At 37.4% G+C, this 72,089-nt stretch overlaps 1 pseudogene; it reads left to right on the forward strand.

Annotated features, from left to right (window-relative positions):
- Positions 1-10,032: 10,032 nt before the first annotated feature.
- On the forward strand, positions 10,033-42,092 carry LOC149237897 (putative inactive patatin-like protein 9 pseudogene; annotated as a pseudogene).
- The last annotated feature ends 29,997 nt before the right edge of the window (positions 42,093-72,089 follow it).

Below are 72,089 nucleotides of genomic sequence, written 5' to 3' on the forward strand. Positions count from 1 at the left end.
AAAAGAGAGTTAATGTGTGTGTGTGTGTGAGAGAGAGAGAGAGAGGGGAGAAAAATAGAGAGAGGGAGGGGAGGGAAGGGAAGGTGAATGGGGGGGTTATGTAGGGTAGGGGAGGAAGAAGGGGAGAAGGGATTATTGGGGGAGAGAGAGGGAGGGAGTGTTGGAATGTGAAGACAGAGAAGGGGGGAGGAAGGGTGAGAGAAAGGAGAGAAATAAGGATTGAGGGATGACATAGAGAATGTCGGAGAGAGTGAGGGATAAATGGAAATTAAGAAGGAGTGAGAGAGTGGGAGTGGGAGGGCTAGGGCCGAAGGGGGACAGAGGCAAGAGAGAGAGAGGGTGGGGAATGGGGGGCAGCAAGTGGTGAGAAGGGTGAGGGGATGGCTACAGAGGGAGAGAGAAATAGGGGGAGAAGAGGGAGAGTGGAGATGGGGGACAAAGTGGGGGGAGAGAGAAAGAGAGATAACGGTGAGAGTGAGAGTAAGAGATATATAGAGGAAGGAGGAATGGGAAGAGAGGAAGGATAGATAAAGAGGGATAGAGGGAGGGAGTGACAAAGGGAGGGAGACAGAGAGTTGGGTAGGGAAAAGTTGGAGAAGGGGTGGTTGAGTAAGGGAGAGAATGTGAGAAGGGGAGATGAAGAAAGAGAAGGAGAGAGGAAGGGAGGGAGATGGAGGGAGGGGATGAGGGAGAGATGGAGTGTTGTAGAGACAAAGTAACAGAGGAATGGAAGGTTATAGAAATAAGAAAAAAAGGAAGGAATGTTAATCTCCATGAGGCTAAAGACAACATATGGGAGAGAGAGGGGGAGTGGGATGGAGGGAGAGGGAGAGAGGAAGGGAGGTAGAGGGAGGGGAAACATGTAAGGGAACAAAGAGCAAGAGATAGAGGGTTGGAGAGGGAGAGGGGAATAGGAGAGCAGAGAGAGAGAGAGAGAGAGAGAGAGAGAGAGAGAGAGAGAGAGATGTGGGGGGAGGATGAGAGAGGGATAAAATGTGTTAGAGCAAGGGAGAGGGAGTGAGAGGGGGGTAGAGGGAGGGGTAGCATGTAAGGGAAGAAAAAGGGGGAGAGAGAGAGGGTGGGAGAGGGAGAGGGGACTAAGAGGGAGAGAGAGAGAGGAGAGACAAAGAGAACTAAGGTAATTGATAGATGGAGGGAGAGAGGGAGAAGGAGAGGGGGAGTGTGAGAGAGGGGGAGTGGGGGAGAAGGAGGGGTATAGGGTGGTAGATAATGAGGTGGAGGGATTGGGAGATGAGGGGGAGGAGAGTGAGTGAGATATAGAGAGAGGGACACAATGGAAATGGAGAGAGAGAGGGTGGGAGAGAGGAAGTGTGATTAAAAGATAGAGAGAGAGAACGATAGGGAAAGGGAGAGGGAGTGGGGAAGAGACTATGCCAGGGAGATATGGAGAGAAATCCAAATTAAGAGAGGTAAATAATGGGGGACGAGGGGAGATAGAGAGTGATATATGTAGTGAGGATGGGAGGCGGAGAAGGAGAGGGAGAGGGAGAGGGAGATGTTGAAGGTGGAAGAGCAGTAAATGGGTGAGAGAGTGAGGGAGATATTGGGAGATATGGGTAGGGAGGAGACAGAGTGAGTGAGAAATAGGGACATACGGGGATAGAGAGAGAAAGGGTGAGAGAGATAGAGGGGTAGAAGGAGGGAGATGTGTGGAGATAGAGGTAAGGGGTAGGGAGAGATGGTGATAGCGAGGGAAGAGGTGCGCGTGGGAGAGAAAGAGAGGGGAAAATTTTTAATGTCAATTAGGCTAAAGACAACATATGGGAGAGAGAGGGAGTAGGATAGAGGGAGAGTTAGAGAGAAAGGGAGGTAGAGGGAGGGGAAACATGTAAGCGAAGAGAGAGTGAGAGACTGAGTGTTGGAGAGGGATAGGGTAATAGGATAGTATAAAAAGGGAGAGAGCAAGAGAAAGGGAGGGAGTTTGAGAGAGAGAGGGAGGGAGAGAGAGATGTGGGGGGTAGGGTGATGGAGGGATAAAAAGGGTCAGATAAAGGGAGAGGGAAAGAGATAGATGTAGCGGTAAGTTTAGCATGTAAGGGAAGAGAAAGGGTGAGAGAGAAAGGCTGGGAGAGGGAGATGGGAACAGAGAGAGAGAGAGAGAGAGAGAGAGAGAGAGAGAGAGAGAGAGAGAGAGAGAGAAAGTTGATGGATAGATGGAGGGAGGGAGTGATGGGCAGAGGGAGGGTTGAGAGAGGGGGAGTGGGGGAGAAGGAAATGGAGAGGGTGGTAGAGAGTGAGGTGAAGGGATAAAGAGATAGTGGGCAGGAGAGTGAGTGAGATATAGAGAGTGGCACACAAAGGGATGGATAAAGAGCGTGAGAGAGAGAGAGAGAGAGAGAGAGAGAGAGAGAGAGAGAGAGAGAGAGAGAGAGGGAAAGGTAGAGTTACTTTTTGAGATTATAATTCTAAAATTAGAAATTCTTTATTTTTTATCCAATTGCATGTGGATGTCAAATATTTTGGCCAAGTTTTAAAAACTATGCTAAGTCTGGTTGCGTGATCTAATGTCTTTTCTAATTCTTTCTCTGTTTGAGAAAATTATTGGTGAGAATCTTGAATTATAATGGATAATTATTAATTTCTTGAACTATCGCTTTGTATTCCAATACATTTGACAAGGAATTGAGCTGCTCATTTTGGTCAACTAACTTATGTACTAATTATTGGACAACAAAAGGTGGATCATTATTTCTTATTCTAATGTTTATATTAAGTTGTTTTATTTCCTAGTTCTAACATTCCAACCAAATCTCCATTTCTTGTTGTTTTGTCTGTTGAATCTTCTTACTATCCAATTTCATTATTTTTTTATATTTTCTTGGTTATTCTCACAAATATTTTTATGGTTTTAAATATATGTTTGTGTAAAGTGTGATATGGTTAGGTTTCTTACAAGGTATGTTTGACTATTCTTTCTTTATATCATAGACGAAGTGCTAGGTGTATTTGACTATACACACCGAACTTGTTGATCAATTAATGGTGAGGTTGAAATAATCTATATTCCTAAAATGATTTTCATTGACATTTCCATTAATATGTCATCCAACCTAGAATGCTTCAATGAAACTTCCTAAGTATAGGTATGCTTGGATCACATTTTATCTTGACCGTAATTTTCTTTTATAATTGTTATTGTAGTAACAAGGGGTGAATCAAAAGTGAATTCGATGTTCAAAACTTGTCTTTTTCCTGTTGGGTTTAGTTTATTATCCTTGGTCCTATGCCTATGATGAACTTCAATTTTCTATGTCAAGTTTGTGTGGAGTCAATTTCTTATGTTGTTGTATTTGTTGAACTATCATCATTTTCTATGTTATTTTCTCAATGAATACATCTATTCCATGTCCAAGCAACTGTAGCATGTTAGGATGAATAGATTATGCTAGAAGTTGTTGCAATTCTTTAGGTTTCTTTTCTTCTATGCTTTTCTATGGTATGCTCAAAATTTTTCATGCAATTTAGTGTAGATTATATTGATGTTGTGGGTCTTAAAGTTGAATATGTGCCAGGATTTCATGCCCATTGGTTGTAGATGTTTACTTCCCTTTTGTTTTCAACTCCATGAATATTTTCCTTCATATTCTTAGGAGATCTGTGAATATTTTCTTTCACATCTTTAGGGGATTATATCACAGCTGCCAATAGGTCAAATGTAAATGGCCTTGTAAAATTATGCTTCCCTTTCTTCTTCTTCTTAAACATACGAAATAAGTAAAAGTATATCTCCTTGTTCTTTCTCAAGTTGGTGGTAAAACTAGGAATATTATGTTAGATTATTAACTGATTCTGTAAACATTTGGTGAGTTGTCAGATGATATAGAACCTCTTTCGGGTCTACATCTAAAGAGTAGACATACAAAACTTAAGATATTTTGAGGGAAAACTAAATGTGCAATGAGGAATGAAACACTTTTTGTATGTGTTCAGGTACCCTCTATCTATTGGAAGATTTCTAAAGATTTCTTGCTGGCTAACTAGTGATTTTTGCTTCATGGCTAGCCAAATGACTAAAGAGGGGAACAAAATGGAGTCATTTTAATTTTTACATCCATACTGATTCATATTCAACATGTCACCAATGTGTTTTGCTTAGTTGTCGACTTTTGTTGTCATGGTCATTTAACCAATTTCTTCTAGCATAGTGAGTTTAATGTTAGAGACTCTCCCTATCAATGCAAAAGGACAATGGTAACATGTCCTTTTGAATGGGGGTTTATTTTAATGAGTTTTGTTTAATATATTTATTAATTTTAAAAATCAGAAAGTAAAATCTTATTTTGATTTTAACATTTTATTTTGAATGGCATAATACATATCATGCATATGTAAAAAATTAATTATTCATATTATGCTAGAGAATTGTGAAAAAATAACAAAAAAAATAACACTATTGTTGAATCTAACAAGGTTAATGGAGAAGTAAATTTATACTATGATCTTGTTTTGTTGTGATTTGTTTCCTTTGAATATCATTGCTAAATAAAGAAATGAGATTGCATACATGTTTTATGTAAGTACTATTTATACTATCATCCCATTTTGTTGTGTTTTGTTTCCTTTGAATGCCATTGCTAAGTAAAGTAATGAGATTGCATATGTGTTTTATGTAATGTGTTTAGAATATATATCCCTAATAGTTGACATATGGATGAAAGTAGCAGAACAACAAGCCTTCATCTTAGATTTGACTCAAAACTCAACATTTAATTTAATGCTCACTAGGAAAAAAAATTAAGATATAAAAAACTTATTTTAACAATATATGTTTAACCCAATAACATAAAGGTGAATAAATAGAAACCAAATAGAGAATATTTTTTAATGCATAGAAGGATAAAATAGAAAAAAAATATAATTATTTATAAAATTAAACCGTGAAGAAATAATAACTAAAATGAAATTCACACACTAACATTAAGACCTTAAAAGATCTACAAAATGTACACCATAATTACTAGTCAAGATTATTACCATATGTTGACTCTAATGATATTGACTCATGAAAAGTGCTTTCTAGGTCAATATCAATAATCAAAATATTATCTCCAAAATTCTCAACATTTATCCTTTTTTATGGGATTAAATTTGGAATTACACTTCTTTCATCTTTATCTTGACTATGTTAGACCACTTTAAGTGCATAGAAGTTATAGTTTTAATGTTATAGTTAATGTGTTTGATATTAAAATTGATGTGTGTTATAACATTTCAAGAGTTACAATGTCTACTATGGGTCATAGTTCTTAGAATTCATTGTGTTAAAGATCATAATGCACTATGGTTATGCGTCATATCAATGATTTGACATTCATAATGGTTTTTGGTGAAGGGAAACATATTGTATTATTATAGTTGTCATAGTGCTCAAATGTTAAGGAAAACAATTTGTGAAGGCTAATATATAGTGCAATTTACAAAAATATCTAATAATAAATTCATTATAATTGGTGAATATATAAATGCATATATTAATATATATTTTTTCAAATCAAAATATTATTGCGAATCTCAATTAGTGTTTCTTTATAATTTCCCTCGTAGTTTTAATCCAATAACTAATTGATTGTACTTAAAAAAACCCTGAGTGATTTAGTAGCTATGGTTTTTGAGACTCCTAGAATTTTGCAAAGCTCTTAGAAATATTAAAAAAAATAGATTAACTGAAATTTTAAGATAAATGTTTTAGTTATATTATTAATCATTTAAAATTTCTTAAAAAAAATTATAAACTAATTATATTTTAACTACCTTTATTATTAATAAAAAATTATTTTATTATTGAAAAATGTTATTAAACCATATAAATTTTAATAAAAAAAAATTGTTATTAAACAACCTATCGTCAAATTTTAATTCTGTGGATTCATTCTCTTATAATGTTATTTCCAAGCTATAAACATAAAGTTTTACTTCTACTTTTGTAGTTTACCATCAACCGTTAGTATTTGAAATGCCCAATATTTTCTTCAAAAGCAAAGAACCGTTTTCTTAAATTTTAAACATTTTACTTTGGCTCTTATAAATTTAAGAGATAATTTTTTTGCTTTCTTCTTTTTTTATTATTATTTTAACAATTAAACTTTTCTTTTGTTTGTAGAGCTTTCGAATGGAATTAATATTCCGCTTTTAAAATTTTGTTAACTTTTTTTTTTTGGGTTTTGCTTTTTTCTAAATTTAGTTAACTTTTTGCTTTTTCCGGCTCTTAGGAATCTTCAATTCAACCATTGCATTTAGTTAAGAGCATTCGACCAATGGGAATTTTTTCCATAGCAGTCTCCTTCATTGTTCAATGCCGATTTCGCAATCGCAATCTCTCTTTGGCAATATGTGAAGATTCCTCAAGGACTCCAACCAGTGTCATGCCCAATTGTTTCAAGACGGTAAACGATCGGTTATTATATGATTAGAGAAACTGGATGGTAACAACGTAACAATGGTGTTTCCATTGGTAACGCTGATGTTTTAGAAGTAGGGAAGATAGCTTTGTTGAGAGGACGTCAAGGGAACCCTGAGTGTCACACTAAATATCTGAAGGTCATGTGTTTGATCCACGCTCAGGTAGAGGATCTTGAAACGATGAGCCATGCACAGATGGTAGAGGATCTTGAAACAATTAGCCATGCACAGTTGGTAGAGGATCTTCAAAGATTAGAGAAAATGAGTGGTATCGCAAATGTTGTTGACTCTATATCTTGTTGGGAAAGCGTCAGGGAAAGCTGAGTGTCAGACTGAATATCTAAAGGTCACGTGTTCCACGGTCAAGAACATAACGATGGTTTCCTTCAATGGTGATTTCGCAATCGCAATCTCTCCTTGGCAATATGTGAAGATTTCTTAAGGAGGGAAACCATGGTCATGCCCAATTGTTATTGTTTCAAGACAAGAAACGATCAGCCATGCACAGTTGGTAGAGGATCTTCGAAGATTAGAGAAAATGAGTGATAATGATAATGTTATTGCCTCTATATCTTGTTGGGAGAGCGTCGAGGAAACGCTGGGCGTCAGACTGAATATCTGAAGGTCATGTGTTCGATGCACGCTCCGGTCCACGCTCAACGCACCTAAAATTTCATAATTTTAGTTCTAATCGCACTAGAGGTATGGAAGTCATTTCTGTCCATTCGAATTATTTTAACATTCTATAGCCGCGCCTCTTCTCCTTCAATCCTTGTTTTAAAGTCTTCTTTATAAAAAAATTTCCGCAACTGTGGATATCATTGATGGATAATTTTGTTTGAATATTTGAGGCCATGCCTTTTTTTCGAACCTTGTTTTAAGATATGGATAGGGTTTATTTTTTCTTGCACTTGAGGATAATTTTGTTTATAATTATCTTGCCACAATTCTAGAAAGCACTTATTGATACTTTTCGTGTTCCATTATCTTTTTCACGTTTCATTGTTTGATTCAGTAACTATGGATAATTTTATGGATAATTTTGTTTGCAGGTTTATGAATCCATAGTCCATTATCTTTTTCACGTTTCATTGTTTGATTCAGTAACTATGGATAATTTTGTTTGCAGGTTTATGAATCCGACTCTACAACTATGGATAGGGTGTTTATGTTTATGGATAATTTTGTTGGCACATTTGAAATGTTAAGCACTTGTTAACCATTTGAATAGGAAAGCATTTATTGATATTTTTCGTTTTGCATTACAATTAGTCTTCACTATTCGTCTGTCCTCGAACTCAATTGCAATTAGTCATCAATTAGTACATATTGATACTTTTCTTCATGTTCCATTACAATTAGTCCTCAAGGTTCATCTCTCCTCACACTCAATTACAACAATTAGTTCTCAAGATTAGTCTGTCTTTACACTCAATTACAATTACTCCTCACCCCAGCCAAGCCAATTAAATTTGTTTCTAAAATATAAACACAAATAACAGCAAAAGCTGAATGGCTACAGAGCGCTACTGGTAAGTTGTCTTCAAAGGTATTGAAGGCATATTGCTGTTTTGGTAATCTTGTGTTGTGGTGGTATTCCATCGTGATTATCACATTATTATTGTCATAGAATATGCGTGTATTCCATCTTATGCTTATGAGCAGTGGACGTATTTTGAAGTTTCGTTGAGTTTGTAGGTTATATTTGGGTTTGCAGGATTTATCTATGGTAATTGCCTTTCTTGTTTATTTTATTTTTTAAAGAATTTATATAATTTTATAAGTTGATTTTAAAGATAGTTATGGTCATTAACAATAAATATTGAGTATAAAGTTTTATTAATTAAATTTCTTTTCTCATAATTAATTATTTATATTATAATTATGTCTCTCTATATATTATTTGTTAGATTATTATGTATATATTGATATCGAAATTATTATTGTAAAGAAATATGAAAATAAGCTCATATTATAAATAAAGAGAATGAAATGATATTTTTTTTTTTAGTTTATTTAGTAGGGGATGGGGAGGAAGAGTGGAAGGTGGGCTTGCAGAGTAGGTGGAGGAGGAGAAGTGGGTGGAGGTGGAGGTGGAGGAGGAGAAGTGGGTGGAGGTGGAGGTGGAGGAGGCAGAGGTGATGAAGGAGGTGGAAGAGGAGGTGGTTGTAGATCAGGAGGTGGTGGTGGTGGTGTAGGCAAAGGAGGTGGTCCTCGTGGTGGAGGAGGAGGTGGAGGTGGAGGTGAAAGAGGAGGAAGAGGGGATGGAGGGAGAGGGGAGGAGCACAATGTGGAGGTGGAGGTGGAGATGGAGGAGGAGGTGGCAGAGGTGGAGAGGAAGAGGAGGGAGAGGGGGAGGAGGAGGAGGTGGAGGTGGAGGAGGTGAAGGTGGTGGAGGTGGAGGATGAGGAGGTGGTGGAGATGGAGGCAGAGGTGGAGGAGGAGGAGGTGGTGATGTAGGAGGAGGAGGTGGTGGTGTAGGAGGAGGGGGAAGGGTTGTTGGCGATGGTGGAGGAGGTGGTGGAGGAAGAGGAGGTGGAAGTGGAGGTGGAGGTGGAGGAGGAGAGTGAAGGGGACGAAGTGGAGGTGGAGGAGGAGGCAGAGGTGGAAGTGAAGGTGAGCAGGAGGAGGAGGTGGAGGCAAAGGTGGGGGAGGTGGAGGTGGAGATGGCAAAGGTGAAGGTGGGTGAGGTGGAGCCGGAGAAGGTGGTGGTGGAGGATGAGGTGGAGTATGAAGAGGTGGAGGTGGGCGTGGCCGAGGTAGAGGCAAAGGTGAAGGTGGGGGAGGTAGGGGTGGAGGAGATGGTGGTGTAGGCGGAGTTGGAGGAGGAGGACGGGGTGCAGTTGGATGAGGAGGAGGAGGAGTGGGTGGAGGAATAGGAGGAGGGGGAGGAAGAGGTGGAGGTGGAGGTGAAGGAGGAGGAGGAGGTCACAGTGGTGGAAGAGGAGGTGGACAGGGAGGGGAGGACAAGGAGGAGTTAAAGGTGAGAAGGTGGTGGAGGAGGCAGAGGTCGAGGTAGAGGAGGAGAAGGAGGTGGAGGTGGCAGAGACAAAGGTGCGGGAGGTGGAAGTGAAGGAGGTGGTTTTGGAGGTGGAGGATGAGGGTTGGTGATGGTGGAGGAGGTGGAGGTGGAGATGGTAGAGGCAAAGGTGGGGGAGATGGAATAGGAGGTGTTGGAGGTGGATGGGGTAGACACAGAGGCGAAGGTGAAGGAGAGGGAGGTGGAGGCAGAGGAGCTAGTGGTGTAGGTGGAGTTGGAGGAGGAGGACGGGGTGCAGGTGGATGAGGAGGAGAAGGAGGAGTGGGTCAAGGAATAGGAGGAGGGGGAGGAAGAGGTGGAGGTGGAGGTGTAGGAGTAGGGGGAGCTCATGGTGGTGGAAGGGGAGGTGGTGGAGATGGAGGTGGACAGGGAGGGGGAGGACGAGGAGGATTCGGAGGTGCGAAGGTGGTGGAGGAGGCGAAGGTCGATGTAGAGGAGGAAGAGGAGGAGGAGGAGGTCGAGCTAGAAAAGAGGGAGGTGGGGGAGGTGGAATCGAAGGAGGTGATGTTGGAGGTGGAGGTGGAGGAGGAGGAGGAGGTGGAAGATGAGTGGGTGGAGGATGAGGGGTGGTGATGGTGGAGGAGGAGATGGTGCAAGACGAGGTGGCGGATGAGATGGAGGTGGAGGAGGAGGCGAAGGAGAAGGTAGAGGCATAGTTGGTGGTGGTGGAGGTGGAGGGGGAGGTGGTGGTGGTGGAGGCGGAGGAAGAGGGGTTGTTGGAGATTGAGGAGGAGGAGAAGGAGGTGGTGGTGGAGATAGTGCCAAGGAGGTGGAGGCAGAGGCAAAGGAGGTGGAGGGGATGTGGTTGTGGAGGAGTTGGAGGTAGAGGCAAAGGTCTTGGAGGAGATGTGGAGGTAGAGGAGGAGGTTGTGGAGAAGGTGGAGAAGAAGGTGATTGAGGTGGAGGTGGAGATGAAGGAGGTGATGGAGGTGGACTCTTTCTCTCACGTTCTCCTTTGTCCATCACTTCCTTTACCACTACCCTCCCTCTCCGACTCCCACTCCCATATCTCTCTCCTCTCCCTCTTGACTTCTTCCTACTCCCTCTACTTCTCTTCCTTCCCCTCATTATCTTTCTCCTACGCTTCCTCGCTATGTCCCCATCTATCCTCCTCTCCCTCCTCTCCATCTTGCTCCCTCTCCCTCTCCCTCTTGCTCCATCTCACTCCATCTTCATCTCTCTATCTATATTCCTCCCTCGATTCCTCCTCCCTCTCCCTCTTCTTCACCCTCTTCCTCACCCTCTTACTCATTCTTTTCCACCCCCTTCTCTCTCTCTCTGCCAACTTCATTTTATCACTACACATATCACTATCTCTAAAACCAATTCCATTTCTTTGTCTCTTCTTTGCTCCTTATGACACCATCTACTTGATGTCTTTCCCATCTACCTCTCCCTCTCTCCCTATCTTTAGATCTCTCTATCTCTTAATCTCCCTTCTATCTCCCTCTCTCGCTTTCACTTTACCGTCACCAATGTTCTTTATCTCCCTCCCTCTTCTCTCTTTCCATGTATCCTTTTCTACCTCTTTAAATTTTCCTCTCTCTCTCTCTCTCTCAATATTTTTAACACTTGATCTCTCATGTTATATAATTTCCCCCTCTTTCTCAGAAAATTTGTCCTTGTTTTCTTTGATGACATCCTCATCCACAGTCGCACCTGGCCACACATCTTCAACATGTAGATATTCTCTTGCAACTGCTCCGCAAGCATAAATTATTTGTTAAGATGTCGAAGTGCTCTTTAGGCATGGAAGAAGTTGAGTATTTGGGCCACATTGTGGGGCGTGAAGGTGTCATGGTGGACCCCAAAAAGATCCAGAAAACACAAGATTGGCCTCAACAAAGACCTTGAAGAGCTTGAGAGGCTTTTTGGATCTCACAAGCTACTATCACAAATTTGTATTTAATTATGGTCACATTGCTAGGCCCCGAACTCTACTCCTCAAGAAAAATTCATTCCTCTGGAATGATAAAGCATAACAGGCCTTTATAGCTCTCAAACATGTCATGTGTTCCACTCCAGTCTTAGCATTACCCGACTTCACCAAATCCTTTTTGATTGAATGTGATGCTTTTGGTATGGGTATTGGGGTAGTCTTAATGCAAGAAGGTCGACCCTTGGCCTTCACGAGCCAACAACTAAGTGGGAAGAATTTGGGACAATCTACCTATGAGAAGGAGATGATGGCCATCTTACATGAGGTAGATACATAGTGACCATACTTATTGGGGTGTTGTTTCCAAATCTGCAAAGACCATCAAAGCCTTAAATATTTTTTGGAGCAATGCCTATACTCGCCAGCACCTATTCTCACCACAACAAAATAAATGGCTTGCCAAAATGCTGGGATATGATTATGAGATCATTTACAAGAAAGGGCATGAAAATATTGTAGTAGATGCGTTATCCCACCAATTTGAGGAGGAAAGTACCTTGCTCGCAATTTCCCTTCCCATTCCAGAATGGATTGAAGAGGCTCATAAGGAATGGTTTTCACATCCCTGGCTCTCCCAACTCATTAATCAACTGTAAGCGGATCCAAATTTCAGAGCGGGATACTCGTGGTAGGATGAGATTCTTCGCTACAAGGACAGAGTCGTAATATCACCAACATCTACCCTCAAAAGCCGCATTTTGGTGGAGTTGCACTGATTTCCCTCTGTAGGACATTCAGGCTTTTAGAAGACATATGCTCGCACTCAAAGATAATTTTTTTGGACAGGCATGAAAAATGAAGTTCTTACTTTTGTAGATGAATACGACTTTTGTCAGTGCCACAAAGGAGAAACAGTCAAATCCCCCACACATTATAGCCCTTGCCCATCCTGATCTCAATCTGGACGGAGGTTTCTATGGATTTCGTTATGGGTCTTCCAATGTCAGGAATCAAGTCAGTCATCATGGTGCTTGTGGACAAAATTTCTAAGTATGGTCATTTTTGTGCCCTACCCCACCCTTTTACACTGACTTTGGTCGCTTAATATTTCATGGATCAGATCTTCAAATTGCATGGCATACCCACTTCCATTATGTCCGATCGTGACTCGGTCTTCACCAGTAACTTTTGGCAGGAACTCTTCAGGCTACAAGGTACCCAACTACAACTCTGTACTTTCAATCATCCAAAAACTAATGGTCAAACTGAAGTAGTCAACAAATGTCTGGAGATCTACCTTAAGTGTTTCAATTCAAAAAAGCAACATCTCTGGGTATAGTGGTTACCACTATACGAATGGTGATATAACACCAACTATCATGCCACCACCAAAATGACTCCATATGAAGCAGTTTATGGTCAAATCCCTCCTTCTCGTACTTCTTATATCAAGGGATGCTGGAAGGTAAAAGCAGTGGATCAACTCCTATAGAACCACACAACCATGCTGGCCCACCTTAGAGAGAATCTTCATTAAGCCCAAAGCTGCATGAAGCAACACACAAATCAACATCACTCAGAATGCCAATTTCAAGAAGGGGATTAGGTATTTTTGAGGCTGAAACCATATAAGAAGACATCACTCAAAGACAAGGTTTGTCAAAAATTATCTCCAAAATTCTACATATTGTATCAAGTACTTCAACGCATTGGAGAAGTTTTATACAAGATAGCTTTGCCACCCACTGGAAAAATGCATCCAGTCTTCCATGTCTCATGCCTCAAGAAAGTGATTGGGAACCATTGTAGAATTCAAACCAGTCTACCTGAAGTGGAAGAAGAAGGGTTAATCTGGCTCCAACTTGAACAAGTTCTTGACACACGAGAGTGACACCTGCATGGCTGCACGATTAAGGAAGTCCTCATCAAGTGGAAAGACACCTCTCCCGAAGATGCGACCTAGGAACCAGCTACTATCCTTCAACAGTTTCCGTAGATTCAGCCTTGAAGACAAGGCTATTATTATGGGGGAGGGCATGTTAGGGTCCCACGCTAACCCCCTTATTTATGTAATAGGATCGAGTCATAGTTATTGTTAAGTAAAGAGTCAATAAATCCCATATTAATAATGTAGACGGCTAACCCACATTTAATGAAGGGTCCACAGTTAGTTGCAAATGGGCCATGGTATTAGATAGATGGTATTAATAAGAAACATGGTATTTCCCCATGGTATTGCATATATGAATCCTATATAAAGGATAGAGACTCTGCTTGAGGAGAATCATGTCTTATTTCGTAATTGAACTGAACTCTATTGGAGGTTCCCCCTCGAAGACGCAAGTGAACATTGCTTTCTAAATAATAAAATACTTGTTGTTATTTCTTATTGTTCTATGTTCTAGGTATATTTCTTCACATATTTAGTATTCTAGTATTGTCTTGCAGGTTAAGAACATAACAGAGAGGGAGAGTGAAAGAGACAGTGATAGAGGAGGGGAGGAATGGAGAGAGAGAGGGAGAAAACACAAGAGAGGAGCCAGAGGGACAAATGGGGGAGAGGTATAAAAGGAGATGTAGAGAGAGGTAGAGGGAATTAGAGGGATTGGGGTTAGGGAGGGGAAGAGAAAAATAGATAGAGGGATGGAGGGTGTGAAGAGGTTAGGGAGAGGTAGGGAGAGTGGGAAAGGAGAGAGGTAGAGAGGGGGATATTGAGAAAAGGGAGAAGTGGAGAAGGGGAGAGAGAGAGGGGAGGGAAAGGGAGTATGGAAGGGAGGGGGGAGGAAATGTAGTTGGAGAGAGAAACAGGGAGCAAAAGAGAGAAAAAGAGGTTGGGGAGCATGAGTGCGAGAAGTGGAGGAATATAATATAGTCAAGTGATAGGGAGAGGGAGAGACATGTAGAGGAAGGGGGAGGGTGTATGTGAAGATATAGAGGGGGAGGTGGTGGTGGGAAGGAGATGGGAGATTTATGGGAATAGAGAGAGAGGGGAAGAGAAAGAGCATAATGGGGAGAGTGAGATGATGGGAAGTGGGAAGGAGGGGGAGGGTCTATGGGAAGAGAAAGGGTTGCAATGGCATGTTCGAGTGTTTGTTTTTCTTAAAGTGTTATAAAATTCTTAGGTTTTAGGGTTTACCACACTTTGGTAAATGGTTTTAATAAACACTTAACAAAAGTAAAAGGCTTATTAAAATGTTATAAAATGCTTAGGCTTTAGGGTTTATGGTTTGGGGTTTATGGTTGAGGGTTGAAGGTTTAGTGTTTATAACACTTTATTGAGTGATTTTAATAAACACTTAAAATAAAATTACAAAACACTTTTTAAAATGCTATAATATGCTCAGGGATTATGGTTTAGGGTGTAGGGTTTACGGTTTGGGGCTTAGGGTTTAGGGTTTAGCATTTAGAGTTTAATGTTTAGGATTTAGGGTTTAGGGTTTATAATATTTTAGCAAATTATTTTAATAAAAAATAAAATAAAAGTTACAAAACACTATTTGAAAGGTTATAAAATGCCTAGGGTTTAGGGTTTAGGGTCTGGGGTTTGGGGTTTAGGGTTTAGCATTGAGGGTTTAGGATTTATGGTTTATAATAGTTTTGTAAATTCTTTTGATAAACACTTAAACAAAATTTAAAAAACATTTGGTAAAACGTTGTAAAATGCTTAGGGTTTAAGGTTTAGGGTTTATAATACTTTAGTAAATGCTTTTAATAAACACTTGAAAAAAGTTACAATTATTTTTTTTTAAATGTTATAAAATGACTAGGGTTTGGGGTTAGGGTTTAGGGATTATGGTTTAGGGCTTTTAATATATAACATTTTATTAAATTCTTTTAGTAAGCACTTAAAAAAATTTGCAAAATGCTTGTTAAAATGCTATAAAATGTTACGGCTTTAGGGTGATTCAAAATGTTCTAAAATTCTTAGGGTTCAGGTTTTAGGTTTTATAACACTTCAGTAAATTATTTTAATAAACACTTAAAAAAATAACAAAATGCCTTTTATAATGTTATTAAATACTTAGGATTTAGAGTTTAGGTGTCAAGTTTAGGGTTTATAACAATTTAGTAAATGCTTTTAATGAACAATTAAAAAAAGTTACAAAAGTCTTATTAAAATGTCATTAAATGTTTAGGGTTTAGGCTTTAAAATGTTTTAAAATTCATAGGGCTTAGGGTTTATAATAATTTAGTAAATTGTCGTAATAAACACTTAAAAAAACTTACAAAAGGCTTTTTAAAATGTTATAAAATTCTTAGGGTTTAGGGTTTATGTTTTAGGGTTTGGTGTTTAGAGTTTCAGGATTATAAGACTTTAGTAAATGCTCTTAATAAACACTTAAATAAAATTACAAAATGTTTTTAAAATTTTATAAAATGCTTACATTTTAGGGTTTAGGGTTTACAATTTTATGGTTTAGAACAGTTTAGTAAATTATTTTAATAAATAGTTAAACAAAAGTTACAAAATTGTTTTTATAATGTTATAAAATGCTTAAGGTTTAGGTATTAGGGTTTCTGGTTTAGATTTTAGGATTTATGGTTTAGGGTTTAGTGTTTAGTGTATGGGGTTTAGAGTTTAGAGTTTAGGGATTAGGGTTAATAACACTTTCTTAAATTATTTTAGTAAACACAAATGAAAATTACAAAACACTTTTTAAAATGTTATAAAATTCCTAGGGTTTAGGGTTTGGTGTATAGGTTTAAGGTTCAGGGTTTGGGTTTAAGGTTTACGGTTTGTGGTTTATGATTTAGGGTTTAGGGTTTGGGGTTTAGTATTTATGGTTTAGTTTTGATAAGAATTTAGGTAATTCTTTTGATAAGCACTTGAATAAAAGTTTCAAAATTCTTTTTAAAATGTTATAAAATGCTTAGGGTTTAGGGTTTAGGGATTAGGTTTTGTTGTTTGGGGTTTAGGATTTAGGGTTTATTTTTTAGTAAATAATTTTAATAAACACTTAAATAAAGGTTGGACAACACTTTTTAAAATGTTATAAAATACTTGGGGTTTAGGTTTTGGTTTAGGGTTTGGAGTTGAGGCTTTAGGGTGTAACTTTTTTTAAGTGTTTGTAAAAAGAATTTACTAAAGTCTTGTGAACCCTAAACCCCAAACCTTAAGCATTTTATGACATTTTAAACCCTAAACCTAAACCCTAAGCATTCAATGACATTTTCACAAGATTTTTGTAAGTTTTTTCTAAGTGTTTATTAAAAGCATTTACTAAAATGTTGTAAACCCTAAATCCTAAACCGTAACCATTTTATAACATTTGAAGCCCAAAATCCTAAACCCTAAATCCTAAACTCTAAACCCTAGGTATTTTATAGCATTTTATCAAGTGTTTCATTACTTTCTTTTAAGTGTTTATTAAAAGAATTTAGTAAAGTGTTATAAACCTTAAACCCTAAACCATGAGAATTTTATAGAATTTTTAATCCTAAACCCTAAAGCCTAAGAATTTTATAACATTTTAACAAATGTTTTGTAACTTTTTTTTATGTTCTTATTAAAATCATTTATCAAAGTGTTATAAATCCCAAATGCTAAACCATAAACCCTATCCCTAAACACTAATAATTTTATAACATTTTAAAATACATTTTTGTAACTTTTTTAAGTGTTTATTAAAAGTATTTAATAAAGTGTTATAACCCTAAACCCCAAACCCTAAGCATTTTATAACATTTTAAGAAGAGTTTTGTAACTTTTATTTAAGTGTTTATTAAAATACTTTACTAAAGTGTAATAAACCCTAAACCCCAAACCCACCCCAAACCCAAAACCCTAAACCATAATAATTTAATAATATTTTAAATAGTGTTTTGTAACCTTTTTTAAGTGTTTATTAAAAGCAATTAATAAATTTTTATAAACCATAAACACTAAATGCTAAACCCCAAACCCTAAACCCTAAACTCTAAACCCTAAACCCTATAAACTAAACCGTAAACCCTAGGCATTTTATAGCATTTTTAAAAGTGTTTTGTTACTTTTATTTAAGTGTTTATTAAAATAATTTACTAAATTGTTATAAAACTTAAACCATACAGCCTAAAACATAAACCCCAAAACCTAAACCCTAAACCCTAAACCCTAAACCCCAATCCCTAAACCCTAAGAATTTTATAATAGTTTAAGAAGAATTTTGTAACTTTTATTTAAGTTTTTATTAAAAGAATTTACTAAAGTGTTATAAACCCTAAACCATAAACACAAAACCCTAAACCCCAAACACAAAAACATAAAACCTAAACCCCAAAAGCTAAACCCTAAACCCTAAACCCCAAACCCCAAACGCTAAAACCTAAACCGCAAACGCTAAACCCTAACCATTTTATAACATTTTAAAAATGGTTTTGTAACTTTTATTTAAGTGTTTATTAAAATCATTTACTTAACCCTTATAAACCCTAAAACTTAAACCCTAAACCCTAATCATCTTACAACAATTTAAAAAGAGTTTTTAAACTTTTATTTGACTGTTTATTAAAATAATCTACTAAATCCTTATACACCCTAAATCCTAAAACATGAACCCTAAACCCTCAACCCCAAACTCCAAACCCCAAACCTTGAATACTAATTAGTTTAGAAAATTTTAAAAAGCATTTTGTAACTTTCATTTAAGTGTTTATTAAAAGCATTTTCTAAAGTGTTATAAACCCTAAACCTTAAACCCTAAAACCTAAACCCAAAACCCAAAACCCTAAACCCTAAGTATTTTATAACATTTTGAAAAGTGATTTGTAACTTTTATTTAACTCTTTATTAAAATAATTTACTAAATTGTTATAAACCCTAAAACCTAAGCCCTGAATCGTAAGCCTCAAATTGTAAACCATATACCCTAAACCTTAATCATTTTATAACATTTTAAAAATCGTTTTGTAGCTTTTATTTAAGTGTTTATTAAATAATTTACTAAATTGTTATAAACCCCAAACCCTAAGCCCCAAAAACTACACTTGAAACCGTAAAATCTAAACCCTATGTATTTTATAACATTTTAAAAAGCGTTTACTAAATTTTATTTAGGTGTTTATTAAAAGAATTTACTAAGTGTAAGAACCACTATTCAATGAACATTGTATTTTAGTTAATCATGTTCTATAATTAGTTACATTTTGATGCTTTATGATGATAGAATTTTAAATGTTTGTGTTTTTATTTTTTGTAATTTATGTGTTTGTTTGTTTATAAACTTTAGCATACGAGAAAGGATTTGATTAGAATATATCATAGGGATGGTCATTGCCCAAATTGTTAGAATATTCCATACAGATGATGATTTCCCAAATTGTCTATTGACTTGATATAAGTCACATTTCATGATTTTTCATACATAAAATATAATGCCCAGGAATCACACTTAATTAAATGTGTATTAAACTAGATATGTTCAAATCAACATTTAGTTTAACAAAATTTCATTTATTTTTGCAAATGACCATAGATTTTTTTGTAAGTGTCATTATTCAATATAACTTTGAGAATAAAATTATTTTATAAGTATTATTAATTAGTAGATATTTATAATTAGTTATAAATGGGTGTTTCATGATGATAGGATTCTAAATGTCTGTGTTTTTATTTTATGTAATGTATTTACTTGTTTGCCTTGGCTCTTGTTTGTGTTTCTATGTCTATGAATTCCAGAAGACACAAAAAACGTTCATTATAATATAATGTATGGAAGGTCACTTAACAAATTTCCTATAAACTTGATACAAAAAACTTCAATGATGATTTTAAGCATGCATAAAATCCAATGCAAGAGACACACTTCAAATGAATTGAATGCTTGCATTAATTTATCCACATTATCCAATTTAATAAAATTTCACTTATTTTGGTAATTGATCATGACATCATGAATGACGAGGTTTCCTTTTTTTTTTGCAACCACCACTATACTATTCAATGTGTATTTGAAAATCAGTTTCTTTTATAATTATTTTTATCTAATATATTCTTTTTTAGTTAGTAAAAGTCGTAATTTTATTAATGAAAACAAAATTAAATGTTGTAGATGCTGACAATACATTTAGTCATGCCAATCAAAACTGGTGGCCACACAAACCAAATATGCAACTCAAAAATGGTGGTAAATGGGTCACCCTTTTCTCCATTTCTTCCTTTCAAACTTTCGTCGTTCTTCTTTGGAAGGATTGGTCGTTACAACCGCTAGTTTAGTCCCTCTATTCATTCTTGTGTCTTCCTTATCTGAATCTGAAATTTGATATACATGATGACATTTTGAGCCCCCTGTCTCCATTACTACAGGGATCATCTCCTACCTCAATATTTGTGCTTGAGTTCCTGTAACTTCATGATTAACGCTCCCCTTTTCAACATTTTCTTGTGGATTTTGGGCTTCTCGATTGGTAGGAGGATCCATTTCTTCATCATCCTCTTCTTCTTCAGGAAACTGTGTTGGGAATATCCATCCTTGGGTTGCTTTCCTATTTTATGCTTCCTTTGAGGCACTTTCATGGCATGAGGAGATGAATTTTGTAGATTTACCTTTTTTCAGCATATTTGACATCTATATGTTGTGTTCTCAAAATCTAGGAACTGTGTCAAGTACTTCTTATTGTGTGTCAAGAGAATATGATCCAACAATTCTCTATTGAGGTCTACCTCAACAAAAAATTTTGTGATTGTGTAGATTCATTCCTCAAATATTTCTGTATATATCTTTATGTACTGCCCTAATATTTTCCCAGTGGCTTCTAGCACTTTATGGAGCCAGAAATGTAGGGTTAGATTATGAAATATAACCCAAACCGATATTCTAGATAATAGAATTGTATTGGCATCCAAATCTAGGAACCAAGGGGTGAAAAAAAGTGTCATAGAGCTCCAGAACCATGGACCCTATTGTAATATATATTCACAATCCTCTCACAATGCAAATTTTATTATGAAAAAGGCCCTGGAGCAAAGGTGAATCTCACAGTTTATTGTTCAACTTGTGAATATCCAATGGAAGGGATCCACTGGTTTTGGCCAAAAATTGTTTACTCTACAGTCATTACTGGGATCTGATTCAGTTGTTCCACTATGTACGGGTTGGGTATATCGTGTGCCTCATCGAGTGTTGTTAGGGCAACACATTCGCTGTAGGAATTTACAAGGTAAGTTCCTCAGAAAGAATACCAAAAGGACACCGCTCACAACCAGATCACAGATCAATACACCAGTATTTTTGACGTGGTTAAAACCCTCAAAGAGGGAAACAATCCACGGCCTGTCCCAACGTGGGTACTACAGGCAATTTATTAATCAAAGAATCAAAATTTACATAATCTTCTCTCATGCACGGATTACCCGAACAATGACCCTCCATGCGCTTTAAATAGAACTCATGGACCAATCGGGTGTCAAGCCACGGATCAAGTGTCGGTAATACCGAGGAGAGAATGAACCGTCGGATCACTACATATCATGACCGTCAGATTGTAAGTTACAAAATGTACAACGGTAAAGAAACACACTTTACCTAACTCTATACCTAACTCTACACTAGACCAAGTTGAACTTAACTATATCCTATGTGTCGGAATATCCTAACATCCCCCCTTAAGAACAACTTGGGATAGGATTGAAGGATTTACAAATATGACACAATAGGAGAAGGAAAGAGGCACTAGAGCCTATCCCCCCTTAGTGACAACTTCCTGAACTCCAAGCATATATCGAAGTTTAGTGAACTTCGCCTCTGTGAGAGCCTTTGTGAAGATGTATGCAACCTGATAATCTGTTGGACAATATTGCACTTCAAGAACATGGTCATGAATGAGCTTTCTGATGAAGTGAATGTGTAGTTCAATGTGTTTGCTGCGCTAATGCTGGACTGGATCTTTGCATAGCTGAATGGCACTTTGATTATCACACCAAAGTGTGGTTGGATGCTGCTGCTCAAAGCCAAACTCTGATAGGATCTGACGAAGCGACAAGGCTTCCTTACTAGCTTCCACGGCACCACGATACTCTGCTTCTGCTGACGAAAGAGAAATGGCAGCCTGTTTCTTACAAGCCCATGTAATAGGTCCTGAACCAAGAGTGAAGACATAACCGGCAGTAGACTTCCGATCATCAGGGTCACCAGCCCAATCAGAATCAGTGAAACCAACTAACAGAGGAGCTGTTTTGGCACTGTAATGAATCCCAAACTGTACTGTACCTCGAACATAACGAAGTATTCTTTTAGCTGCTTTCCAATGACTTTCACGGGGGTTTTGCATAAAACGAGCAACAAGGCCAACAACAAAGGAAAGATCAGGACGAGTATGGGTTAAATATAAGAGTTTTCCGACAAGTTGACGGTATAAGGTAGCATCAACTTCAGGAGAAGTACAAGAGACTGAAAGTTTGACTCCAGACTGAAAGGGAGAAGGGGCTGGCTTACAGTCTTCCATGTGAAAATGACGAAGAATATCACAAGCATACTTGGACTGGGAAAGGAAAATACCCTCCTGGGATTGCAAGACTTGAAGACCGAGAAAATAGTGTAAGTGTCCTAAGTCTGTCATTTCAAATTTCTTTTTAAGGCTGGACTTCACATGGTTTATAAGGTTGCGATCACTACCAGTAAGAATAAGATCATCAACATAAAGAACAAGGATGATAAGAGAGTTGCCCACTTTCTTGGTGTAGACAGTATTGTCAGAATGACACCTAGAAAAGCCAGATTCTAAAAGAAAGCTATCCATTTTGGCATACCAAGCCCGAGGAGCTTGCTTGAGGCCATAAAGGGATTTCTTAAGTCGACAAACAAGGCTGGAGTCTGTTTGTATGAAGCCAATGGGTTTTTCCATATAGATTTCTTCCTGCAAGTCCCCATGCAAGAAGGCAAATTTAACATCCATCTGATGGACTTCCCATTTTAAAGAGGCAGCAAGGGAAAGAACAAGGCGGATAGAGTTCATTTTGGCAACAGGGGAGAAGGTTTCAGTGTAGTCAATGCCTTCAACCTATGAAAAGCCCTTAGCAACGAGACGAGCTTTATGTTTATCAACTTTCCCATCTAGTCTATACTTGGTTCTGTAAACTCATTTACATCTAACAAGTTTGTGTTCCTTTGGTAGAGGAACAAGATCCCATGTATCATTTGTCATCAATGAATGATATTCTTCATTCATAGCTGCTTCCCAATGTGGATGGCCTGAAGCTTCTGCAAAAGTGTCAGGATCATGATTTACTGGAGCTTGAGCCAGTAAAGAAGAGGCTCTTTCAAACTGAGAACGTGTACGTCGCTGATCTGTAGGATCACCGACAAGATCACCTGCTGCATCCCGAGTAGCACGGACCCATCTTGGAAGTTGAGGATCCTGAGAAGGTGGGGGAGGATTATCATCCTCGCTTTCATCATCTGAAGAAGAAATGTTTTCAAAAGTAGAAGAGATAGGAAGAGGTGGCACATCCACCGGACTAGGCTCGCAGGCGATTTATTTTCATCAAATTTTACATCTCTTCTAATGATAACATTTTTGGACTTAAATGGAATAAGTCTATAACCTTTTACATCTTCAGAATATCCAACAAAAGTACATTTCTCACTCTTAGGTTCTAAAGCTTTATGCTTTTCATCTGGAATATGGGCCCATGCTTCACTTCCAAACACACGAAAGTGACTTACATCTGGTTTAATGGAACTCCAAGCTTCTTCTGGAGTGATATTCTCTAGAACCTTAGTAGGAGTGCGATTGATTATATAATTTGCACAATTAATTGCTTCGGCCCAAAAACTAAGACTGAGTCCTTTAGATTGCAGCATACAATTAGCCATTTCCTTTAAGGTGCGATTTTTCCTTTCAGCTACACCATTTTGTTGTGGAGTGTATGGAACAGTATGTTGCATTTGAATTCCATTTTCGGTGCAAAAGTTGATGAATGTGTTTTTAACATATTCTCCACCATTATCAGTTCTTAGCTTAAGAATTTGATGTCCAGATTGTTTTTCAACAAAGGCTTTGAAGGCCAAAAAGGTGTTAAATACTTCGCTCTTGAGTTTTAAGAAGTATACCCAAGTGCGTCTGGAGAAATCATCAATGAAAGTTAAGAAGTACTTGCAGCCAGAGAATGAAGCAACAGGAAGAGGACCACATAAATCACTGTGCACAAGCTGTAAAGGGGCTGAGGTGTGCCAAGAGGCACGTTTGTCAAAACTATCCCGATGATGTTTTCCGAGTACACATCCGGAACAAACACCATCTCTGCAAGATACCATAGGAAGACCTGTCACCATATTTTCTTTACATAGATGCTGAAGGGAGCGATAGTTTAAGTGACCAAATCGCTCATGCCAAAGTTTGCTCACTTCATCATTATGAGCAACAAATACTGAGGGAAGATTTGATGACCCAAAGTTGTGAAACTTATACAACCTTTTGGAATCATCAGCAAGACCAGTAGCTAGAATCTGTTTAGGATCTTTTAGATCCTTGATTACAACATCATGAGGTGAAAATTCAACAATTTTACCTTCACCTGAATGAGTTATCTGATAGACAGATAGAAGGTTGCAGGATAAGGTTGGAACACATAATACATCATTAAACTGACCATTGTCTAGATGAACAGTTCCAGTCCCTACAACATTAAGAGATCTATCATCACCAACATATATATTTTTGGTGTTACAATCATTTAAAGAAGAAAACATGGCTTGGTTTTTGGCCATGTGATAAGAGGCTCCAGAATCAATGAGCCACTCATGAGAATGAGAAGAAGAAGAAGATACATTTAATGCATAACCAGACTGAGATGATTGACAACGACATGCAGAAAGTGCCATTCCAGAAGTTGAAGTTGAAGTAGGCTCCACATGGATGTTATGTTTCTTCATTGCGGCTTCCAAGGCTTCCATCTTCTTAAAGCATTTAGATTCTAAGTGGCCATCTCGATTACAAAAGTTACAATGTCTATCAGTTTTCTTCCATTTGTTTTTATTGGTCTTATCATTTTGCTGAAATGATCTTTCATTTTGAGGCTGAGATGGTTTAGGACCATTCTTTTGAGGATATGACTTCTTAGGATTCTTTGAATTTGGTTGCTGCTGGGCGGCTAACGCTTTCGTGGAAGAGTTTCCAAGATGAAGAAGACCAAGGTGTAAGAGTTTTTCTTGTTCTCTTATTAAGGAATCACAAAAAGAGTCAAAGGAAGGGGCCTTGTAGTCTTTTCCTTGACAAATGAAAGCTTCCCTTGTAGAATGGAAAGTGGAAACAAATACAGAGTAGGCTGGTCCCAACTTAGTAAGGATGGAATAAATAAGGTTACCATCTTCTTTCTTAACTTTAACACCTTCCAAGAGATATCTAAGGGTCTTGAATTTGGACAAGAAATCTTCAATGCAAGAAAAATTATTAGGATCCAAAGTAAGCAACTCATTTTCAAGTTGATGGGCTCTAATTTCATTTTTAATCCCAAAAACTTTAGCGAGTTTTTCTAATGCTTCATGAGGAGTCTCAAGTTCTGCAATGTGGAATCTAAGATCAGGAGAAATAGACATCCCTATCAAACCACGTGCTTGATCTTATCTATTTTCCCATTTTGCAGCCTTGTCTTCATCTTTTGGTTTCTTCTCTTGGTCTGTGGCTATTCTGAAGAGACCTTTACTTCTAAGTAAATCTTCCATGTAGGCTACCCATTGGAAGTAGTTAGTGCTGTCAAGAATGACTTGGCATGGACTTTCCTTTTTTTTAAAACAACTGAAGGTGAAGATGCTGAAAGTAAGTGTTCCAATGGATAGATCTCGAAAAAATAGGCGGTTTAAAAAAAAACAGCTCTGAAAAAGGCTTCCGGATGAAGAAGGTATGGCTTTTTGAAAAAACATTGTTGACATTGCCGGCAAAGTGCGCGAATGTGCGGGAATGAAAAAAATCCGCCCCCACAAAATGGAGACTTGAACCCAAGACCTCTACTCTCTTAAAATAGCTTTGAACCAATTGATCTATACAAAAAATTTGAGAGAGAGAGAGAGAGAGAGAGAGAGAGGGGGGGGGGGCCTTGGTTTGCGTGCTTGCCTTGAGAAAGCTCTTTTTCCCTACAAAACAAAAAACACAAAACCCAACACGAATATGCAAAGAAAAATGAACCTTGCGGCTCGAAGTTAGCTTTAGCCAAAAAACTAGAAATTAAAAAAAAAAATCTCAAAGTTAGCTTTAGCCGAAAAACTAAATATTTTTCTCAATGTTTCTGATTTTCTGAGATCACACTAAGGTGCAGGGAAAAGAGCATACGCATGAGAAAAATCCTTCCTTTCTGTTTCTGATTTGCCCAGATCGCACAGAGTTGCAGGGAAAAGAGCATACGCAGAAATGAAAGGCATAGATCCAGTTAAAAAAAAGGCTAAATAAACTGAGACCGAAATAAGCAGAGAGAAAATAACAGTAAACTGCAAAAAACACTGTATACCTCCCGATCTGAAAAATGACGCAGCTAGGGCTACCAGAAACCTTTTTGCGTGAAATGAAAGGGATTCCTCACTGGAACAGATGCTCCGAACGCAACAGAGTAGTCCTCTCGGCCCGAAAGCAGTCAGAAATAGCAGATCTAGGAAACGACAGCCGCATGCAGTTCTACCGGCTTCAGATTTGGATCACCAACGGACGCGGCCCTCAAATAGCTCTGATACCATGTAGGAATTTACAGGGTAAGTTCCTCAGAAAGAATACCAAAAGGACACCGCTCACAACCAGATCACATATCAATACACCAGTATTTTTGACGTGGTTAAAACCCTCAAAGAGGGAAACAGTCCACGGCCTATCCCAACGTGGGTACTACAGGCAATTTATTAATCAAAGAATCAAAATTTACATAAGCTTCTCTCATGCACGGATTACCCGAACAATGACCCTCCATGCGCTTTAAATAGAACTCATGGACCAATAGGGTGTCAAGCCACGGATCAAGTGTCGGTAATACCGAGGAGAGAATGAACCGTTGGGTCACTACATATTGTGACCGTCAGATTGTAAGTTACAAAATGTACAACGGTAAAGAAACAAACTTTACCTAACTCTATACCTAACTCTACACTAGACCAAGTTGAACTTAACTATATCCTATGTGTCGGAATATCCTAACATTCGCCTTTGAGGATATCATTTAACAAAAAGCTTCCATCGACATTCCCTTGATTCGATTCTGTTCCTTTGGGAATACTAGATTCAGACACTCCCCCTGTGCCCTTTGAATTTCTTGGTTGAGAGGACCCTCCCCAGAGCCTCAAGTTTATGTGATGGTAGTTGATGGGAGGATGTTATAATCTTATAACATTAGATCTTCCTCCATGGATTTTTCTCCGAAGATTAGACATTGTAGGAGCATCATTATACCTAGAGTGTTCATGATATTGTGATTTAAATATTTGACATGATTTGTGGCCCGAACCCAAAATAGTATTTATTTTCCATGTAGGGATTTGATAAAAATACGGAAGTCTACCATAGTTCACAGATCCAGTTCCCACACTTGACAATCACTCAGAGATTTAGTAGAATCAAGGGATAAGCGTGGAGCTACAAAGAGGGAGATAGATTGTTGTGACAGTATTAACTTCATAAGTGATGACTAGATCATCAAGAACACCCACTGTGATGGAGGAAATTCTTGATCTGGAAAGAAACGAAGCAGACTCTCTAGATCTAACGCTACTCCTCCATTTTGACAACCTAATTTGCTCAAGGGATTGAGAAGTTATAGATCCTGGATCTTTAACAACGGATATATGAAATGAAGCATTAGAGGTGGAAGATATGCTTCTTTAGCCATATTTTTTCCTTCAGATCTGACCAATATTTCTCGTGTGACTAAGATCAGACAAGGATATGATTTCTTCTGTAGAGTCGCCTTAATCCTACATAGATCCATTCCCAACTCATGAATGTGATTCCCTTTGTTTCGTTTATTCCATTATATATGTATGGGGTGAGAATATACTCTGCATCCATGATCTGGTAAATGATACTATCGAAAACCTGAGTTTTCAGTCTCCATCCCCACACGGGGGACCGAAACCAGTATTAAGGCCATTCAAAAACTCCACTATCAGACTCGCGACCAATAAGATCATGCCCTAGCGATGACCCGGATCTTTTATATGATGTGTGAAGAAACTCGACTGCATAAGGAAAGAGAAAATACTGAGAGACCCTAGCCATCACACTGAGATTTCCCTCTTGACACAATTCCCGTATCAATCTTTAATTTAATTTTTTAATTAATATATTCTTATCTTACATTTTAATCAATTTTTTTATTTAATTCAATCATTGTAAGTTGATAAATATTGTATTAATTAATTTAATTTTTATGGTACAAAATGATTGGAGTTTATAAGTTGCTAAATCTATTTCGTATAAAATCAAAATTTCACAAATAGTTTTAGTCAATAAATTGTATAGATACAAATGTTCATGACAATACCATAAGTAGCAATGACTATGGATTTTCCTTGTAAGCATCATCACTAGTTTTTGTATGTTTTAAAATCACAAGTTTTCATCATTGCTTTTAATCAATATATATTTTTCAACAATACAAATAATCACAACATCACAGGTGACTATGACCATGATTTTTTTTGTAACCACAATCATTCAATGTAAAATTTAAAATATATGAAATGGCCCTAATGATGAGGATAAATACAAACAAAGTAATCATAAAATTTAGAAATTAATTTACAAATTAAGGTTTTATGATGATAGAATTTTAAATGTATGTGCTTTTATTTTATGCCATGCCTTTTTTTGTTGCACTTTTGTTTGCGTGTCATTGTTTTATTGTGTATAATATTTCTACACATATGTAATATCATATACAATAATTACTTTTAGAATGAGAAGAATTTGTATATTTACTTATTAATATTTAAATTGTTGTTTAATTTAATAAAATCTTATTTTTTCAACATGAATTTTTGTAAGCACCACTATTCAATGCACAATATTTTTTATAATTGTTATTAATTAATATGATTTCTATAATTAGTTACAGGTTCATGTTTTATGATGAATTTTAAATTTTTGTGTTTTCATTTTATGTAATATATGTGTTTGTTTCTTTATTCTCTTGCTTGTGTATAATTTTAGAACACAAGAAATGCTTTCATTAGAATAGCCTGTATGGAAGGTCATCGAGAAAATTGTCTATTGACTTGATGCAAATCAACTTTATGATGATTTTACACAAATAATAAATAATATGCAATAATTACAGTTCCAATTAATAGAATGTGTATTAAGCTATATATGTTCAAAATAGTAGTTAGTATAACAAAATTCCATTTATTTTTGCAAATGACCATAACCTAATGAATGACTATGGATTTTTTTGTAAGTATAATTATTCAATGCATTGTTTAGAATCAAGTTATTTTATAAGTATTTTTATTCAATATATATTCATAATTAGTTACAAATCCATATTTTATGATGGTAGAGTTTTAAATGTCTGTGTTTTTATTTTATGTAATGTATTGGTTTCTTCGTTTATGTTTGTATGTCTATAAATTCTTGAACACAAAAGATATTATTAGAATAACTTGATACAAATAACTTCTATGGTGATTTTAAGCATGCATAGTATCCAATGCAAGAATTACACTTCAAATGAATTGAATACTTGCATAACTTACCTATGTTGAATTTAATAAAAGTTCACTTATTTTGGTAAATGACCACGACATCATGAATGAAAATGTATTCTTTTTGCAACCACCACTATTCAATGTGTGTATTTGAAAATAAAAATTATTTTTAATTAATATATTCTTATAATTAATTACAATTTTATGTTTTATTATAGAATTTGAAATGTTTCTGATTATAGTTTATTTTGTGTATATGTTTGTGTTTGTGCATATATAATCGTTTTACCCATACATAAAGATCATATATATCAATTCCACTTTAAATGAGTTGAATTTGTATATTAACTTATCTTATGTGAAAATTGATATTCAATTTAATAAAATTCCATTTATTTCTACAAATGATCATAACATCCATTAATTAATATATATTTCAATAATAAAAATAAGTATAACATCACAAATGATTATGATGATAAACTTTTTGAATGCACAATTACTCAATACATTTAAAAAATATACCACAAAATGTTTATTACAATTTGCAAGAAATTATATACTTTAGAAATTTATTAGCTATAAATTGATGCTTTATCGTGATAGAATTTTAAAAGGTGTTTTTATTTTTTATTGTGGTTTTATTTATTGTGTTCTATTTTTCCTTTTTGTGTAATGATTTTACACATACATAATATCAAACTAAAAAGTGGAAAAAGTTGAATATTGTATTTTAACTCACTTATGTTCATTTAATTTGCCTGCAAATATTTTAATCATAATATATTTCAAAATTACAAATTTGGAGCTGATCTGTTATCCTTTCATTTATATTTTTGTTTAATTTAATAAATTAGTTTTCAAAGAAAACATATAATTCATTTAAAAATATACAGCTATCTTTTCTAAACATGCTAAAGATGTCTTTTTCAAGGTTCTTATGTTGCCTCTAATCACAAAAGTGAATTGTAATAAACCTTGGTAAATGTATATTATGACCTATTCAATTGAATATGCCCCTAGCAAGTCAAAGTGGGTAAAATGATCTATCATAGATGTTGCATAGACAGTGTAAATATTTATTTTTATTAATATAAAAGAAAATTTGGTTTTTTGTGTCATGATACTTGAAAATTAATTAAAGAGGAAGCATCGGATAAGTACTTGAAGGCCAAAGTGTAGGAGAAAAAACTTGCATGAATTTTAACCCAAAATAAATGTTGCAAGATAACCCGAGTTGGTTGTAGACTAACCTACACACACAAGAAAGGAATGCCTTAGTTTGGATTGGAATCACTTTACATTAATCAGGCAATGAATGTTACAGATGGTTTTGAGACTAGTAGAGTCTAACCTTAGTAATATAGATGACATACTTCAATCTGATGCTTTTTTGTAAAGGGAATAACATTAGCGTTGTACATATATTATTTTCCAAATAAAAATTATATCGATATGAGAATCAAATTACAATTTAATCATAGAATGAAAATTATGGAAAGATTGTAAAATATTTGAAGGAACTCCATGTATGAAGCATAGTTTGTATTGAAATCATTGAGAAAAATAGAAATTATGTTGAAATCCTTTGAGGGAACCATAGCCAACTTATGATCCATCAAACCACAAAGTTAGAAGTCAAAAAATTACAATAATATATCCAAAGGATTGCATCCGTACCACATTTTACAAGGAGTCTTTTTCTAATAGCGTGAGATGGACATATGTTTTTCACATGCATTGAACGTAGAATCAAATCATCCAAAAACATCAATGTTATGCTTTTTATAAACCTCATTGAACGAACTATATTCAATATATTAATGTTCATTCTTTCAACTACATAGTTTTGTTGAGAATTGTATGGAACTATTCTCCGATATTGAATACCATGCTTGCAGAAATATTTTTCATATTCATTATAGTACGTTATCTTCAGTTAATAGTATGAAGAGAGCCAATATGTGATTATGATTCATATCCAATCCATACGTATTAATACTTAAAAGTTTTGGAAGCTTGAGATTTACTTTTCAGCAAGTACACCCAACACATTCCAGTGTATTAAGAAAAATAATTCTTCGTACATTTAATTTCATTAGCATAAGGAAAATGCACAGGACCACACAAACCAAAATATATATGCCCAACTTTTCTCCATGAATGAAGGGGCCTTTCTAGTGAATGTCAACAAGGAACAATATAGTTCTTAGATTGCTAGCGAATGTGAATAAGGATAAAGTTATCCCAACTATAATAGGATACAAAGAAGAGGAAGTTATAAATGATTATGCATAGCTATAAACACATACAAAAAAGGAAGTGGAAAATCCCACATATATTTAGTACGGTACTCAATTAACATATTTAATGCTTAAAGTAGTTAGGTATAACAAAAGAAATGTGTTGAGTTCTCATTCGTTGGTATATAAATAAGCATTGAAGAGAAAGGGGCATGTCCAAGTAGAGCAAAAAAATGAGAGAATATTGACAGATAGTCTATGAGTAGGATAGTATATGAACTCTTGGTAGAAAAAACAATGTTCCAATGTAAATAAGCCCGATAATTTTCCATGTAGTAGAGAATTTTTTTGGGGGTAATATTTAGAGTGGGTTAATATTCAATGGTTTTTAAAAATAAATAAAAATAAAAATAGTTGTCAATTTTTACATTTTTTAAAAAAATTTCTTCAAAGTTTATACTTTAAAATTATTTCAACTTAAAAATCATTACAACTCCCAATATTTTTACGAAAATATCATTCAAAATTTTAGATTATGCATATTAGGTAGTACTAATATTAGCCAAGGTTTATAAGCTTTAAAATAAATTTCCATCCTTTAATGTTTTGCTACTAGATAGAACCCTTCAAGAAGCAAGAAAAAACATTGGTTTAGTTACAGTTGTGGAAAAATGTAAAATAATTAAGTGACTAAAAGAGAAGAAGAACATGATACATTTTTAAATAAAACTAACATATGGGAAATCACTAACAAGGAATAATGTTGTGGGTAATTTAATGTTTGCCTATCTTGAGCTTCTGTGACATAGTATTGATGAAAATCGTCAATGTAAAGGGTGTGTAGATTTCATGATATTTTTTCTTTGAAATGATGAAAGATAATTTAGGATGCATAAATGTAATTATATTACAATTTAGTGAAAGAAACATTGGATTCTTATTTTTTCCTTTGTTGTCCCTTTCCTTTCTCTTTCAAGTTTGTATACCTTCACATTGGTTCAAGTTTGAGTGAACCTAGACATCAAAGAGAGGTTTGAATATGATCAAATGTGAAAGTGAACTTGCATCAAGAGATTTCCATGGATAGATGTGGAAACCAACATTGTGTAATGTGCAAGTGTGTAGAGATTATATAGCATATGCAGGCGATAAAATGATAAGAGACTTGCAAAAAACTAATGAGAGGTGACAATAGGGACCTTACATTGGAGTGACTAGCATTAACTGTGGGAGAAGAACCTACAAATGGAAGAAAAGGAATAGACAAGCCACCACAAGGAACAAAGTAGAGATGGTGGTCCAAATTTGTTATTTGAAAAAAATCAGGAAGGCAACAAAAAATAATATGTGTTCCTTAGAAGTGAAGCACTTGGAAATGGAAGAGCTTGTTAGTTTAATGGAAGCAAAGTTTGATAATATATATAGGCATTTGCTCACAGACATGGAGGGAAATTGACACTTAGTGCCTCCTCAACAAAAATGACCAAAGATACCTAGTAAATCCAAATATAGAACTTTTATGGTTGCAATAGTGTAAACTATTCATCTAGGAGTCCTAATTGACTAGTTGAATTAATTAAATTTAGATATTCTGTGATGGGGTCATGCATAATATCAAAGAGGGAAATGAGGAGGGATGAGCCTGCCACCCTTCCCACGTGATGAATATTAAATGGAAACTCTATGGTTGGTCTTCGGCATGAAGACACATGTAGCCACTTAGTTGGCATTAAATAGAGGTGTAGGATGCTAGATTATATATTAGTTTTCGTGGTGAAGGTCGATGGTAACTATGGGCATGAGGTCGAGGAGTCAACCTCCCTTTTACCTATTGCTTTGATTGGATCTTATATTGCGGTATTTTAGCTCAATGTTGCACCTCATCCGTATTCTAAGAGGAGTGCTTGTGAATAGAGATGGAGAAATGGAGGGAAGTGGTTTTTGTAGGCTATAAGAAGGGGAAAGAGTTGTTGAAGAAAGTTTAAAAACAGTTTTTTAACTTTTATTTGATTTTTTATTAAAAGAATTTACTAAATCCTTATAAACACTAAATCCTAAAACATGAATCCTAAACCCTAAACCCCAAACCCCAAACCCCAAACCCTAAATACTAATCATTTAATAGAATTTTAAAAAGCACTTTGTAACTTTCATTTAAGTGTTTATTAAAAGAATTTCCTAAAGTGTTGTAAACCCTAAATTATAAACCCTAAAACTTAAACCCAAAACCCAAAACCCTAAACCCTAAGTTCTTATAGCATTTTGAAAAGTGTTTTGTAAATTTTATTTAGCTTTTTATTAAAATAATTTTCCAAATTGTTATAAACCCTAAAACCTAAGCCCTGAACCGTAAACCCCAAATCGTATATCCTATACCCTAAACCTTAATCATTTTATAACATTTTAAAAATCATTTTGTAGCTTTTATTTAAGTGTTTATTAAAATAATGTAGTAAAGTGTTATAAAACCTAAACCCTAAGCCCCAAACACTACACCTGAAACCCTAAAACCTAAACCATATGTATTTTATAACATTTTAAAAATTGTTTTCTAAATTTTATTTAGGTGTTTATTAAAAAAATTTACTAAAGTGTTACAAACCCGAAAACCTAAACCCTAAGAATTCTATACATTTTAAAAAGTGTTTTGTAACTTTTATTTAAGTGTTTATTAAAATAATTTACTAAAGTGTTATAAACCTTAAAACATAAACTTGAAACCCTAAACCCTAAACCCCCAAACCCTAAAAACTAAAACCTAATCATTTTAAAACATTTTAAAAAGAATTTTAAACTTTTATTTAAGTGTTTATAAAAAGAGTTTACTAAAGTGTTATAAATCCTAAACCCTAAACCCTAAACACTAATTTTCTTTATAATATTTTAAAAAGAGTTTTGTAACTTTAGTGTTATAAATCCTAAACCATAAACCCTAAACCATAAACCCTAAAACCTAAACCCTAAACCCAAAACCCTAAATCCCAAACCGTAAACCCCAAATGGTAAACCCTAAACACTAAGAATTTTATAACATTTTAGAGCGCATTCTGTAACTTTTATTTAAGTGTTTATTAAAAGAATTTACTAAATTGTTATAAAACCTAAACCCTAAAAACCAAACCCCAAATCCTATATCCCAATGCTTAAAGCCTAAAGGATAAACCCTAAAATCATTTACTAAGGTCTTATAAACCCTAAACCCTAAAATCCAAAACCTAATCTCTAAGCCCTAAACCCCAAACCCTAAAACCTAAGGATTCTATAACATTTTAAAAAGTGTTTTGTAACTTTTATTTAAGTGTTTACTAAAACCATTTACTAAATTGCTATACACCCTAAACCCCTAATCCCTAAACCCTTGACCTTAAACACCAAACCCTAAACCCTAAAATAGAAAAAAAACCATAAACCACAAAAAACCCTAAACCCTAAGAAACCATAAACCCTATGAAAACCCTAAAGCCTAAAAACACCATAAAACTATAAACCATAAAAATAGTTTTTAAGTTTTTTATAAGTGTTTATTAAAAGAATGTATTAAAGAATTATAAACCATAAATCCTAAACCCTAATACCCACACCCCCAACGTAAACCCTAAACCCTAAACCATAAGCACTTTATAACTTTTTAAACTCCAAACCCTAAACCCTAAGTATTTTATAACATTTTAACAAGAGTTTGTAACTTTTTTTAAGCGTTTTGTAACATTTTAAAACTCTAAACCCTAAACATTTTACAACATTTTAATAAGTGTTTCGTAACTTTTTTAAGTGTTTATTAAAGAACTTACTAAAGTTTTATAAACCTTAAACCATATAACCTACAACCTAAGAATTTTATTAAATTTTAACAAGAGTTTTGTAACTTTTTAAAAAGTGTTTATTAAAAGAATTTATGGAAGTGTCCCTCAAACCTAAACCCTAAGAATTTTATAACTTTTTAGTAAGTGTTTTGTAAGTTTTTTCTAAGTGTTTACTAAAAGGATTTACTAAATTTTTATTAACCCTAAACCTTAAACTCTAAACCCTAAGCATTTTATAACATTTTAAACTTTAAGCCCTCAACATTTTATAACATTTTAAAAAGTGTTTTATAACATTTTTTTAAGTGTTTATTAAAATAAATTATTGAAGTGTTATAATACCTAAACCCTAAACCCTAAACCTTAAACCCTAAACACCAAGAATTTTATAACATTTTAAAAAGCATTTTGTAACTTTTTTAAGCGTTTATTAAAAGCATTTACTAAAGTGTTATAAACCCTAAACCCTAAAGCCTACACCCTAAGAATTTTATAAAATTCACAAGAGTTTTTTGACTTCTTTTGAAGTGTTTATTAAAAGAATTTACTGAAGCGTTATAGAACCTAAACCCTAAGTTTAGGTTCTATAACCCTAAGTGTTTATAAAAAGAATTTACTAAAGTCTTGTAAACCCTAAACCCTAAACCTTATAACCTAAACCCTATACCCTAATCATTTTATAACATTTTAAAAAGTGTTTTCTAACTTTAATTTAAGTGTTTATTAAAATCATTTACTAAACCCTTATAAACCTTAAAGCTTAAACCCTAAAGCCCAAACCCTAAACCCTAAGCATTTTATAACATTTTAAAAAGAGTTTTTTAACTTTTGTTTAAGTGTTTATTAAAACAATTTACTAAGTCCTTATAAACCCTAAATCCTAAGACATGAACCATAAACCCTAAACCCCAAACCCCAAACCCCAAATCCTAAATACTAATCATTTAATAACATTTTTAAAAAATGTTTTTTAACTTTCATTTGAGTGTTTATTAAAATCATTTTATAAATATACATATAATGTTTATTTAAAAGTAGACACTTTTATCTAAATTTTTTAACAATTTTAACATTTTGCTCACCATTTAATGTTGTAGGAAATACAAATAGGAGGAATATTTTTTCTAGTTTATCAGTATTATTGATATTATTTATATGATAATATGTGATTTACAGTTCTATTCAATGTTATATAAGTTAATTTTAAATGTTAGGAGACACAAATTCATTTTTTTATAAACTTTCATACTTCCTTTATAATACATGTTCGTTAAAAACTAACATAGATACATCATAAATCCTGATTTATCAAGCGGAGAGGATCAAATATTTGTTGCAAACCTTTCTTCATGTTTTTCACTGACAAAAAAGGTTTGAGACTCGAAATATTTGATCCCTCTTGTGGCTTGATAGATATGGATTAAGATAGATATAGGTTGGTTGAAAATCACAATAAATTACCTTGTATGGTCTCTAAATTTTTGGTGGAAACATTTATTTAAATTAAATGTAAACAATGAACTTGTTCAAAAATAATCAATATTATTGAAAAATATTCTTATTATATTAACTTTAAAATATTTCAATAAATATAATTAAAAAAGGCCTAAATATGTTTCCCAAATATCTTTGAGGGTGAAATAAATAACAAGAAAAATAATCCTAGCCATATTCCTCCTTAGACTGACAAGTGCTTAGCGAGATAAATTTAAAGAAAGTAAGAAAAATGATACCCTAATTTAAAATAAACAAATTTCTAAAAAAAGCCACACACTGTAGGCATTTCATGGTGTATAGGTATATCAATGACCTAGAGAGTCATTAACTAAATCACGTCATTCCTCTACCAAATACTTAGACTTATTCAACTACATAAATTTACACTAAGTAGATCAAATTACATTGAATAAAACTATAAAAATGAAATTATAATAAATATATATATCCACCAAGAGGATCATTTTTCTCAAACGAAGTGAAATTGAAAACAACATTATTTATAAACAAATAAATTAATTAAAACACTATTTCTCCTTTTCTATTTAGAAATTATTAATGATCTATTTAAACAAATTAAAACAAAAATATTTAATATGGGTGTATTTCCTATTAGACACATACATGCTATGAAAATAAAATCACTCGTGATGAAAAAAAGCCACACGATTTCCATCTAAATACTAATGAATCAAATCTAACCACATATTTTTTCCTTCTCATCTAAAATGTTTAATAATGGATCCAAAAAAATTACAACTCCCTTGTCCTGTTCTTTTTTTATGAAAATTCTAAGTGAAAATCAACTAAAAATTTGAAGCATAAATGAATACAAACTTTAACATTAAGTTGGAAAGATATGAGCATGAATTCATGGTTCTCTTAATGGAAGCCAAGCGATAAATATTCATTGGCCAAAATGACAGATGCTGGCTCAAGAAATACATTTTTTGATAAACACAAATGAGAATATTAATAAAAATAATAAATAAATGAAATGCTTGTATGAATATATTTATAAGGAAAATTGATGAGGCCAATTAATCCCTTCCTAATTCTTTCCCTTCATCCCCCTCTCTCTCTCTTACTCTTTATAAATCTTGCTCTCTCTCTCTCTCTCTCTTGTTGAATTCCCCTTTCCTTCCATCTCTCTCCCCAACTCTATCATAATCTCTCTTCCCCTCCCTATCTCCCTACATATATTTTTATCACTCTCTCATATTTTATCCCTCCCTCCCTCTCCCTCTTTCTCTTTCTCTTTCTATCTCTTTCTCTCATTGTCTCACAATATTTCTCTCTCTCACTCTCTCTTTGACATTGTATCCTTCTCACTCCCTCTCTGTAAACATCTTACCCTCTCACTCTTCCTCTTCCTTTCTCTCTCTCCCTCTCTCTTTCTCACACCCTCTCTCCTTTCCTCTCCCTTCCTCCCTCTCCCCTCCACTCTCTTACCCTACCACTCTCCATTTATCTCTCTCTCTCTCTCTCTCTCTCTCTCTCTCTCTCTCTCTCTCTCTCTATATATATATATATATATATATATATATATATATATATATATATATATATATATATATATATATATATATATATATATATATATATATATATATCTCCCTCTCTATATGGTCGTCCCTCTCCCTCTCTTTTTCGCTCTTCTCCTTTCTCTCATTCGCCCTGCCCCCCGCAACCCCCCCTTCTCTCCAACATCTCTTTCAGTCTTTCATTTTATTACTAGATTTCTCCAACATCTATTTCAATCTTTCATTTTATTACTAGCTTAATAATTTTGATCTTCTTGTTTTATAATTTTTCATTTCTAATTTCCTTTTACATAGAATATAGTTATGAATTTATTTTATAATAAAATATGAAATAAATTTACTAATTTATGTAAATATAAAGAATACATAACCCCATTTTTGTTTTATTTTTATAAATAAAAGGGTAGCATGTTAAAGAAATCCTCATTTTTTTATTTTTCTAATTTTAAATTATTAATGATATATTGAAACAAAGTATAAATCCTATATAGTTTTCGGTATTTTGTCAAAATCACAAGAGGAAAAGAAAGTTAAGGGTTCCATAATTGTGAGCAAACTTTAATCTGACAATGCACTGGTCTAACTATAAATTCATGGTTTTCTCCATGGGAATCAATCCATAGAGATCTATGGGCAAAGTTGATATATGCTAGCTTAAAAATCTTATTATGCAAGGCCCTAATATCCTGAAAGAACAATAGTAGATGGTAATTTTCTAGACATAATACAATAAAAAAATGTAAGGTATCTACCAGCATAGAGCCATCTTTAAGCACAAATCTAACATGAGTAGAGACAGATCAAATTTCATGTGCAAACTTTTTTATAGTGTAAAATACAATGTGTTTGCTTAGTGTTTAAATTGTATTTTTGAATGATAAATAGAGTATACATATAGGAACAAATAAACATTTTTATATATACATCACATGTACATCTAGACATTTTGTCGAGAAAATTAAAGTAGTTTTTGTTATTAAATATATTTTTAAGTATATGTCCATATTAATTCTCGTTAAAATATTTTATTGATAACCCACATTGAATATTTTGTTTATATACGACATTAGAATGGTTTATTTTAGAAAATATATTTATATATATAAATATATATGAAGTTCATATCCACATAATTTACTTGAGATAGATCTTCAAATAGTTTATTTAAATCTCTTGCTGAAATATTTTTGAAAAGTAAAAGACTTAAAAATGTTACTCATATATTTTTTTACTTCTATTCATTTATTTTTATGATAGGCTACATTATTTTTCTCTTTAAAACATATTTCTAAATTTTAGATTTTATTTTAAAAGAGACTGACCAACAAGCAAACTTAGAAATGCCCCTCATACAGGGCTTTAGAATAAGCCTCTCTACTAAACTAGCCTCTTGGCTTAATGACAATATTACTTCAGATTATCAATAAAGAGGAGACTTGTCTAAATATATTGTGAAAAGAAACTAAAAGGCACCTTGACATTCCAAGAAATTTAAGTTTCAAATCTTCATTTCTATCGATTTACAAATCCATCCCTTACCAAGTAAGCGTAGTTAAAGATGTGACTTGTCTAAATATATTGTGAGAAGAAACTAAAAGTCACCTTGACATTCCAAGAAATTTAAGTTTCAAATCTTCGTTTCTATCGATTTACAAATCCATCCCTTACCAAGTAAGCATAGTTGCAGAGAATGAAGGAATACTTAGACTTAAAGTTAGATTCTAGGCTTAGCTAAAACACAAAAGAATGGCTTCATATAAATATAAATACATAAATGCATACTTGTTACAACCTTAAAAAATGTGTTGACCCACACACATAAGTTATTGTAGGGGTTGTATATGGTCTACTTAAAAGGTTTTTATAATCTTTTCTCTTTTTGCATTTTCTAAAGTTGGTTGATTATATTATAATAATTGGCCAATAGGTTTTAGTTCTTTCTTCATTTTCTCATATTGTTATTTATGTTTTTTTTTTTATAGCTTTATTATATTTTGATTTGTTTTTTAAATAAAATATATTCTTATTAAAATAAGTATTTACAACATAATAATTTTATTTGAGCATTTTGTATTTTCATTTTTATAATGTAGTGGATTTTGTAACGAGTATAATAATATTTTGAATTTCAACTTCGTAAAAAGAAAATTATATACTAAAAATATATGTTTTAAATATTTAAAAAATTACAAACTAAAAATTCATATTATTACTAAATTAATATTTTTAATTTTTATTATTGGAAATGTTAACTTTTAATTATAATTAACTTAAAACATATTTTTGAATATCTTTAATAATAAAATAAAAATTAATTTTATCATTTCATTTAAAAATAAACCATACCTAAAAATAATTGTCAGATATCTACCTTACTCATAGAATATCAGTCAAAATAAAGATATTCAAATCATACACACAGATTATAAGGAACAAAGAATTCATGAAGATCGAGGTGTATTAATATATATTCACCGGAAAAAATAGATAATGTGTGCGACCTTTGCATATATTGTCTATTTAGACAAAATGTATATTCATAAAAGAAATACATCATGTTAGTTGACTTGCCAGAACTTTGCATATGATACTTTCTTTATTTATGTTTTTATGTGGTTTATTGATTTTCTTTTGGATTGAAACAAACATCCATTCATCGCTGTCAAACTCTATAACGACAAAATTTCTTCGATGCAAACTATGGTATAATATGGAACAAAGCGGTTGATATTAACATACAGATTATTTTGGATCTTTGAAGCAAAAGCTAAGCCGATATTTTTTAACTTCTATTTTAGTATTAATAAGTATAACGCTTCCTTTAATTATATCTTTTGTTGCTTCAGTATTATTATATACACTGTGTGCCAATCCAAATTTTATCATACTCTTGCGTGTCTATATTTCTGGGAGAAATTTTGGTACACAACATTTGATCTTGTTCACAAGCAACACATCTCTGCACCGGAAAATGAAATCGTAAGATAATTTTACTTTGCTACACAGAATTGTTACGATAAGTATTATATTGTATTATGGAACCGTTGAAACGAATTTAAACTCACATGCGCAAGTAGCAGTTGCCCTATGTGACAGGTAATGAGAGTAGTGGGTGCTTGGATAACATCCAAAGTTCAAACGAATTTATGCCAAGTAATGGGTGCGTGTAGCTTGTTATAATCTCTGACATATTCTATTACCGTAGAGTTTGTTATAGGAATATTCCCACAAAAGCATATTCTCTGACAAAAGCAGCGTATTACAAGAAAGTAATTTATCGAACTTAGAATAATTTCCATTTGCGTTTATATTAGGGAAATTATGAAAACTCCGAGTTGCACTCTGATAATGGCCACTTGCATTTATATAATGGAAACCATGAAACCTTGGAGTCGATGAAACTTTCACAGGGCCTTGGAAGGGAATATAGCCGTTTAAGGAAGTGGGAGAGGAGTGCCTTATTTGCAAAGGGTGAAAACGGCATATAGCTGTTTAAGGAAGTGGGAGAGGAGTGCCTTATTTGCAAAGGGTGAAAACGGCAGAGCTCTTTACATGGCCCAAGAGATGATGGATTTCATTATACAAAAGGGGAAACACATGTTAATACTAAAACGCCGTCATCATGTGGGTTGCTGGGCAGGTTAATCCTGAGGTTCAAGGCAGCGGCTGCATCAATTTGCGGTGGATATTCAGAAGTAGCAATGGGTGACCATTAACCTTGAGAGACGCAGTGAACCCGATTCTGATACCCTACGACGATTTATGCAGCGGTTGACCATTCTTGTTCGTAGAGGGAAGTGCAAAGCACATGCAGAATTACAGTTGCAGTATGTGGGAAGTCTGTCATGCGACCATGTGCTCTCTGGGATTTGAGATGCCTATTCCCATTAAGTCCGTGGATGGGCAAACAACAATTATTGGAATAGATGGAGGGTGTGTGATGAACAATCCCACAGCAGTGGCCATTACTCATGTGTTGAATAATAAGGTTGACTTTGCGTGTGTTAATGGGGTGGATGATACCTTGGTGTTGTCCCTGGGAGCGGGAGCAATTGATTGTCAATAAAAAAGTGGGGAATAGTGGAATGGGCAAGGCCGATTATGAATATTGTGAGTGAAGGAATTTCAGATATTGTGGATCATGCAATCAGCGTGGCTTTTGGCGACAGTCCACAAAACTATGTAAGATTGCAGGTAATTTATAAAGCAACGCATGTATGTTTAACAATGACCGTATGTGTGGATGGCATCGAATTCCATTTATATGGTATCATTTTATGCTCTGCGGCATTGAATTCCATTTATATGGCATCGAATTCCATCTATATATCATTATTTTCTATCAATTTGATTGCGTGTTCGTTTCTTGTTACCCTGTTCATGTCATCCTACGTTGCAAGAGGATGTTAATGTTGATTTCTCTGATGAGCTCAATGGAAAAAGGGGGAAACGAGACTATAGTATGATATAAATCTTTCAACATTTTTCACCAGAAAAATTGGAGCTACGCGTGTGTAATACTTTCCATTCTCATTCAATATTTTCCCCACAATGGCAGCATGAATTTGAGATGAATCTGGTTTAATCTAGTTTAATAATTGAACTATTTTGCAGTTTAATCAGTTTTAAGGTACTTATCATATCTTTTATATTTTGTATCCTTCTTCAATTAAATTTTTATTGGTTTCATGCTAATTTAATCAATCCATCACGTTTAACTGCTTTATTTTTTCTTGTGGAATTAAAAGTTGTTTTTATTTCTATCAACTTAATTGGACTATTTCATGAGTTGATTGACTCCCAACACAATTTTTTCCATGAATTTACCTGGCCTGTGTTTGCACAAATAGAAAGCTTACCTTTATTCCTAATTTAACTCTCTTCTACTATGCAACCTAATTACAATTTTTGACTATTTATTAAATCTTGTTTTATAGATTTCAAAGCTAACTACAAGATCTGTAATATTTTTTTTTCTAGATAAAGACTATTCTATTAAAAAGATAAAAATATTTACAGAGAGGATTAAACCTTTGAGGGGGCCGTAGCCTGCCCATCACCAAAAAGACTTTTGCAGATAGCAAGCTTCATTCCTTTTAAAAAATTGAGAGTTTTAGAAGCGAGAATTGTAGTGAGCTTGAGAGACAAAAAACTAGACTGTCCTATAGGTGATTTATGCTTCAGAGGTAGTTGATCACTTACAAAAATACTATCCTTTAAAACTGTTATTACAAAAACATCCAAACCAGACTTTTGACCTGAAGACTATAGTATTTCATGCTGATATCAAAAGAAGACAGAGACATGCACCATGGAAACATAATACGAGTACCAGAAATCAGAAGAGGGATTGTTGTCATGGCATTTGAGCCAGAAGTCTTTAAACTTGCAGAGGAGAGCCTGTCGCGTCCACGTTTGCCTGGTTGGGGGAGCCAATCTAGGTCACCATTTCATTGTCTTTAGCTCCCATCATACTGCCTTCTGGAGGAATAACAAGATTCAGAACACTTCCAGAAAGGCGCGCTGGTTCACAAGCAAGAATTTGCTCTTGTGGTGAAGCTGGCTGGGGTTGAGGGTCTTCCTGAAGGCCATCCTCGTGCTGCATGGAAGTGTCATTGAGGACTACTCCAGCCATGTCACCCTGAAAGTCGCTCATATCTTGAGACTGAGACTGAGCCCTGGAGGTGTCATTCGAGCTCATAAGCTCATCTTCCTCCTCCGAGAAGATAACAGTGATAGTGGCTGAGATTAGAGGCTTATTGAGCCTACTTCTGAACTTGAACCGGGTAGTTTGAAAGGAACTATTCAGAGAGGGCCGAGAATGATTAGAGGGCAGAGAGGACGGTGAGGCAGAGGCTAAAGGAGTGATGCGTTGAGGGGCAGAGCCACCACGACCCCGAGAAACTCCACGAGAACCAGAATTGCTTCCACGCCAAGGGACGTCACGTCGACGAGCCATTGCAGGGTGTGCAGGCAGCTTGGGTAAATAGGAAGTCCGAAGCTGGGGGGAAGGCGACCAGACACAGGCGGAATGAACCCAGTTAATGGACCATACACCTGCATGATAAACCAAATTACTAGACTTGCCACATGTGGAATAGACCAGGTTAAGAAACCAGGCACAGGCAGAATAAACCCAGTGAGTAGACCAGACACAGGCGGAGTAAACCAAATAAATAGACCAGACACAGGCAGAATTAACCAGGTTAAGAAACCAGAGGGGCTTCCATACACCCTGAGCCACACAGGGGTGTTGAAAGCATAACGAGCAGAGGAAAACCGGATTGCAGATGTCCGCTGAAAACATCAGAGAGCACGCCATGAATAAATCACTTGTCTGAAGATCTCGAATCGAATGAACCATAAATGTTGTGACCAGAGCCTCAATTCCACATTCTGTAAACTGCTGGATCCGTCCAAGTGTGTGGACAGCTGCCGCTTTCGCATGCATTATGTTTAACACGCAGTAAATACACCCGCATCTGGGGGTGTATCTTCCTTCAGATACATGTCATTTTCTACAATGGTATGAAAGTCGGAGAGTTGGTTCTCTGAGGCTATAGTGGAGAGAGGGCCTTCGAAGAAATCCATTTCGGTGTCCACTCCTAAATAAGCAAGAAAGTCTGCCAACTTGTTCCCTTCCCGTCTGATGTGTTTGAAGGAGATTGCTTGGTGATGAGAAAGCCATTGGTTTAGAAGCTCACAAAAAGAGAAAGAATGGATTTGAAGGTACGAGCTTCTTGAACAGAAGGATGACCAAAAAGCATATTATCATCCACGAATTGCTGGTGAGAATAGGAGGGAGCATGGTGAAAATAGAGACCTTTGAGGCTTTGAGAGAGGAGAGCCGATTTGATGTTGTGTCCTAGTCCTTCAGCTAAGATGACAAACAGAAAAGGCGAGAGCGAGTCTCCCTGTCTGATACCCCTAGAGGGACGGAATGTGGGTGACGGGATGCCATTGATGAGAATAGAGAAGAACGAAGAGGATAAAAGATTACTGACCCATCTAACCCAGGAAGGGGCAAAACCAAAGGCATTAAGGATTTTTTGAATATAAGTCCAACTTAGACTATCAAAATCCTTAGATAAGTCAATTTTGAGTAACACACCTGGTTTTTTTGAATGCTTGAGCGAGTGGATTATTTCATGAGTTTAAATAATTCCATCCGTGATCTACCGTCCTTCTACATATCCAGATTGTTCTGGAGAGATGATAAGGGGAAACAAAGGCTTCAATCTGGAAGCTATAACCTTGGAGACAATTTTGTATATGATGTTGCATAGAGCAATCGGTCTGTATTTGTCCGGAGTATTGGATTCCTCTGCTTTGGGGATTAATGCAATAAATGTTGCATTCAGACCTGGATACATCCATCTCAAAGTATGTGATTCTTCCACGACCTGCCAGACTTCCCATTTTATTAAATCCCAGAAATGGTGAAAAAAGTTTGAGGTGAATCCATCTGGTCCCGCCGCTTTCCCTGCTTTTAGCTGATGCACAACAGTCTCAACCTCTTGAAGGCTTGTGGGCTTGAGAAGGAGAAGACTATGATCCTTAGTGATTAGTTTGGGAATATGTCTGATGAATTTATCAATGGCCTCTGTTCGGTCTATGTTAGGTTCTTGATTCACCTTTTTGAAGTAATTGAGGAATTCTTGTTCAATGCCTTCATGGGTTTCAATTTTACTTCCTTGTTCAGTTTTGATATGGGAAATTTGATTGTTCATTCTTCTTTGCACCGTAGTTTTGTGAAAGAATTTCATATTCTTTTCACCATCCTTCAGCCACATAACTCTTGATTTTTGCCTCCAGAGAGTTTCCTCCTATAAAGCTCTTTCAAGGATTTCATTTTCTATATACTGCTCTTTCTTGGCTATCTCTTCAGAGCATCCTTCTGTGATGATCCTTTGCTGAATGATTTTCATTTCTTGATTGAGGGTTTCCTGAGCTTTAAATATGTTGCCAAAAATGGATTGGTTCTAGCGTTTAATTTCCCCTTTAAGATATTTCAGCTTCTGTTCGAATATAGACATTTTGGTGCCATCCATAGGATTGAACTTTAGCCAAGATGCTCTGACAAATTCATTAAATTCAGGATGAGATAACCAAAAAGCCTCAAACCGGAAGGGGCGCCTAATACTGCAGCCAGATCGATTCCAATGGAGGGCTATTGGCCAATGATCAGAGCCTAAGACAGGAAGGATAGAGGCAATGAATTCTCCTCCTAAGTGAGTTGCATTATCTGATATCAGAAATCTATCAAGACGAGAGGCTATTTGCATTGGTTCTGCCCTCTTGTTGTTCCAAGTGAATAGGCCGTTATTTGAAGGAAGATCAATCAGCCAGTTGTTATGAATGAAGTCCTTTAATATGGATCCATCTCTATTGATTCTGCATCTGCCTCCCTTTTTTCCCTCCATTGTTGCTATCATATTAAAGTCAGCTCCGGATATCCATAACGGGTGCATCCTCTCTGTGTTCAGCTGCGTCAAGGTGTCCAGAATTTCAACTTTGTGCAGGGTTTCCTGAGGGAAATACACATTTGTCATATGGTCGTAGATATTGGTGCCAATTATGTGAAATATAGCTTGAATGAAATTTTTATTTGCATGTATGTTGTCCAGTTGAATCACTCGCACATCCCAGAGCACTGCAAGTCCTCCTGACGCACCCTGAGCATCAACAGTTGTTACTAACCCTCCTGGCTAGGCCTTTGCTGCTATTTTTTCCAAGACTGTTGAGTTACATTTTGTTTCTTGCAGAAAGAGAATGGTAGGTTTTTCCTCCATGAGCATGTTTTTTAGTAATCTTCCTTTTCTCGGGCTATTGAGCCCCCTAATATTCCATGAGATCAACTTCATTGAGAAGGTTTGGGGTTGGCATTGAAGTACTTGGTTAACTTGGCATATCGGCCTGATTCTACCAACACTTCTCCTATCTTGATGGTTCTTTCGAGAGTGGTTTTCCTTCGCCGTTTTTTACTGTCTTTGGTGACGAATTTCCCTTCCCATTGGCTGCCAATTTGAACCCCTAATGAGTATTTTTTTTTGGGCTCTATTTGGAACTTCCACTAGATTATCCACTTGTCGATCAGGTATTTTGTTGAAGTTTCCCGTTTTACAGGCTTGTTCTAGGCCTAGAATATCCAGCTCGCCAATATCTATATGCATAAATAATTCTCACTTATCCACTTTGAATCGATCTGGAGTGGATATATATATATATATATATATATATCCAATGTTATTAATTATTTTATTCCATTATAAAAAAATTAAAGATTTTTTTTATTTGTTTTTAGAATACGGTTTCTTTTTTATATTATAATTTACTATTATTATAATTTAATATGTATTTGATATTGTAAGTTTTTTATTATTATGAGAGAAGGAGAGGGAGCAGATGGGGAGATAAATTCAAGGGGAAAGATCATGAGAAAGAGATGATTTGGGAGAGAGTGGGGAGAGAAGATGAGGCTGAGATCATGCTCGAGAGAGGGTGGAAGGAAGACAAAGACACAGAGAGAGAGAGAGATATGGTGAAAGCATATTTTCGACAATCCATAATAAGAATCAGAACAATTACTTTATATGCATCTCATGTTGCTAGAAGTAAAACATAATAAAACCTAAACAAATTATAATTATTTTAAATATTATTATTATTTATAAAAATAATTAATATATATGTTAAACATATATAAATTTTAAAAAACATGGAATAAGATTCTTAATCATGGAGATTTACCTCAAATTTACATTGGAGAACCTTAGTCTATAAATATGCTTTGTTACAATCCCATTGGACAATACCATGCCTTATAGATGCCACATGTCCCAAAAATCCCAACTCACTTCATATGAAATTATTTTAATTAATCAATTTAATTAAAATGTTTAAAAGAGCATAACTACTTTTGAGATAAATCTCAACCATTGATTTGTATATATTTCTATGAATATTTTAGAATATTCCATGGAAGTTAATTCCCTACTTTTGAGTTTAATAAAAAAACAAATAATACATAATATTTAAATGATATGTAAAAATAAAAGTCAAAAGCCATGTGGAGGACACTTTTAAAAGGAAACAGATGATCAAGAATTTACTTGAGAGTTGGGAGTGCCCATCAAATTTACACCATAGTAATTGATGCATTCAAAAATTTGGTTTTAATTCTTTTGTAATTGGAAAGAATATTTTTGTCCACTTGTGTTATTAGGAATCCTTTTTTTGCCTTATTGTGTAACTAGGAGACAACTATTTTGTAGCTAGAAGGAAATTTCCACAATTCAAATACAAATATTATATTTTTAAGTAATTGGAGGATAATTTTTGTCCTTTTTTGTAAGATTTGGAGACAATCTATATCTTCTTGTCTAATTAGAAGACAATTTATATCTTTTTTTTTGTGAGTGGAAGACAATTGTTGTTTCCTTGTAACCGTAATCCATTTAAACATAGTGAACCACTGTATGAAAAAAACATAGTCATAAGGGAATGTAAGTAAACTAAAAGGCCATGGTAGGTATGGAAAAAATGTAGAGTTTTAGAAAAGGAGAATCCATCTTCTAGAAAAATAGAGAAAACTCCAATGAATATTTCATCACAAAAATTTGTTGTTGATGGTTAGATGATCATGGATTTTCTTGGAGTTGATTATAGAATGGATGAAATCAAAGAGTCAACTATCACACAACCTCCTAATGAAGAAGTTGTTGTAGTGAAAACTTTGTTTCAATATTTTGACATTCTAGAAATTTCCCCTAAGCATGTACAATATCCTTCCAATAATTTAACTATAAACATATAGGTCAAGAATGCCAAGATATACTTCAGAAAATAAAAATGCCAGAATATAGGCCCATCACTCATACCTATATTGTACACTACATGATGGAGAACTCCAAAACACCTTAAGGTGGATAAAAATGAGTTATCATCGCTAGATAATTGAACTATTCATTATCAATTCTATAAAATTATAAAATAAAACTTAGAACATAAGTCTAATGCAATTAAATGTCAATTATTTTAATATAGGATCCTGACTATTTTTAAAAGAATTATAGGCATTAAAATGGTGAAAAATATAAGAAGTAAGAAGTAATACTATTTTTAGAATCCTGATGGATTCTTTTAAAAAAATGGTAAGATAAATTGATCCCAAGACCATAATGCAACCCATTGTGTCTTGTCTCTATCAATTGTTAACAAGATAATATGAATTTAATTGAAGTAGTTAAGGAACTAATGAAACATTAGAGCATGAGAACATTATACCTTCCTCTTACAAAAAATATGCAATAAAATTAAGGAGTTCTATGAATCGTGAACCCCACATTAAACACCTTATTAACATGACATAAATAGAATTATATAGGAGACTAAGGAATGCATACGTTAGAAACAATGGCAACTAGGACACTACTGAGAGGGTTGGGGTGAACTAGGTGTAGAACCATAAGCACCGAACTAAGTGTTGAACAGTAAGTACCAAACTGGGTGCAGAACCATGATGATATTGTTCTTTCTATATAATTGCATATGTTACTGAATAACGTTGTGATGTTGTGGGGTGAATTCAATATGAAAATGATGAAATGAAATTATCTAAAGTGAAGAATCAGTAAGCCCTAAGAAAGATTAACACCCTATTGTTTGGCTTCTAATAACAAACTATGCAATATGGGATATTTGAATCTATTTTGAAGCGAGGGAGATAAAATTTGGGATCTCAACATTATTTCTTCTTATTCTGATCATGTTTGCAAATTGATTGTGGTTTCAAAGAGAGAAAACACCCAAAATTCATCTTAAAATACATTAACATGATTCTTGGGCTAACTTTTATGAGTAAACTATGTGGAAGTTTTTTTTTTGCAATAAATTGAACTCTTCTAATGAAATATTAATGCCTTTGTATTCAATTTACCTGGCCTAACATTACAATATGAGAAATTTTCATATATTTTATAGCCAAAGAAGTTAAAATCAAGATTGAGTACTTGTTATTGTTGTTTTGATCATATTTGCACATGATTATGGTCATTGTACTGATTATGATATGTGGCAATAGCGTTTCTTCAAACTAGCTAAGTTGCATTGTCTCTTATTACACACAAAATATGATAAAATAAAATTGAAATGAGCTACAATTGATTACATCAAAGGAATTGACGGGATAGGTTACTACAAATAAGATAAGTTATGGTTGTCAATTGCATTGAAAGTATTAAGGAGATAACACTCATTAGATTTGTTGGAGAGAACATTTGTTACACATTTTCCACATAGGTGTAATATAAATTCAAGATATGTCATAAAGTAAAGAAGTGAAGCCCTAAATGGTCACATTTTCCACTTTTATTACCAAAAATAATTTGGTAAAAGTTCTTATAATGGCATGTGTAGTATTGATCATTTAGCTCCTCTGATATCGAAGTGATGTGAAATACAACATTAAACAATGGGTAGAGGCTTTAACCCTTGAGAAGTTTAGTTGACCAGTACTTTCTTTATAAATGCAAATGGAAGTGACGTGAAATACAACATTAAACAATGGGTAGAGACAATGTAACCCTTGAGAAGTTTAGTTGACCAATACTTTCTTTATAAATACAAAAGTGATCTACAACTCACAATGAATTCAACTGTATAGTGGGCATGCATAAAATTAAAATAAGGATGCAAGCTTTGAGAATAATTTCCTTTAACAAAAACACTCTTCTAATGAATGATTTTTTATATTTTCCTCTAACAAATACATTATATTAATAATGAATTTCCTAACTCAGCTTCTAGGATAAGTTTCCTAATAAGCTTTTAGCCCCCAGATATTGTACTAGATGAAAGCATGATGATTAAGTTGATACTAGATGTAAGCATGATTATATGTTTTTGATAAATAGAGAGCATCGTTGATCGAGGACATTGAGCCAACTCTTCCCCCATGTTTGAGCTCCCAAGGCGTGGGGTTCAAGTAGTGATGGGGCCAGCCCACGTGGTCCCGCCCTTTCTCAACTTACGTGGACCGCACTATTAATCTGGCTCGGATATTTGGTAATTGTAAATTGATTTTTGTTTTAATTAGCAATCAACCCGCTGTTCCTGGGATTGCTTCTCCGTGTCACACCTGCCCTCCTTGAATTTGGCAAACCCTAATGCACTTTTTGTTGCACGGTTCGCGCCTCCACCGTCATTCTTCCTTCGTCGCTTGGTCTCTGCAGTCTCTGTTTGGTTTTGGCTCCACCTTTGGGTTATCCTTATCTGTGGTGAAACTCTGTTGAAATTCCGCCGGGGTCTCTGCGGTCCCTGTATGGTGTTTGACTCCGCCTTTGGTTGTCCCTGTCTGTGGTGAAACTCTGTTGAATTTTCCGCCGGTTATGTGGTGAAAGAATGCTTCTCAGCTGTGTCTGGTCATTGCTATGTGAGTCTGTATGTTCGGCTCCAGGTTGTGTTGGTAAGTGCTATGACTTCGCCGTGCATTCGGTTCGTTTTTATGACTGTGAGAACATTCCTGGTTTGCTTTTGTGAACACTGTCGGCTCTAGCCTTCTTAGCAAATTTGTGGTGAATTTCTGTAATGTTTGATGTCTGGTCCGCTCAGTTCGACGGAGGCTCAGTTCGATGGTCTTTCGGCTTGGTTCTTCTCCGGCGCTCGGCTCTGTAGGCAAGGTATGCCACCGCTTCATGCTATCATTCCTCTTTCTCTGTTTGCGCTGGAACTAACATTCCGCAGCCCCTCTGTGGACAGGGTCTCCATTTCGAGTTTGGTTGGCCTTCGACTCCGGCACACAGTCAGGTATGGCTCTCCCTTTACTCCATACTCAGGGCTTTTATAGCATTATGGTTTCGATTTCTTTTGCAAGGGTTTTGGCTGGATAGAAACCCTGACCCTCCTTCTTCTGCTTTATTTGCAGGTGTGGCCGATTCCCGTATCTTCCCGAGGGCTTCTGTCGATTCCACCCGGGTAGCTCTGTTCTCGTTTTACTTTCTTTTAATGACTCTCGGTCTTAGTCGCGTTTGCAATCGCTTGATGTGTGAACTGTTGGTTGGTCTGTCGTGTCTGGGCTCGGTGGGTTTTCTCAAACCCTCAGCCGTAACGTAAGGGTTTCTATGAGTCGTTTGTAACTTGGTTCGGTGAACCCTCGATGTACAGTTTATGTAATTTGTTTATGTAGAAAATGCAATGTAATACACAGCGATATATAAACTTGTTTACAGTTAGTTCTGGTGGCTTACCCGGTTACTGTTGCGGTCTGGTTTGTCCCTCTGTGTTTGCTGGTTCGTTCCGCCTTGCATTCACTTTTGTCTCGACCAGTTGGCAGGTTCTTGGATACTGTAACACACTGTTATTATATTTAAACTGAAATGAATTTGTTATACAGCTCTGTGCATGTGGAATTTTGTTACTTGAGGACATATATATATATTGGAACAGTTTGTTTGTTTGTGCACTGAATAAGATGAAGGAAAATAAATGTGTATTGATTGTTCTCTTGCAAATGCTCCGCCTGCTGAACCCCTCTGGGTTATCTCGCTTGTCTTTTTATACAATATTTTTTTGGGCAGTTTGATAACTGCTGGTAGTTATTCTATTACAGTTTATTTTGCAGTTATTGTAGGCATGATTTTCTTGACTATCAATTTGTTCACTTTGTCTGCCTTTCTATCATAGGGGTACGTTGTTTACATCACCTATTGACACTAATCTACTCTTAACGTATCTAACTAAGACCTGTTACAATATTTTAAATAAAATGAACAGAAATTTAAAATAACAGAAATTAATACTGTAGCTGACCATGAAGGAAATAAAACAAAAACATAGGAAACTTGACAGGCTTGCTGTCCATTCACTGAACTGTTTATCATTCCCAATCTTCTTCAGAAACTGTGTTCGCCCTCTCTCGGTCTTCACCCTGTTGACCAGATGCTCCTGCATCAGGCTGCCGGGGTAAAAGAGAGATCTCATGGCTCCATTCCATGAGCTCCTCCACCGAGTAGCCAGCCTTGCGAATCTGTGTCTCGTCGAGCCAGGAACTGTCCTCCATTCGACGGTCCTTCCACTTGACGAGGTAACGCAGATACTCCTTCTTGCGCGTCTTCTTGGCTACCTGTGTGCTGAGGATTCCTTCGATTTCATGGGTCCGGACCGAAGGCAACTGTTTCTTCCAAAGACTGCTCTCGAACTGGGTGTCCCGTTGTGGCTGTACCATTCTATCATCTTCCGATTGGGCATGATATGGGAACAGGTCTGCCACGTTGAATATAGGTGGTATACCTATATCAGGTGGCAACTGAATTTCATATGCATTCGCTGAAAATTTCAGCAGAATTTTGCATGGACCGATTTTCTTGAATTTCAGCTTATTATACGTGCCCTTAGGAAACCATTCCTGGTGCAGATGCGCAAGGACTTCGTCTCCAATCTCAAAATGTACCTCTTGCCGCTTTATGTCTGCATGCTGTTTGTATTTCTACGTGCTGTCCTGTAATCTTAATTTAACCTTTTCATGCAGTTCGCTCATTGCTTCGGCAAAATCTTCTCCGTCTGCACTTCTCCTTTCTAGTTGTCCCAAATCTCGTAGTTCATGTACTCCTCGCGGATGCATACCATACAAGATCTGAAATGGGCTAAAACCAGTGCTCCGATTGGGCGAATCGTTATAAGCGAATTCTGCCTGGGCAAGAGCTCGATCCCACAATCGCGAGTTTTCTCCCGTCAAACTTCGTAACAAATTGCCCAAACTCCTGTTCACCACCTCTGTCTGTCCATCAGTCTGCGGGTGATATGCAGAACTGAAATTTAACTGTGTGCCCAGCTTTTTCCACAAGGTGCGCCAAAAATGTCCTGTAAACTTCACATCCCTGTCTGAGACTATAGTTCTAGGTAAGCCATGTAATCGAACTACTTCTGTAAAGAAAAGGTGTGCCACATTTGTGGCGTCGCTAGTCTTCCGGCAAGGAATGAAATGAGCCATTTTCGAGAACCTATCCACCACCACCATCACTGAATCATATACCCGTTGTGTTCTAGGCAATCCTAGGACAAAGTCAATGCTGACCGAATCCCACGACCTGCTTGGAACAGGTAGGGGTGTGTATAGTCCAGTGTTCTGGCTGTGTCCTTTCGCCAGTTGGCAGATTTTACACCTGGTGACATATCTCTGTACATCCCGGCTCATTTTTGGCCAATAATAAAAATGCCTGAGCTGCTCCAATGTTTTATTGATGCCAAAATGTCCCGCCAATCCGCCACTGTGTTTCTCTTTTACTAAGTTTTCCCTCATCGAACAGTCTGGAACACATAGTTGTCCTCCTCGAAACAATAATCCTTCCTGTAGACTGAAATCTAGCCATGGGCTTGTGTTCCTTAATACGGGATTCTGGCATGCTTCAAAAGCTTCTTTGAAATCCGCGTCCATCTGGTACAAATCCTTCAAGTACTCAAATCCCATCACCTGTATGCCACTTTCTTGTAAGAGCAGGGCTCTTCTGCTTAAAGCATCCGCCACTTTGTTGGCTTGCCCACTTATGTGCTTCAACACAAAAGTAAAACTCTGCAGGTATTCCACCCACTTGGCATGTTTATGGTTCAGTTTGTGCTGCTGTGTTATATACTGTAACGCTGAATTATCAGAGAACAAGACGAACTCATTGCCTAGTAAGTAGTGCCTCCAATGCTTCAAGGCTTGAACCACTGCATAGAACTCTTTGTCATATGACGAATACTTCTGCCGACTTTCATTTAGTTTTTCACTAAAAAATGCCACTGGTCTGTCCTCTTGACTGAGCACAGCGCCAATAGCTGTCCCGCTTGCATCACACCGAACCTGAAAAGGTTTGCTAAAATCGGGCAGTCTCAAGATTGGCCTCTCCGTTATTTTCCGCTTCAGAAGTTGGAAACTGTTTTCTGCCGCCTTAGTCCAACAAAAAGGTTGGCTGGCCTTTTTGATGGTCTCTAGCATTGGTGCGCAGATTTCACTAAAATTCTTAATGAACTTTCGATAAAAACTTGCTAAACCGTGAAAGCTACGTACCTCAAATAAATTCTTAGGTGACGGCCAACTTATGATCGCTGCAATCTTTTCTGGGTCCATCTTTAACTCGTTCTCTGCAACTACAAATCCCAGATAAATTAACTCCTTCTGCAAGAAAGTGCATTTCTTCAAATTTATCAGCAGTTTGTTCTGCTGCAGCTTCTCGAATACCCTTCGAATATGCTGAAGGTGCTCTCTTTTCGTCCTACTGAAAATTAAAATATCATCCAGATAGACTATCACGAATTTTCCAATAAATTCCTTTAGCATTTCATTCATTAGTCTCATAAAAGTACTCGGAGCGTTACTCAACCCAAATGGCATGACCAGCCATTCGTACAGTCCTTCGTTGGTCTTGAAGGCTGTCTTCCATTCGTCTCCCTCTCTGATTCTGATCTGATGGTACCCACTCTTCAGATCTATTTTTGTAAAGTAAGCTGCCCCACTAAGACAGTCCATCATGTCATCCATTCTAGGCAAGGGAAACCTGTATCGAATGGTAATTTTGTTTATAGCCCGCGAATCTGTGCACATTCGCCATTCTCCACCTTTCTTGGGTGCAAGGACTGTAGGTACTGCACAGGGGCTTAGACTTTCTCTGATCAGTCCCTTATCCAACAACTCCTGCACTTGTTTGCGTACTTCTTCATTATCTTTTGGACTCATCCTGTACGTTGCCTTGTTCGGCAAGCTTGTTCCTGGTATAAAATCAATGTGGTGGCTAATGCTCCTTTTGGGAGGCAACTTATCAGGTAGCTCATCAGTCGCAATGTCTTGAAATTCCTCTAACAGCTCTTGTACTTCCTTGGGCAACTCTGATTTTTCTAAGTTCAGCAATACTGGCTTCATCCTCCTCACAACTGCAAAATTAATTTCATTTTCTTCAGCCTCCTTTATAAACTGTTTTCCCCCCATTAACAGCGCCTTTGTTCTGCTCGATTCTGCTGAATCTTCCTCTTTGATGGGTACAAGTGTGTGTTTGACCCCATCCTTCGTAAACTTATAAAAATTAGTTTTTCCATCGTGTGTCACCTTCCTATCATACTGCCATGGTCTTCCGAGCAGTATATGGCACACGTCCATTGGCATAATATCGCAGACCACTGTGTCGTGGTACTTGCCAATGTGAAACTCTACCTCGCATTGTTCATCAACCAACAGCTGGTGGCCTTTCTGTAGCCATGACACCTTGTAAGGTGTGGGGTGTTTCAGCCGCTTCAACCCCAGTTTTTCCACCATTTCAGTGGCAACCAAGTTATCTGTACTCCCGCTGTCTATTATCACTTTGCAACACTTTCCATGCGATTTACAGACTGTCCGGAACAGTGCTTTCCGCTGTGTTGGTTCAGCCACCTCCTTGGTTGGCTTTAACAGCACTTTATTCAAAATCAAAGCTTCTCCTGTTTCTGACATGTCTTCCACCTCCCGGGGTTGTGCTTCAGCTTCTTCAGGCTGTGCCATCAGCGTTCCCCTCTGACCGGCCTGTTCAACTTCTGGACACTCAAAGGATCTGTGCCCCCATTTATGGCACCTGTAGCACTGGACACCAGTCCCTCTTCCGCGGCCATTCCCTCGTCCTCTCTGATATGACCGACCTCCTCTAGTGCTATCTCATTTTTCTGCTGTCCCTAAAGTTTTTGAACTGCTGCCTTCTTCGCTGTTCGCAGCATTCCTTCCTCTGCCATAGGACTGTCCCCGTCCTCTGCCATTTCCTCTCCCTCTCCTGCTGTTCTGTTTTCTGTTAATTTTTTCCTCAGCCTTTACAGCGCTCTAAAAGGCTTCTTCAATATTCCGGGGAGAAAGAATACTGATTTCATCTAATATCTCCATCCTCAATCCATTTACGTACCTTGCTGTCTTTTCTGGGTTATCATCAGTATAACCAGCACGTAATTTACCCGGTAAAACTCTTCCGTGTACTCTTTGATAGTCATTCCCTTCTGCCTTAAATTCTGCACCCACCGATATAGTTCCACCTGGTAGTCTTTTGGCATAAATCTGCCCTTCAATTTTGCTACCATCCTGGACCATTGTCGTATTGGCGTCTTATTCATTCGTTTTCTGTCTACTTGGACACTGTCCCACCACAAGAGTGCGTGTCCCTTTAACTTAGTGGCAGCGAACTTAACTCTTTTATCCTCTCTAACTTCTTCGTTCTCAAAATATTTATCCAGTTCGCTTATCCAGTCCAATAGGACATCTGCGGACAGACTACCATCGTAATTAGAAATTTCTGTTTTGGGTTTGCTGCTGGCCAATAAAACTGAACGCAGCAGTCTCAATTTCGGAGCTTCCTCATCAGACCCGTCTGCAGCAGCTACCACTTCCTCCTCACTGGTATCTCCAAGTTCTGGGTCTCTTCGTCTACCCGCTTCCACTGCTTCCAAACGAGCTGTAAGAACTTTAATCTGTTCCCGCAATCCTTCATCTGCTCCCCTACGTACACCTCTTCCACGTCCTCGTCTTGGTGCTTCCATCCTCTTCTATCTCAAAAAAAAAATTGCTCTGATACCACTTGATGGGGCCAGCCCACGTGGTCCCGGCCTTCCTCAACTTACGTGGACCGCACTATTAATCTGGCTCAGATATTTGGTAATTGTAAATTGATTTTTGTTTTAATTAGCAATCAACCCGTTGTACCTGGGATTGCTTCTCCGTGTGACACCTGCCCTCCTCGAATTTGGCAAACCCTAATGCACTTTTTGTTGCTCGGTTCGCGCCTCCACCGTCATTCTTCCTTCGTCGCTTGGTCTCTGCGGTCTCTGTTTGGTTTTGGCTCCGCCTTTGGGTTATCCTTGTCTGTGGTGAAACTCTGTTGAAATTCCGTCGGGGTCTCTGCGGTCCCTGTATGGTGTTTGACTCCGCCTTTGGTTGTCCCTGTCTGTGGTGAAACTCTGTTGAATTTTCCGCTAGTTATGTGGTGAAAGAATGCTTCTCAGCTGTGTCTGGTCATTGCTATGTGAGTCTGTATGTTCGGCTCCAGGTTGTGTTGGTAAGTGCTATGACTTTGCCGTGCATTCGGTTCGTTTTTATGACTGTGAGAACATTCCTGGTTTGCTTTTGTGAACACTGTCGGCTCTAGCCTTCTTAGCAAATTTGTGGTGAATGTCTGTAATGTTTGATGTCTGGTCCGCTCAGTTCGACGGAGGCTCAGTTCGATGGTCTTTCGGCTTGGTTCTTCTCCGGCGCTCGGCTCTGTAGACAAGGTAAGTTTAGTTTCTTGCTATCATTTCTCTTACTCTGGTTGTGCTGGAACTAACGTTCCGCAGCCCCTCTATGGACAGGGTCTCCGTTTCGAGTTTGGTTGGCCTTCGACTCCGGTACACAGTCAGGTATGGCTCTCCCTTTACTCCATACTCAGGGCTTTTATAGCATTATGGTTTCGATTTCTTGTGCAAGGGTTTTGACTGGGTAAAACCCTGACTCCACCTTCTGTTTCGTTTGCAGGTGTGGCCGGTTCCCGTGCCTTCGCGAGGGCTTCTGTCGATTCCACCCGGGTAGCTCTGTTCTCGTTTTACTTTCTTTTAATGACTCTCGGTCTTAGTCGCGTTTGCAATCGCTTGATGTGTGAACTGTTGGTTGGTCTGTCGAGTCTGGGCTTGGTGGGTTTTCTCAAACCCTCAGCCGTAACGTAGGAGGGTTTCTATGAGTCGTTTGTAACTTGGTTCGGTGAACCCTCGATGTACAGTTTATGTAATTTTTTTATGTAGAAAATGCAATGTAATACACAGCGATATATAAACTTGTTTACAGTTAGTTCTGGTGGCTTACCCGGTTACTGTTGCGGTCTAGTTTGTCCCTCTGTGTTTGCTGGTTCTTTCCGCCTTGTGCTCACTTTCGTCTCGGCCAGTTAACAGATTCTTGGATACTGTAACACACTGTTATTATATTTAAACTGAAATGAATTTATTATACAGCTCTGTGCATGTGGAATTTTGTTACTTGAGGAGATATATATATATATTGGAACAGTTTGTTTGTTTGTGCACTGAATAAGATGAAGGAAAATAAATGTATATTGATTGTTCTCTTGCAAATGCTCCGCCTGCTGAACCCCTCTGGGTTATCTCGCTTGTCTTTTTATACAATATTTTTTTGGGCAGTTTGATAACTGCTGGTAGTTATTCTATTACAGTTTATTTTGCAGTTATTGTAGGCATGATTTTCTTGACTATCAATTTGTTCACTTTGTCTGCCTTTCTATCATAGGGGTACGTTGTTTACATCACCTATTGACACTAATCTACTCTTAACGTATCTAACTAAGACCTGTTACAATATTTTAAATAAAATGAACAGAAATTTAAAATAACAGAAATTAATACTGTAGCTGACCATGAAGGAAATAAAACAAAAACATAGGAAACTTGACAGGCTTGCTGTCTGTTCACTGAACTGTTTATCATTCCCAATCTTCTTCAGAAACTGTGTTCGCCCTCTCTCGGTCTTCACCCTGTTGACCAGATGCTCCTGCATCAAGTAGTTAAGGAACTGGTGAAAAAATTCTAGCATGAGAACATTAAACTCCTCTTACCAAAAAGATGTAATAAAATTACAGAGTTCTACGAATCGTGAACCCCACATTAAACATTCTCTTGACATGAAATAAATAGAATTGTATGGGAGATTAAGGAATGCATACGTTAGAAACAATGGAAACTAGGAAACTACTGAAGGGGGTGGGGTGAACTAGGTGTAGAACCATAAGCACCGAACTGAGTGTTGAACCGTAAGTACCAAACTGGGAGTAGAACCATGATGATATTGTTCTTTCTATATAATTACATATGTTAGTGAATAACATTGTGATGTTGTGGGGTGAATTCAATATGAAAATGATGAAATGCAATTATCTAAAGAAAAGAATAATTATGCCCTAAGAAATATTAACACCCTATTGTTTGGCTTCTAATGACAAACTATACAATATGGGATACTTGAATATATTTTGAGGAGAGGGAGATAAAATATGGGATTTCAACATTTTTTCCTCTTATTCTGATCATGTCTGCAAATTAATTATGGTTTCAAAAAGATAAAACACCCAAAATTTATCTTAAAATACATTAACATGATTCTTGGGCTAAATTTTATGAATAAACTATCTGGAAGTTGTTCTTTTTTTCCAATAAATTGAATTCTTCTAATCAAATCTCAATGCCTTTGTATTCAATTTACGTTGCCTAACATTACAATATGAGAAAATTTCATATATTTTATAGCCAAAGAAGTGAAAATTATGATTGAGTACTTGTTCTTGTTGTTTTGATCATATTTGCACATGATTATGGTCATTGTATTGATTATGATATGTGGCAATCGTGTTTCTTCAAACTAGATAAGTTGCATTGTCTCTTATTACATACAAAATATGATAAAATAAAATTGAAATAAGCTACAATTGTTAATTACATCAAAGTAATTGAGTGGATAGCTTATTACAAATAAGATAAGTTATGGTTGTCAATTACATTGAAAGTATTGAGGAGATAACACTTGTTAGAGTTGTTGGAGAGAACAATTGTTACACATTTTCTACATAGGGTGTAATAGAAATTCAAGATAAGTCATAAAGTAGAGAAGCCAAACCCTAAATGGTCACATTTTCCACTTTTATTATTAAAAATAATTTGGTAGAAGTTCTTATAATGGCCTCTGGAGTATTGTTGATTTATCTCCTGTGATATGGAAGTGATGTGAAATACAACATTAAACAATTGGTAGAGGCAATTTAACCCTTGAGAAGTTTAGTTGACCAGTACTTTCTTTATAAATACAAATGGAAGTGATGTGAAATACAACATTAAACAATGGGTAGAGACAATGTAACCCTTGAGAAGTTTAGTTGACCAGTACATTCTTTATAAATACAAAAGTGATCTACAACTGGCAATGAATTCAACTGTATAGTGGGCATGCATAACATGCAAATAAGGATGCAAGCTTGGAGAATAATTTCCTTAAACAAAAACACTCTTCTAATGAGTAATTTTCGATATTTTCCTCTAACAAATACATTATATTAGCAATGAATTTCCTATCTCATTCTAAGATAAGTTTCCCAGATATTGTACCAAAAAATCAACAAAATATGGGAAAACATATAGAATGGAAAGACAATGAAAATTCCTTTTGGACTTAAAACCATACAAATTTAGGTAAATGTTATTTCTAAAAAAAGACTCATGCTAAAGATTTTAAACAAAGCAATCAAAAAACCATGGTAAAGCTTCTTATGTCACTTGACATGTAAATAAAATATTCTCTATTAAAAAAGAAAAGTTACCTATGATAAATAAAACAAAAACAAAAATATATGTTTGGTTTGTTTTAAGAAAAACCATTATTAAACATCAATGATCTACATGTATCACTCTGGTTGCTTAAACTATTGTCTATATGGCAATCCAGAGATGTGGTTCACTCTCAACCATAAATAAAATATTTCCATGTATATGTCAAATAATACAATTTTATATGGGAGAGAAATAAAATAATTAAATGTATATAAAACAATTGAAAGAAAGAAATTATTATGGTTAAAACATTTTTAGTGGTCTTAATATTGTATGTTTTTGGTCTATTTTTTGGTATATTTTCTAGTCAATTTTGTCTGAAATCCAACAAAGATTCGTTGAGATTGTGTGCCAAAAAGATTTTCAAATTGGTTAAATCCATTTATACAATCGAAAATTATATATATATATATATATGTGTGTGTGTGTGTGTGTGTGTGTGTGTGTGTGGATTTATAAATATATTTTTCAGATCTCTTAGGGTGGTCTTTAAAATATGTTTGAAGTTAAGAAATTTGATTTTTCTAGATGTTTATTAGATCTTTCGTTAAGATAAATATATATTAAATAATAATAAAAATAAACACAAAAATAGTTTTACTTCAAATTCATTTTTAAATATTATATAAAATTAAACATCAAACCTAAAATTAATTAAAAATAAAAAATCTTAAATACCTAAAATGTATATAAGCAACAATAGTAGCTTCATTGAAATACAATGCATAAATTAAATTACCAATAAAAAAATTACATTAAATTGCATAAACATTTAAATACAATGCATAAATTAAATTGCTAATATAAAAATTACATTAAATTACCAATATAAAAATTACAAGTATCACATTTACAAAATAAAATTAGTAATTAAATTTAACCTCATCTTGAGATATAATTGCAAATCATATTAAAATAGCATTATAAATGAGGTGAACACTTAACTTAGTATCAAAAATAAATATGTGAAAATTTGTACTTCTCTATCTGTCAACTTAAAAAGTTTTAATCTATTCCTATTGAAATGTAAAGAAAGACACTCTAAAAATATTTAATGCACTAAGATAAAAAATAAATAAAAAAATAAAAATATGTGAAAATTTGTGCTTCTCAAACCAGAAATATCTATCAAATTTAAAAAGTTTTAATCTATTCATATTGAAATGCAAAGAAAATATTGAATACATTAAGATAAAAAGTCAAACGAGCTCTCTACACACGATTAATGCCTCCAAGTAACATTGTTACATCAATGGTGGACAGCAGAAAGCACAGGACCAGAAGGGCCCTCGCCAAGATCACATAAAATAATTATTAGCGACTAAGAAAGATTGCACCTTCATTTCAAATTTAAGAAAACCCAACTGCTTTCCATTGACGCGTGGATAGATGACTTGGACACGGAGAGAATTTCTTGAAAGGCATCTCCGGCTTTTTTTCCTTAAATGGTAAATTGTGAAAAGCTCCACTCAGGCATTTTTCTTTAACGGGTAAATTGTGATCTCATGCTTTTTTCCTTAACGGGTGAATTGTGATCCACGCTTTTTTCCAATTGTGATCCGCTCCTTTAACGGTCGATCAAACTTTTTTGTTATATATATATATGGGTTGCCTTTCTACATCAATATTTGTGTACCTGTGACTCTGTGTTTGGTGCCTGCCTCTGTTTCTGTCTATGTTTTCTCTGCTTTTGAAACTCGAATTTGAGTTGTTTCATTATAAGGAATTTCTGTTCTGTCTACATGTCTATATTATTTATATCTGACTTTGGGTTTCTGTCTATATTTTCTCTGCTTTTCAAACATGAATTTCATTTGTTGGATATGGATCAAGAGCGGAGTTGTTTCATTGTAAGGAATTTCATCTTTTTTCGGATTAATGGTCGATCAAACTTTTTCATGTCTATATTTTCTCTGCTTTTGAAACTTGAATCCAATTGTGATCCGCTCCTTTAACGGTTGGATATGGATCAAGGCCCGAGTTTCTTGCTGTGACTCTAGCTGTGACTGTGGCTCTATGCCTGGCTTTCTGTTCTGTCTATATGTCCGTTACCTTGTAGCTTTTGATAGACAAGATTGCATATTATTTCTGGCTATCACTCTGTTTTGGGTGACTCTGTTTCTGTCTATATTTTCTGTGCTTTTGAAACTTGAATTTGATCAAGAGACGAGTTGTTTCATTGTATGGAATTTCATCTACGTGACTGTTCCTCTGTGTCTATATGTCCGTACCTTGTAGCTTTCAATAGAGAAGATTGCATATTATTTAAATCTGAATTTGATGAAGAGGATCAGCGAGAATGCATGGATGCATGGACGAATGAGAGACATTGTTGTTCAATGTTATCAATGGAGGAGGTATTTACAGTGGAGAGGTGGGAACAAGAGAGCCTTAACAGCGAGGTATTTGTTGCATCCATGATTGGTATGTTTTTTGTATTTATATTCATAGTCATATTCTTTGGTTTTGGTTCAACAATTTTCTTGTTCTTCCTCATCGGATCCCATAAGTTTTTATCAACCTGTCATTCCTCCAATTGACCTGATTTTCCTCCCTATTTTGATGTGAATTCCCCTCTCATGTTTTTAATTCATACAAACCAAGCTAAATGTAGAATATCTGAATTTTCTCCCCTATTTCTGTTTCTGTCTATTTTTTCTCTGCTTTTGATGAGACTTTTAGAGTTCGAGACTTTTAGAGTTCATATTGAAGGTGCAAACATCTATTGCAGTTTCAACTTTCTTTCTACTAGGTATCCTCCTTCATTACCTGCCTGGCCTAATGCTCTGTTATTGGTCTTTTGATTCTTCTTAGTCTGTAAACCCATTAATTACTTATTTATAATGTTTTTAGATTTTTTTTCTCTAGTCTTAAACCTCTATTCTATTAATCCCTTGGAATTCTTCTGCTCAGTTGGAATCCTATAGCGGTATCACTCCTCCAATGCAAAAGGCGTCCATCCAGCTATGTAACAGACGGAAGAGTGAAGTTACTTTACATTCTTTTAACAAAAATAGAGTAAAACAATGTCGCCCTATATTCTCTCTCCTCTCTATAAAAAGAGTTACCTTACTTTCTCTAACAAACAAACCGTAAAACAAGAAAGCCGCCCTATATTCTCTCTCCTCGGTATAAAAAGAGCAAGTTAAGTTTTCTGGGTCATCTTTTAATTATTTCTTTTAATAATATAATAGAGTCAAGTTTATAGAGTTATTTAAAAAATCTATATCTCAAAATAACAAAGTCACATTTCTATAGAACCTTTAAACTATGATTCACTATCTTTATGTATTTACATGTTTGTGTGTGATACACTTTCTCTATGTCTGGGAATGTGCAGTTTAGCCATCATTATGTTGTTTCTCATTTCAGATTTAAATTTATTTGTAAATGTCTAGGAATGTGCAGCTCAACCATCATTATGTTGTCTCGCGTTTGGGATTTATATTTATTTGTAAATGTAGTAAGTCTATGTTTCTATCTGCGATTTAAATTTATTTGTAAATGTAGTAAGTAGAGAATTTTATTTACATTTACTTTTTATTATTTTTGATAAATTTTATATAATCCCATGGCAAGAATTAATTTACATATTTCTCACAAGTTCACTCATCATCATCCTAATCTTTAATTTCATTTTTTGGGTCTATTTATACTTTTGGGTCCAAGTGTGTGGACATGCACTCAAGTTACCATGGTACAGTTTTACATTTTCCAATGATTCTCTATTTTGTGTTTACTTTAATTTTTATTTTTCTTTTTGCAATTCTTAATATATATTTTAATCTTTTGCATAGAAAATAGATAATACTAAGATATAAATAAATATATTTACTAGAAGCAGCACTATTTATGTTTTCCTCAATAGGTAATCAATTAATTTATCCACTTCACATCTAGATTTATTAGTTCCTCCTAAGACAAGCTTATATGATTATATTTTCCTAGTAACCAACATTTATTTAGCTAACATTGATCAATGTAACTAATAAATGTGAAGGCAATTTTATATTTATATTGATTAGTTATATTCGTGCTCATGTAATTGTTTATTGATCTGAAATTATATAATATGAAATGAATATTTTTTCAAATTGAAATTTTGTTTTATACGTGGTTGTTTATAATGTAAAATGATATTCATTATTTAATTACATATTTTTTCTTTTTTCTTTTTAAATGGTAAAATGTAAAACAAATTTATTCATGAATATAATTGTTTTATTTATTTAAAATATATGAAATAAATGTATTTGTTTACTTAAATATAAAATGGAGAGAAAGAAGGAGAGGGAGGGAGGGACAAAGGGAGGAAGATAGAGAGTGAGAGGGAGGGAAGGAGAGGGAGGGAGGCAAGAGACATAGAGAGAGAGAGAGAGAGAGAGAGAGAGAGAGAGAGAGAGTAAGGGAATGAGAGAGGGAGGGAGGGAGGGAGAGGGAGGGAGAGCAGGAGGGAGGGAAGTAGAGAGGGAGGGAGGGAGAGCAGGAGGGAGTGAGAGGAGGGAGGGAGAGACATGGGAGAGTGAGGGAGAGAGAGAGTGGGAGGGAGGTAGGCAGAGAGAGAGACAGAGGTGGAGAGAGAGGGAGGGAGAGCGAGAGGGTAGGAGAGAGGGAGGTAGGGATAGAAGGAGGGAGGGAGAGGGCAGAGGGAGGTAGGGATAGAAGGAGGGAGGGAGGGAGACGGAGGGGGACGGAGGGAGGGAGCGGTAGGGAGGGGGAGGGAGAGGGGGGCAGGGGGAGAGAGGGGAAGGGGGGATGACAGAGACAAAGAGAGAGATAGAGGGGGGGAAGGGGGTGAGACAGAGAGGGAGAGATAGCGGGAGGGAGTAAAGGAGGGGGAGAGAGAGAGGGGGGGAGAGAGAGAGATAGGGGGAGAGAGAGAGAGAGAGGGAGAGTGAGAGAGAAAGGGAGAGAGGAGGGAGAGTAGGAGGGAGGGAGCGATAGAGGGAAAGTGAGAGAGGGAGAGAGATGGGAGAGGGGGAGAGGGACAGTGGAAGGAAGAGAGAGGGAGAGAGAGAGGTGGAGATAGAGGGAGGCAGAGAAAGAGGGAGGGAGGTTAGGAGAGACGGAGGGAGGGAGAGAGGGAGGGAGTGTAGGAGAGAGGAAGGGAGGGAGAGAGAGGGGGGGGGAGAGAGGGTGAGAGGGAGGCAAAGAGAGTGGGAGGGAGAGAGGGATGGAGAGCGAGAGAGAGGTAGAGAGTGTGAGAGAGATGGAGGGAGAGAGGGAGGGCTGGAGAGAGGTAGGGAGGGAGAGAGAGGGGGGGATAGAGAGAAAGAGGGTGAGAGAGGGGCGATTACAGAGGGAGAGAGAGAGGGATGTGGAGAGGGAGGAGGGAGGCATGGGGAGAGGGAGGGAGAGGGAGATAGAGAGGTGGAGAGAGAGAGAGGGGAGCAAAAGGGAGAGGGGGAAGAGAGTGATAGAGAGAGAGGGCGAGTGAGAGAAAGATAGGGGAGAGAGGGAGGGAGGGAGAGAGAGAGATAGAGGGAGGGAGGGGGAGATAGAGTGAAGGAGAGAGAGAGAGAGGGAGAGAGGGAAGGAGAGAGAGAGGGAGAGAGGGGGGAGGGAGAGAGAGAAATGAAGATAGAGGTAGAGAGAGGGGGGGAGAGGGAGAGAGAGAGAGGGAGGGGAGAGAGAGGGTGATGGGGAGAGGGAGAGAGAGAGGGAGAGAGAGAGAGGGTGGGGATCAGAGAGGAGGCGAGAGAGGGGAGAATGGTAGAGGGTGGGATAGAGATGTAGAGGGAGAGGGAGAGGGAGAGAGAGAGAGTGAGTGAGGGGTGTGAGGAAGAGAGGGAGGGGGTAGAGAGAGAAATGAAGGGAGAGGGAGAGAGATGGGGGAGAGGGATAGAGAAAGGGGCAGGGGGAGAGAGAGGGTGGGGATGGGAGAGGAAGGGAGAGAGGGGACGATGGTAGAGGGTGGGATAGAGAGGGAGAGGGAGAGGGATAGGAAGAGAGAGAGAGGTAGAGGGAGGGAGGGGAGAGGGGGAGAGAGGGGGAGAGGGATAGAGAAAGGGGCAGGGGGAGAGAGAGGGTGGGGATGGGAGAGGAAGGGAGAGAGGGGAGGATGGTAGAGGGTGGGATAGAGAGGGAGAGGGAGAGGGATAGGAAGAGAGAGAGAGGTAGAGGGAGGGAGGGGAGAGGGGAGAGAGAGAGAGGAAGAGTGAGGGGAGGAGGGAGAGAGGGAGGAGAGAGAGAGAGAGAGAGGGAGGGGGAGAGTGGGGGGATGAGAGAGGGAGGGTGGGGGGGGCGAGGGAGAGAGGAGGCAGAGAGAGGGAGGGGGTTGGAGAGGGAGGGAGTGGGAGGGAGAGGGAGAGGGATAGAGAGGGAGAGTGAGAGAGAGTGATAGAGAGAGAGATGGGAGGGAGAGAGAGAGAGAGGGAGAGAGAGTGTCAGGGAGGGAGAGAGAGATAGAGAGGTGGAGAGAGAGGAGAACGAGGGGGATAGAGATATGGGAGAGAGAGAGAGAGAGAGAGAGAGAGAGAGAGAGAGAGAGAGAGAGAGAGATGCAGAGGGAGGGAGGGAGAGTGAGAGAGATATAGTGAGAGGGAGGGATGGAGAGAAAGAGGGAGAGAGAGGGAGAGGGAGGGAGGAAGAGCGAGAGAGAGGGAGAGGGAGGGAGGAAGAGTGAGAGAGAGGGAGAGGGAGAGAAACAGGGGGAGAGAACGATAGAGAGAGAGAGAGAGGGAGAGAAAGGGAGGCAGGGAGAGAGATAGAGGGAGGAAGGGGGAGATAGAGGGAAGGAGAGTGGGAGAGGGATAGGGACATGGAAGGGGAGAGGGGGGGGACGGGAGAGGGAGGGAGAGAGAGGTGGGTGATAGAGGGAGGAAGAGAGAGGGAGAGGGATGGAGGTGTAGAGAGAGAGAGAGAGAAAGATAAAATGAGAGGGATTAGGAGAGTTAGAACAAGAAAGAGGTAGACGAGTATGGAGATAGAAAATGAGAGGTTTGGAGAGGGAGATATAGAGTCCTAATGATATAAGGAGAGATGAGAGAGAGAGACAGAGAGAGAGAGAGATAGCGTGATGGAGGGAGAGAGAGAGGGGGTGAGAGAGAGGAATGGGGAGAGAGAGAGAGAGAGCAAGGGGGGACAGAGAGAGGAATAGGGAGAGAAAGAGAGTGAGGGAGAGAGGGGGAGAGGGAGGGGGAGAGAGAGGGGGAGAGGGAGGGAGGGAGAGATGGAGGGATGGGGAGAAGGAGAGAGAGAGTGAGATGGACGGAGAGAGAGATAGAGAGGTGGGGAGAGAGGAGAGAGGGAGGGAGGAGAGAGAGAGAGAGAGAGAGAGAGAGAGAGAGATGTGGGAGAGGGAGGGAGAGAGGGAGGGAGAGAGAAATAGGGTGGGAGAGCTTGAGGGAGGGAAGGAGGAACGAAGAGAGAGAAAGAGAGAGAGAGAGAGATAGAGATGGTAGATAGGGAGAGAAAGCGTGAGGGAGAGGGAGGGAGCGAGAGGGAGAGGGAGGGAGCAAGAGAGAGAGAGAGAGAGAGAGAGAGAGAGAGAGAGAGAGAGAGAGAGAAAGGGGGGATAGTGATAGAGAAAGAGGGAGAGAGAGAGAGAGGGAGGGAGAGAGAGAGAGATAGAGGGAGGGAGGGTGAGACAGAGGGAGGGAGGGTAGATAGGGAGAGAGTGAGAGGGAGGGAGAGAGGGAGAGAGAGGGTGGGATGGAGAGAGAGAGGCGAAAGAGAGAGAAATGTTGATAGAGGGAGAGATAGGAAGGGGAAGAGAGAGAGAGGGGGATGTGAGAGGGAGGGAGAGAGATGGGGGGACAGCAGAGGGAGAGAGCGAGTGGGAGAGGAAGAGAAAGAGAGGGGGATGTGAGTGTTAGGGAGAGATATTAGGGGATGACAGACAGAATGAGAGGGGGGGGGAGAGAGAGAGAGAAATGGAGAGAGATGGGGAGGGATAGAGAAAGGGGAGGGAGAGAGAGAGAGTGGGAGGGATAGAGAAAGAGAGAGGGGGAGAGATAGAGAAAGGGGAGGGAGAGAGAGAGAGTGGGAGAGAGAGAGGGAGGAGGGAGTGGGAGAGGGAGAGGAGGAGAGAGAGAGAGAAAGAGAGAGAGAGAGAGGGAGGGAGAGCGAGAGAGAGAGGCGGAGAGGCGAGAGAGGAGAGAGAGAGAGAGAGAGAGAGAGAGAGAGAGAGAGAGAGAGAGAGAGGTAGGGATGGAGGGAGAGTGAGTGACAGAGAGAGAGAGAGGTGGAGAGGGAGGGAGACAAAGAGACAGAGAGAGAGAGGCAGAGAGGGAGGGAGAGTGAGTGAGAGGGAGGGAGAGAGAGTTATAGAGGTGGGGGGAGAGAGAGAGAGAGGGAGAGTGAGGGGGAGGGAGAGAGAGAGGGAGAGGGAAGGAGGGAGAGAGAGAGAGAGAGGGAGAGGGATAGAGGGAGAGCAAGAGAGAGGGGGAGAGAAAGAGGTTGCGGCGGTGGAGAGAGCGATAGATAGAGATACAGGTGGAGAGAGAGAGAGAGAGGGAGGGAGAGACAGAGATATAGGCACGGAGGGGAGGATAGAGGGAAGGAGAGAGGGAGAGGGACATGGATAGGGAGGAGGATAGAGAGGGGGAAATGGGAGAGGGAGGGAGAGAGAAAGGGGGTTGACAGAGGGAGGGAGAGAGAGAGAGGGAGGAGGGAGAGGGAAAGGTGGAGAGAGCTAGAGAGAGAGAGAGAGAGAGAGAGGGAGGCAGAGAGGGAGGGAGAGTGAGAGAGAGAGAGAGGGAGGCGGAGAAGGAGGGAGAGAGAGAGGGAGGTAGAGAGGGAGGAGAGTGAGTGAGAGGGAGGGAGAGAGATATATAGAGGTGTAGAGAGAGAGAGAGAGAGAGAGAGAGAGAGAAGGAGTAGAGGGAAGGAGGGAGAGAAAGAGAGAGGGAGAGGGATAGAGGGAGAGAATGAGAGAGAGGGAGAGAGAGAGGGGGCGGGAGGAGAGAGTGATTGATAGAGACAAAGGGAGAGTGAGAGAGAGAGAGGGAGGAAGAGACATAGATAGAGGGAGGGAGGTAAATATAGATAGAAGGAGAGAGGGAGAGGGAGAGGGATAGGGAGGAGGAGAGAGAGGGGGGAATGGAGAGGGAGGGAGAGAGAAGATGGGATGACAGAGGGAGGGAGAGAGAGGGAGATAAAGGGATAGGTAGACAGAGAGAGAGAGATTTGAGAAAGAGAGATAGAGAGAGATATAGAGAGGGAGAGAGACAAAGAAGAGAGAGAGAGAGAGAGAGAGAGAGAGAGAGGAACATGGGACAGAGGGAGTGAGAGACTATGTGTGAGAGAGATGGGGGAGAGGGAGAGAAAGAGGGAGAGAGAGAGAGAGGAGAGGGAGAGGGAGAGGAAGAGAGATGGGGGGGGAGAGAGAGAGAGAGAGAGAGAGAGAGAGAGAGAGAGAGAGAGATTGAGGGAGAGAAGGAGAAAGTGAGAGGGATAAGGAGATTGAGAACAAACAAGAGGTAAAAGAGTATGGAGAGAGAAAAAAATAGGTTGGGAGAGGGAGATATAGAGTCCAAGGGAGATAGAGAGAGACGTAGAGAGAGAGAGAGAGAGAGAGAGAGAGAGAGAGAGAGAGAGGAGGGGGGAGGAGAGGTGGAGGTAGAGCAAAAGGGATAGGAGAGAGAGAGAGAGAGAGAGAGAGAGAGAGAGAGAGAGAGATTGAGGAGAGAGGAGAAAGTGAGAGGGATAAGGAGATTGAGAATGAACAAGAGGTAGAAGAGCATGGAGAGAGAGAAAAATAGGTTGGGAGAGGGAGATATAGAGTCCAAGGGAGATAGAGAGAGACGTAGAGAGAGAGAGAGAGAGAGAGGGAGAGAGAGAGAGAGAGAGGAGGGGGGGAGGAGAGGCGGAGGTAGAGGAAAAGGGATAGGAGGGAGAGAGTGAGAGGGAGAGAGAGAGGAGAGAGAGAGAGAGAGAGAGAGAGAGAGAGAGAAAGTGACAGAGTGAGAGAGAGAGGGGAGGGAGAGGAAAAGAAGAGTGAGGAGAGGGAGAGAGGGTGGGAGATAGGTATGGCGAAGAGAGAGAGAGAGAGGAGAGAGAGAGAGAAAGTGAGGGGAAGTGAGAGAAATAGTGAGAGAGAGAAGAGGTAGAGGGAGTGGAGTGAGAGGGAGGGGAGAGAGAGAGAGGAGAGGGAGGGGAGATGAAATAGTTGGGAGAGAGAGAAAGAGAGAGAGAGACGGAGAGAGGGAGGGGGGAGAGAGAGAGAAGGAGGGAGGTACGAGGGGAGAGAGAGAGGGAGAGAGAGAGGGAGGATGGAGCGAGGGAGGGAGGTAGAGAGGGAGGGAGGGAGAGAGGGAGGGAGAGAGGGAGAGGGAGGGAGTTGTAGTGGGGAGAGAGATATAGAGTTGTAGTACAGAGAGGGAGAGAGATATAGAGTTGTAGGGCAGAGAGGGACATAGACAAAGAGGAGAGGGAGAGGGAGAGGGAGAGGGAGAGGGAGATGAAATAGCTCCGTTGGGCTATTTTGAAACCTTAGGAGATCGGGGGTAGGGTTAGCTTCAAGAAGATTGATTTGACTCCAGCAAGAAGGATAGCGAGAGGGAGAGGGAGAGAGGAGAGGAGGGAGGGATATATAGATAGTGATGTAGTGGGGAGAGAGAGAGGAGAGAGAGAGAGACGGAGAGAGGGAGAGAGCAAGAGAGATGGAGAGAGAGAGAGACAAAAATGGGAGTGAGGCAGAGAGAGAGAGAGGGAGAGGGTGGGAGAGGGGGAGAGAGAAGGACAAGGTGGGAGGAGGCGAGGGAGATGGTGGGGGGGG

The sequence above is a fragment of the Pinus tabuliformis genome, chromosome 8 (assembly GCF_031772625.1).
Source record: "Pinus tabuliformis cultivar Carrire ecotype Pingquan chromosome 8, CPIR1, whole genome shotgun sequence".
NCBI lineage: Eukaryota > Viridiplantae > Streptophyta > Pinopsida > Pinales > Pinaceae > Pinus > Pinus tabuliformis.